The 72,089-nt window shown below is 42.8% G+C and overlaps 1 protein-coding gene across 4 annotated transcripts; it reads right to left on the reverse strand.

Annotated features, from left to right (window-relative positions):
- Window positions 1-15,831: 15,831 nt before the first annotated feature.
- Nucb2 (nucleobindin 2) lies at window positions 15,832-49,059 on the reverse strand. Of its 4 annotated transcripts, XM_055627461.1 has the most exons (15): window positions 48,952-49,059; window positions 43,272-43,454; window positions 39,020-39,137; window positions 30,396-30,539; window positions 29,597-29,704; window positions 28,280-28,406; window positions 27,993-28,096; window positions 26,695-26,880; window positions 26,421-26,511; window positions 25,636-25,694; window positions 25,432-25,524; window positions 21,385-21,474; window positions 19,307-19,477; window positions 16,397-16,478; window positions 15,832-15,979 (listed from the first exon to the last, which is right to left on the reverse strand). In XM_055627461.1, the coding sequence occupies exons 4-15, from the start codon at window positions 30,537-30,539 to the stop codon at window positions 15,972-15,974; spliced, it is 1,263 nt and encodes a 420-aa protein (XP_055483436.1). In that variant the 5' UTR covers window positions 39,020-39,137; window positions 43,272-43,454; window positions 48,952-49,059; the 3' UTR covers window positions 15,832-15,971. The 4 variants fall into 4 exon arrangements, with proteins under 4 accessions (XP_055483436.1, XP_055483435.1, XP_055483437.1 ...); XM_055627460.1 differs by lacking the exon at window positions 39,020-39,137; XM_055627462.1 differs by lacking the exons at window positions 43,272-43,454; window positions 48,952-49,059 and adding an exon at window positions 39,499-39,522.
- Window positions 49,060-72,089: the final 23,030 nt, after the last annotated feature.

A 72,089-nucleotide genomic window follows, 5' to 3' on the forward strand; every position in this document is an offset into this window, starting at 1 on the left:
AGATGTTTCAAATTTCTTCTTGAAGGCACTTAGTGCCATGAATTTTCCTCTTAGCACTGCTTTCATTGTGTCCCATAAGTTTTGGTATGCTGTGCCTTCATTTTCATTGAATTCTAGGAAGTCTTTAATTTTATTTCTTCCTTGACCCAGCTGTTATTGAGTAGTGAGTTTTTTAGTTTCCATGTATGTGTAGGCTTTTTGCTATTTCTGTTGTTGTTGAGGTCCAGCTTTAGTCCATGGTGGTCAGATAGGATACAACGGATTATTTTAATCTTCTTGTATCTCTTGAGGCTTGCTTTGTGACCAACTTTATGATCTATTTTGGAGAAGGTTCTATGAGGTACTGAAAAAGAAGGTATACTCTTTTGAGTGTGGGTGAAAAGTTCTGTAGACATCTATTAGGTCCATTTGATTTAGGACCTCTGTAAATGCCCCTGCCAGAAACCATCAGCTGTAAAGAGCTACACTTCAACATCCCTACCACAATTGTTAAGAGTTCTCTTCAAAGGTTTCCTGTCCAGGCTATTTCTCTGGGGGAAAGGTGGTGTCACAGGTGTCTTCTATGAATCTCACTTTCAACTTTGAGTTTGCAGCCATTGATACCACTGCCAAAGAAGCTACCTTTTCCCTTACAGTCAGCAGCAGCATGGATGATGGACTCCCATATAGTTTCTGGTGACAGCATCCACATGAACATGCACATGAACTCTGGAGTTATCACCTCAGCATGGTCTCCAGTGGCAGTACAGACCACGGATATTAACATGGCCTTCTGCTACCACACAGACCACGGAAACTATCGTGGCTCTCAATGGCAGCACAAGCCACAGACATCAACATGGCCTCAAGAAGCAACCTGGGCTTATAGACACCAACATGCCCCATGGCAACAGCATGGCCCATGGACATCATGCGGACTTCAAGCAACAGCAAAGACCAAGGACATGGTCCACATGGCCTTCAGTGGTAACACAAACCATGGAAATCCACATGGCCTCAGGCAGCAGCATGAACCATGGTCACCATCATGGCCCTCAGTGGCAGCACAGGCCATGGACCAATTAATTTTCTTTCTTGTAGGCATTTAGTGCTGTGGGCTTACATCTTAGAACTGCCTTCATTGTGTCCCATAAGTTTTGATATCCTGCATTTCATTTTCATTGAAATCTAGAACATTTTAATTTTTTTCTTAATTTCTGTCTTTATCCATTTTTCATTCAGTAGTGGGTTGTTCAGTTGCCATGAATTTGTAAGCTTTCTGTTGTTTCTGTTGTTACTGATATTCAACTTTAATTCACGGTGGTTACACAGGATGCAGGGTACTATTTCAGTTCTTATTCTGTTGATACTTACTTTGTGTCCAAGTATGTGGTTAGTTTTGTACACAATTCTATGAGCTGCTAAAAAGTTATATTCTTTTTTATCTGGGTGAAGTGTTCTGTAAATATGTTGTGTCTCTTTAGTCTATGATGTCAGTTAGCTCCAGAATTTCTGTTTAGTTTTTGTCTAGATAACCTGTCTACTGACAAGAGTAAGGTTTTGAAGTCACCTACTATCAGTATGTTAGGGTCAATATGTGGTTTAAGCTGCAGTAGTGCTTCTTTTATGACCTTTGTGTTTGGTGTGTAGATGATAAGAATTGCAGTATCATCTTTATGGACTTTTCCTTTGATGATTATGTAGTATCTTTCCCTAATCTCTTCTGATTAGTTTTGGTTTGAGGTATATTTTGTCAGACATTCAAACTGATATACCAGCTTGCTTCTTGAGTTCATTTGCTTGAAATATCGTTTTCTACTCTTTACCCTGATAACATCTATCCTTGATATTAAGGTATCTTAGAAGCACAGAATGGATCTTTTTCACATCCACGCTGTTAGTCCATGTCTTTTTATTGAGGAATTGAGACTGTTGGTGTTAAGAGTTATAAATGAGCAGTGTTTGTTGATTCCTGTTACTTTGTTGTGGTGGTGTGTGCCTACACCCTTACGTGTCAGGAAACCCTGCTGATAAGGTTGCACACTGCCTGCCATTTTGCTCAGTGTAAAATGGAGGACTCCCTTTGTTAGCAAGGCTTCTTCTCTGAGGAGCTTGGGTCCCCACATCCTTTACCTGAGGAATGTCATGATGTCCTTGATGTCCTTAGGGAAACTACAGGTGCAACTTCCTTTCTCCTGATAAGAACTCATTCAGCAAGCACCTGGGATTCCTGGAATGCCTCTCCATGTAAATGAGGCATCTCATTACATAGGCTTCCAGCCAAAGACATTTACCAACTCTGGAAACCCCTATCCCTTCCCCAAGGTTCTATATAACCCGTTCACCCCAAATAAAATTGATCAGTCTCCCCTAAGCTGGTTCTGGAAGTCATTTCCATTTGTGCTTATAGGCCATCAAATCTCCGGTTTGTCAGCACTGCTCACGAATTTACTAATATCAGCCAAGGATCCTTGGATCTTTGGGTTGGGGTCACACTTTTGATTCACTGGTATGGAATTATATATTACTTCTGTTGCCTTGGATGTAATTAACCTCTTCAGCTTGGTTTTTCTTTTAGCACCTTCTGTAGGGCTAGATTTGTAAAGATACTTATTAAACTTAGTTTTATCATGGAATGTCTTTCTCCATTTGTTATGATTTAAAGTGTTGCTAGGTCTAGTAGTCTGGACTGGCATCTGTGGTCTCTTAGAGACTGCAGAGTATCTGTCCAGGCCCTTCTGGCTTTTAGAGTCTCTACTGAAAAATCAAGTGTTATTCTACTAGGTATTCTAACATATAATTTTATTTCTAACATATAATGCCTTATATGTTATTTCATCTTTTTCCCTTGCTGGGTTCCAAGATGGAGGCAACCAGTGGGTACCATATCTAAATCAGAGATGGTGAAATCAGTGAGTAAACAGGCAACTGGATCCAAAACACTGACCTTGGTGCTTCCTGGAATGGAGGGAACACCTCGGGAGTTGAAGATGATCACATCTAGGCCCCCAAGACCGTCTCACAGGTCTAGGAGTGACGAAATATGAGTACCCTGCTCTTTTTTCATACTCAAGCAAGTGCAGGTCCCCAGCCCCCCTCCCCTCCAACAGCAGTGTCTGGATTCCTGATAGCATCTCAACCTCCAAACCACAGTTCTATGGGTCCCCCTGTGGTGACCAGGTGGATAATAAAATCAGAAATAATCAGGGATCCAAGATGGTGGAGCCAAGATGAAACTGAGTCCCAAGAGTGCAGCATCTGGAAGGCCTGTAAGCCAAAGCTCAGCAGCCTTCTGAGGCACTGGCTCCCCCAAGGCTGTTACCTGAGGCGGACCCCTATCTCCTGCAGCTGCCACCTGAGACACCAGTGTTCCACCCATCAAGGTACCCTCTCCAGCTACCCCTGGCCTCCAGGGTAGCCTCCAGGCCATGCCTCTGCCCTCCCAGGCACCCAGGACCATGGCCCTGCCCTTCAAGGCACTCCTGATCACACCCTGCCTTCCAAAACACATACCCCAGCATGGCTGCATCTGCAACAGCAGCACCCATTCATGTTCCACTCGACTGCTCTCATCATCCTGAAGACTACTCCAGACTCCAGACCCAGAGACGAGAGGATCCAGTCTTTGGTGCAGAGTCTAGGAACAAACAACCAAGGCTAGAGACAACCAGATGACTCAAGGCTAGCATAAGAACACAAAACAAAAACCAGGACCTCAAAAAATAAAAAATATAAATAAATAAGCAAATAAATAAATAAATACCAGGACCTCGTGGCTCCACCAGAAACCCCCCCCCCAAAAAAAAAACAATGGATATTCTACTGCAGCAGCTGAAACACAGGAGAATGACCTGAAGTCTATGCTTATGCAATTAGAGGCATATAAAGAGAACATGAATAAATCTCTCAAAAAAATACAGGAAAATACAATCAAACAAATAGAGACCATCAAGGACAGAGAGGAAACCACAATCAAACAGGTAAAGGAAATGAATAAAACTGTTAAAGACCTAAATACAGAATTAGAAACAGTAAAGAAAACACAAACAAACAAACAAACAAACAAACAAAAAACCCTGGAGATGGAAAACTTAGAGATCAGGAATCACAGAGGCAAGCATCACCAACAGAATACAAGAGAGAGAGAAGAGAATCTCATTTGAAGGTACAACTTAAGAAACTGATACATCTCTCAAAGAAAATATTAAAATGGAAAAATTCCTCACACAAAACATCCAAGAAATCAAGGACAACATGAAAAGACAAAACCGAAGAATAATAGGAATAAACAAAAAAGAAGATTCCAGGCTCCAAGGTCCAGAAATTATTTTCAAGAAAATTACAGAAGAAAACTTCCCCAACCTAAAGAAGAGATGCCCTTAAACATACAGAAGGCTTGCAGAACAGCAAACAGACTAGACTAAACTCCTCACATCACATAATAGTCAAAACACTAAATCTACAGAACAAAGGAAAAATATTAAAAGCGGCAAGAGAAAAAGGCCAAGTGACATATAAAGGTAGAGCTACCAGAATTACACCTGACTTCTCAACAGAGGCTATGAAAGACAGAAGAACCTGAGCAGATGTCATGCAGACACTAAGAGACCACAGATACCAACCCAAACTACTACACCCAGCAAAACTTTCAGTCCCCATAGAAAGAGAAAACAAGATAGTCCATGACAAAATAAAATTTAAACAATACCTTTGCACCAACCCAGTGCTACAGAAGACACTAGAAGGAAAACTGCAACCCAAGAAAATACAGGACATAGATAACTTCACAACATCAAAACCAAAAGAAAACAAGCACACAAACATGCTATCACCACCAACTCCACTATAAAAGGAACTAACAATCATTGGTCACTAATATCTATCAGCATCAATGGACTCAACTCTCCAATAAAAAGACACAGGCTAAAAGAACGGTTGTGGAAACAGGATCCAACAGTCTGATGCATTCAAGAAACACACCTCAGCAAAAAAGACACTACCTTAATCAACGGGCTGGAAAAAGCTTTTCCAGCAAACAGACCCAAGAAGCAAGCTGGAGTAGCTAATAAATTTAATTAGCTAATAGCTAATAAAATAACTTTCAACCAAAATTAATCAAAAGAGATGGGGAAAGACACTTTATTCTCATCAAAGGAAATCCACCGAGAGGATATCACAATCCTGAAAATCTGTGCCACAAATACAAGGGTACCTGCATTTGCAAAAGAAACACTATTAAAGCTCACACATTTGTAAAAGAAACATCACACTTTAATCCCAACACATTAGTAGTGGGAGACTTCAACACCCCACTCTCACCAATGGACAGATCATTGAGACAGAAGCTAAACAGAGAAATAATGAAGCTAACACAAGTCATGAATCAAATAGACCTAACAGATATCTACAAAACTTTTCGCCCAAACACAAAAGAATATAATTGCTCAGCACCACACAGAACCTTCTCCAAAACTGACCACACAGTCAGTCACAAAGCAAACCTTAACCGATACATGAAATTTGAATTAATCCATTGTTCTTTATCAAATGACCATGGAATAAAGCGAGACCTCAACAACAACAGAAACAACAAAAAGCCTACACACTCATGGTAACTGAACAACCCTGCTCAATGATCACTGGGTAAGGGAAATAAACAAATTAAAGACTTCCTAGAATTCAATTAAAATGATGGCACTACTTAGCTAAACTTATGGTACACCAGGAAAGCAGTGCTAAGAAGAAACTCATAGCACTAAGTACCTTCATAAAGAAATTGGAGAGATACAATATTAGCAACTTAACAGATCACCTGAAAGCTTTAGGGGAAAAAAAAAAAAAAAAAGAAGCAAACACACCCTTACTGATTTTAGTATTCTTTCTTTATTGTGTATATTTAATGTTTCAAATATTATGTGCTATGGTAATTTCTTTTCTGGTCCAGTCTATTTGGTGTTCTGTAGGCTTCTGGTACCTTGACGGGCACCTTTGTCTTTAGGTTAGAGAAATTTTCTTATATGATTTTGCTGAAAATAGTTTCTCTGACCTAGGTTTTTTCTGCTTCTTCTATTCCTATTATTTGTAGATTTGGACTTTGCTTATATCCCAGATTTCCTGAATGTTTTATGCCCATTTTTTTCAAATAAAAAAATTTTTGACTGAGGTATCCATTTCTTCTATCTTGTCTTCAATGCCCAAGATTTTTCTCTTTCATCTCTCTATTCTTTTGGTGAGGCTTGCCTATGAGGTCCTGTTCAAGTTCCCAAATTTTTTACTTAGTTTTCCTTCAGTTTGGGTTTTCTCTATTGATTCTATTTCCATTTTCAGGTCTTAAACTGTGTTATTCATTTCATTCCACTGTTTGTGTTTTTATAGATTTATGTAGAAGATTTATTCATTTCTTTCTAAGGACCACTAACATATTCATAGAGACTATTTTGAAGTCCTTGTCTTATGCTTCAGATACATTGAATTTCTTAGGACCTACTGTATAGCAGGGTTGCTGGAACCTAGTAGAGACATATTGTCTTTGTTGTTATTGTTTTTTTATGCTGGTGACTAGGTATCTGGATTTGGGATTATTGTAATTCTAGGTACTGATGTCTGCTCTTTGTTCCTTGGTTTATGTTGCCCTCTCTGGTTCTTAGGTTCTTAGGTTGCCTGGTAGTGAATGCTTTTGGGATCTTGCCAAGTATGGCCACTCGAGACTGCAGGTAGAATGTTCTAGGTATTGGGAGCTAACACTTAGAAATGGGAATGAGCTAGAAGGGGAGAAGGATGAGAGTCCACAAGAGGAGGGAAAGCATAGTGTGCCCCCAACATCTGTTTAGTCCCCTAGGAATGAGGATAAGGAGGTCAGAGAAACCACAGCAGGTGGCCTGCTGCAGAGCTGGGGATGAGACTGAAGAATTGTACTTGGAGGAGAGGAGGGAGGGTGAAGATCTGAGATCATGCTACATCCCTGGCCTATTTGCTTCTCTGGCAGGTGTGGTGAACAGGTTCCCAGGGAATGCATATGTGAGTGGGAGCTTAGAAAAAGGGATGGGTGGAGAAGACGATGGTAAGAGAAGAACTTCATGAAGGGTTGACAGCAGGTGGCCGACTAAAAACCTGGGATGAGACTTGGGGATGGGATTTGAAGAAGAGAAGGGAAAGTGAAGATCTAATTGTCCTCTCTTTCAATAATAACATGTCTAAGCCTTTAAATATGCTTTATACATACAAATAAATGTACATATAAACACAAACATTTTAAAGATATTTTTACTTCTATGGTCTCTTTAAATACATACTAATAATCCAATGGGATTTTTTTTTAAGATCCAACACAGGGCTTATGCTCTATCTTATAACTAAAACAACTGCTATCTTCCTACCTTCAACTGTCCCTGTGTAAAATGATCCTAACAAAACTTGTTAAATGTTAATACTCATTCACAATAAAAGAAGATGAACAGGTTACCCCAATCAATTTTGTTTTAATAAAGAGAGATATATCTATATGATTATAAAAAATACGGTTTCAGAATTTTTTAATATTTTAAGAATAAAAATAAAATTATTCAATAAAAATATATAAATTAAAATAATTTTAATAAATAAATTTATATAAACATAAAGAGGTGGACATATGCTTACAAAATAAATAGCTAAAAAAACTTTTATAAGTTATAAGAACTCAAATAACTTATCTAAAGAATGGTAGAAGAAAAACAAAAAAAGAATGGTAGAAAGTATATAACATGTAGAGAGGATAAGACTTAAAAATAAGATATAATATTAAAGTATATAAGGTCTATGATCGACAGTTACTAAACTGGCTATAATGTATGTCAAATCAAGATTTACTTTAAAGTAAATATCCGGCTATTAAAATATTACATAAGTTATAAATCCTCAGATAAAAGTAGGAAACCAAATCTGAACAGCAAAAGCCAAATCAGCTGTTTGCTATAGATTATAAACCAAGGCTAGAGCTCTAACCAGTCCCTTACTTAGTTTGATTGAGACTTCCTAATTGCCCCTGGGTGGAGATGTATAATCCCAGTAAAGTTCCCTAATGTTAGGAGGGCTCTAAAGTTGAAAGTTTCATTGGGTCTGTGCTACTTGCTCCATAAGCAAGCTAACAGTGCCAAGGACTTACACTCACTCTCTCAGACTGGCCACTGCTGCTCATTCTGGCTCATTCTATGGTCCTCTGAGAAGTGGTGATGAATTCATAGCTAACTGCTTAATTGGGAAGTAGCTTTAAAATAGGTAGGAAAACTGAACATGGAAGATTTCTATAAGCCCAGCTCTAGGGGGTCAAAGGCAGTGGGATCACCAAAAGCAGTAGGCCAGCCTACTACTACATGGGAAATTCCAAGGCAAGGTAAGATCCCATCAAAAACAAAACAAAAAACAAAACAAAAACCACATGATTGTTTTCAAATGCTATTCTCTTCCCATCGTGCGTGCCTCCCTCAGAAATGACAATGCGAACTGTCCTTTTCAGTACACCTTAGACTTCAGTCTTAACAGGTACAAACACATTTTTAAAAGTTCCAAGTTGTATCGGGGCATGGTGGTAGGTGCCTAATGCTCCAGCACTGAGACAGCAGAGGGGAAAGAGGGTTGCAAGGTCAAGGTCGGCCTGGGCTGTAAGACTTTGGCTCACAAGACTTTGGCTCTAAAAGGTATTCCGTTGAGACAATTCAGGTTGGGGGTGGACTCCTCCGGCAGGTCCTTGGGGACGAGAATCCTGTGTAAACACGAAGGGGTTCACCTCTCACTCTGGATTCCTGTCAGTGTCTTATTGTGCAGGACAGCTGCAAGACAGGAATTAAAATTTATGCACACACCAAAATCTCACTCTAAAGAAAAGAGATACTTCTAACCTTCCCCTTTCATTAACTAAATTAATTTAAAAATCATTATCATTCACAAGCACCTCATGTGTGGAACACAGGTGTGCATTTACCCTTACAAATCTACAGTACTACAAACCTATTCAGTTAGAAGAACATAACGCTGGCATACACACATTTTTGCCAAAAACAAACAAACAAACAAAATGTACAGCTCTGTCTCAGAGGATTTTTTGTTTATTACTATTTTTTTTTCCCTTGGTGGTGGTGATAATGAAATCCAGGGCCTTGGGCATGCTAGGTAAGTGGTCTACCAATTACCTAATGTCTTCACCCAATAAATGTTTCTTTTTTGGCCTGTTTAGTGTTAGTTTTGGTTTTGAGAAAAGGTCTCTTATTATCTATATTGATACTGAACTCGTGATCCTCCTGCCTCTATTTCCCCAAGTCCCAAACGCTGGGATTAAAGGCATTCACCACCCTTAAACCGCTACATTTAATTTTGAGATTGTGATTTAATAGAAAAAAATTATAAGTAGTCTGTCCAGGCAACTGCAGACTTGGACCATGGAGGCCTAAAAATGGGTCCAATGTGGCCACCAAAGGTCAAAGGCATCACTGAGCTCTAAGGGACCAAGCATCAGAAGAAAAGGGGTTAAAAATTCTGCAAGAGATGGACACAAACAAAAAGAATGAAGAGAGGTATGTATGGTGAAGCAGAGCTCAGCCTCAGTAGCTTTCTGTGATGCAGAGGTAGCAAACTGACAGTCCTGAAGAGAGCACCCAGACCCATGGCTGGAGAGTAAAGCCACCAGTACACACCTGGGTACACTCACGGGGCATCCCAGCATCCCAGAGTCAACACAACATGCCAGGTTATTACAGCATCCCAAAGATAGGTGGGCCAAACAGCATCTGAGCCTGGCTGTGGAGCAGCGTCCAGGAGAAGCAGGAGGCAAAGTCCCCGTCACTTTGGTATTTTGAAGAATCATTGTTCTCCATACTCCCCACTCTCGAGTCCTAGTTTCTTGAAGCTGTGTCCCTCGTTCTACAACACAATCTAGACTGCCTTTTCACTCAGTCTTGGTTTCTGGAGAGCATCTTCTTTTAGTTTGCATTGGAAAGTTCTGGATTTATTCAGAGACCAAGAGCATCCCTGTGTGAGGGCCAAAGAAGGGTGTTTGTTTGATTGTTTGTTTGTATCCTTGAGTTGCATCTCACAATCTGAAGATGGCCAGCTATCTACACCTACAGGACACTGTGGATTTCAGAGTGAGCAGTTCCCACCAGGCTACCAGGCCTCCATGAGATGCTGTGCCAAGTCCTTCTAGCTTGAGACTTAGACCTTAGAGAAGCCATCCCACAGCTCTGAGCATCCACATTGCCTCTCAGTCATTTGCCAGCATGATCATGAAAGCTGGGTGGCAGAGCAGCCACCTCAGGACAAAAAGCAGGTCTTGCCCCAAGCCCCTGGCTGGCGTGCAGCCCTTGGCTGCCAAAGCAGATATTGCTCCATGGTCAGTTCTTAGGAAGAGAACTGGGCACAGCAAGCCTCCCAGCTGTCAACCTGGGGCTCCCAGGGCAGCACCACATAGAGCTTGCTTGGCCTAAAGACTCTTCATGCTGGGCAGAACCAAAGCAGAGCCCCAGTACTGACAGACTAGGGTGACATCAAACAGGAGAGCCACAGTGCTGGCCCTGGAGAGCTGAGCTATCTAAAGTGTGTAGCTGTGGGGAGAGATAACTTCTGTTGTGTCACACATACTATAAGAACACAAAGTCAGAGGAGAAAAACAAGTGTTTGGCTGATGCTGTCATGTAAACTACAGAGTGATGCAAACATCGGTTATTTGAAAAGAGGAAGAGCCAGCCTGGAGGCGCAGGCAGAGGCAGGCGGATCTCTGTGAGTTTGAGGCCAGCCTGGTCTACAGAAAGAGTCCAGGACAGCCCAGACTACACAGAGAAACCCTGTCTCAAAAAAAAAACAAAACAAACAAACAAAAAGGCCTAAAAGAGAAAGAAGTAGAAGCATGCAACGGTTAGTTTAAAAAGTAAGTGTGAGCAGCCTGGCCAGCTGCATGCTCTTAGAGATTAACTCCTATGTTAACACATCTTCAAATGTTTTTTTTTTTTTTCCTTTGGTTTCAGCTAAACATTTTTTAAGAAAAAGAAACTGAACATTCCTAGAAGAATGCTTCCCTTCCACCTTTGAGGGCTTTTGTTTTGTTTTATTGATGTGTGTGTGCATGGTATGCGTGGTGCATGTAGGTGTGTCAGCGCACCTGGGTATGTTGGCAAGCACAGGATACCAGGTGTCTTCCTTTATTGCTGTCTGCCTTACTCCTGTAAGACAGATCTCTCACCGAACCAGAAGCTAGACTGGCTGATCAGTGAGCTCTTGGGATCTACCTGTCTTTAACCCCCAATGTTAAGGTTACAGGCATGCAAACATGTCACAGACATACCTTACTTTTTACATGGGTACTAGGATTTGAACTCTGGTCCTGCACAGCTATCACTCAAACCGACTGAAGCATCTCCCTAGACTGTTGTCCACTAACTTTTCATCAGTTGAGAATGCTCAGAAGTGTTTGTATCTGTTGTTTTGTTTTGAATTATACTTATTCAAAGTATAAGCATGGCAAAGTACAACTTTAATTATAGCACTCAGGAGACAGGTAGACAGATCTCTAAGGTCAGCCCAGTTTATATAGAAAGTTCCTTTTCAGCTAGGGAGACACAGTAAGACACTGTCTCAAACAAACAAACAAACAAACAAAACCCACACACAAACGTTTCTTCATGCTGTGTGGGCAGGAGCTGAGTGTGTGGAGGTCAGAGGAACTTACAGGAGTCAGTTCTCTCCTTCCAACACCACATGGGTCCCAGAGATCAAACTGAAGTCATCAGGCTTGGTGGCAAATACCTTTACCCACTGAGCTGCCTTGACTGTCCCTATATGCTCCCTTGAGCCAAGCATGGCCAGGATGTGTCCATAGTCTTTCCTTCAAGCATGACCTTAAAACTGAGCACAGAGGAACTCTCCGCAGCCTACCCTTCAGGGCAACAAGTAGGATAACAGATGGAAGACACGAGGCCGAGCAGTAACATACATCTCCTGATGAGAATCCAGGGATTGTGCTACCCCAACAGCACCTTCCTATGTGAACATCCACCCATAGCCTTTGCTCGAGGAGGGCAACTGGTTCCACTCTTTTCCCTTCTGTTGTACCAGTAAGCACTCACCAAGACAAGAACAGTGTGTTTGGTTACAAACTGATTAGGACTCATTAATCAATTAAAGGTTTAAGAGAAACTTGGTCTCAGAGACAGAGGCAGGTGGGTCTCTATATATTCAAGGCCAGCCTGGTCTACATAGCAAGTTTCAGGCATGTCAGGGCTACACAGTAAGGTCCTGTCTCAAAAAACAAATAAAACAAGAATGGCAGCAGGGTGAAGTTAATGTAAAATTCTGAAGCGATAGAGTGGATGTGTAGCTCAATGATACAAATGTCTACAATGGGCAGAAAGGTTCAGCACTCATTTAACATGAGTTCCTGTACCACAGAGGTAAGAAAGCAAACACCATTCCCAACTGCCAGTACAGTCAGGGCTCCAGATAGTAATCTTCTAGTTGGTTCATCAGGAATACTTACCTGAGACTTTGACTGGAGTTGTGTGAGCATGGAAACAGGAAATGAGCCCTTCACTTTTGTGGCCACAGCACCTGGCAGAGCAGGTGAGGTTCTGGAGCCGGCAAGCATCGGGGGCTCCTGACACAGCAGGAAGCTTCCTGCTTCTTGGTTGTTCCCAAAGCACCATCTTGTCAGCAGCCAACTCTGGTGATGTAACACCTAGAAGTTCTGTTTTTCTTTTCTTTTTGAGATGGGGTCCCATGTAGCTGCCCTCGGATGTCCTAAGTACCGGAGGATGATTCTGAACTTCTGATGGTCCTGCCTACACATCTGAAGGGCTAGGATCACAGACATGTGTCACCATATCTAATTTCTGCAGTTTGGGGGATCTAACCCAGGGCTTCCTGCATGCTCAACTCCATCCTAGGCCCTAGGAAGAAAAAAAAATCTCAAAGCCTCCCAAGACTCTAGGAGCTCCCTATACCCTTTGATCCCCTTTTATTTAAAAAATGAGAAGAACCTTCTTACAGAAGAGCTCATCCCCTACATCCAAGAATCCCAACTCAGAAGGAGTTAGTAGTAAAAGTAATGCTGTGGCTAGTACAAGCACATTCAGCACGGGCTGGCACTGGCTGAAGCTCAGGGGCGCAGGACAAGTCCTTTTCTTCATTTCCTTTCTTTTTTGAGGCAAGGCCTTGTCATATAGCTCAAACTCATGCCTCAGCCTTCCCAATGCTAGGATGTTCAGTGGGTGCAAGTCCAAGTGTAGGTTTAAGTCCCACTACCACAAAAAAGAGGGAAGGGGTCAGCAGGGCTGAGGAGAAAGGACTCAATGAGACAACCTACCACTTCAGTCTATGGCACCAGGATTTCAGAGTGCTAGCTTCTCACTCCTTCCTTCCTCTTTTAGCAAAGCCACAAGGCAAATGCAACTCAGGCTGAGTTACCGTTACCAAGGGTAACAATGGTACAGGTTGAGAAATGACCAAACCTGGGGCCCTACAAACTGAAAAAGTCAACGACAGATGTCCTCCCAACTGAACAGGGCTCTGGGAACTGAGTCTTCCTCAACCTTTCCAAGGACTCTCCCTTAAGAATTTCCTGTGTTGGGCTAGAGAGATGGCTCAGTTAAGGGCACTTAGTGGTCTTTGAGAAGACCAAGATTTAATTCTCAGTACCCATGGTGGCTCACAACTGTCTGTAACTCCAGCCCCAGGGATTTCATGCTCTTTTCTAGCCTCCCTGGACATGAGGCACATACATGATGCATATACATATACGCAGGTAAAGCATCCATACCCATAATATAAAAATAACTAAGTCTTAAAAAAAAAAAAAAAGAAAAGAATTTTCTTCCCAGTGATAATAATCACCCTAGGGAAAACATGCAGGGAAGGCTGTCATCATCCCATCCAAACCTATAGTCCAAAGGAGCTCCCAAGAGGGGCCTTGTGTTAAGACCCGAGAGAAAGGGAAAGCACAGTGGCCAGCAGACAAATGATGAGGTTCTTTCTCCAACACTGTCTGCAGAGGATGTAGCCCATGGTAGGTCATTTGTCTAGCATCCAGACAGATCTGTTTCCAATCCCCACCATCAGAAAACCAGGAGAAACAAAACAAGCCTGCATGTAAACCATCTCAAAATCATACCTTTAACCAAATGTCCAGGTATACACCTGCAATCAACCCTTGGAAGGCTGAGGCAGGCGGACTCCCATAAGTCTAAGGTGAGCCTAAGCTCTTCAGTGAGTTCCCAGGCAGCCTGGGAGTCTGTCTTAAAGTAATAACAACAACAAAACAAAACCATACCTCTGACTAGTTGCTCATCAAAATGATTAAAGAGAAGGGAAAACAAAAAACAAAACAAGATATCTGATAAGACTTGAGGAACTAGTTGATAGACACAAAAGAAAGGAAAACATAACCCAACCAGGCAATGCCCACAGCTGTTGCCTAAACCAAGCCTTAAGCCTGAAGCCTGCAGCCAAGTAGACATCCTTCCTAAAGTCCATTCAGGTATGCTCCTGAACATTCATGGACAATAATTAACTACAGGACAGAACCCAGGCCCCTGAGAACACGGAGACAAGGAAGCCACTCTCAGAACTGCCAATCTGGGATTGCCTGATGGGCAAACAAAGGGATATTCACACAAAACAGCAGAGAGGCCACTGTTCTTGCCAAACAGTACCTTTTAAGTGATAAAAAATCAGCTATCCCATTTCTGACTATTTCTTCTTTTTCACTGTAGTTCTGGGGGTTGGTGATGGCCTTGTTCGTGGCAGGCAAGTGCTGTCGCACTGAGCTACCTCCCAGTCATCCTTCCTCTAGACTGCCTATCTTGCTGCAGTTTCTCCTCACCCAGGCACCCTGTATGTGGTGTCCGTGGCACAGAAAATGCACGGAGCCATGGTCTGACCTGATGGAAAGGACAACAGAGCGATAACACGGTCTTGGAGCTAATGGGCAGTGATGATTGGGGAGTTTCTCCTCGGAGTAGGAGGGGTGAGAGTTTTCTATCTCAGGAGAGTGTAGAAAGGAATGTAGATGATGAACAAAGTATTCCCTTTTCCTTGATAAGAGAATCCTGAATTGAGGCTGGTCACTTTTCCTGTGGATTACTCAGCTTGCAGGGCAGCTACAGTAATAGGACATGGACTAAGGCTGTCGGCTACACAGGGCATCCTGAAGTCCATTCAGGAATGTCCCTGAACATTTGCGGACAGGACAAATATAGGAGATATAAATTCAAATACTTCTGAGTTCTTTTGAAATATCCCTCGGTTCTTTTTCCTGCCCTTCCCTACTGCCATGATAGACAGGGAGAGCAGTGATTTAAGGATAAAGCCACACACTGAGGATAGCAGAGTAGAAAAGTGGGACCCCCACACCACTCCGAGATGTCCTTAGCGAAAGGGGGAGACTTTGTTAGTTTAATCCCTGCCACTGGTTTCCTGCCACATGGAGGAATAGAAGGCAAGCACATGAATAAAGTAGCTGTGACAAGGCCACAGAGGCTACTCTACTGAAGCCTTCTAGAGGGTAAGGTCCTAACACTAGGCCAGAGTCACCAGAAACACTGAGGGGAAAACGGCTTTTTCAGAATAACTATGAATATCAAAGACAGAGTCGCTGAGAGAGGAAGATAAACACCCATGAAAGAAAATCATCCTCAGGTTAACAGCAGGTTATCCTCAGGCCACAGGCAGAGCTCTTTCACCTAGCTAAGACAATGTCATGAAATTATGGGATGTGGCCCCTGAACCACTAACGAAAATACAGAACAATGGGAGTCTGGCTGGGTTTGTTTTTGTCCTGGTTCTGCTAGATTTCAATCCTTAAATATCTGTGTCAAAAAATAAAAAACTGTATTCTCGCTTTAACAGTCTCTTCCTTTATTCCAAATGTGCTTTAAAGTATTTATTGAGTGAAGAGAAAAGAAGGGATGTTGAAAGACGAAACAGATGTTGAATTTATCATTTTCTTCCAAGGTCCGGCAGACGTCAGGACTTTACGTGTCTGTTCAAAAGAAGTATGCTTATATTTTAAACATATCTTCCTTTATTCTGAATGTTCTTTTACTCACAGACACATTAACTTACCGCTTTAAAGTATGATTAGCTCACCACAGATTACAAATTATAAGCATGTTCTCTAGTAAGAACAATATAAATAATCATGAAGAGTTACAAATAATTTTGAAATAAACCATTGCAATATACCGACGGCTATCTAATTATGTGGCACTTGAAAAATGCTCACTCATGAAAATTTTGTAGAACATTTCAATTTTCTTTAATGTAAATTTCTCTACTTCTTCAACTATATAGAATACAGCATGAATTTTAATCATCTGAAGACAGATGATTTGAAATGAAAATGGACATCCATTTATAATTGTTTGTTTTCCCTAAACAAAGGAACAAAATTACATACGTGGCTCAAACTTCAGTTCTCCCATGGGCCCTGATGGAGCGATCCCTTGTTGTAATTTCTTCTGTTCCAGCTGCTGGACCGCCTGGTGAGGGGGAGAATATGAAAGTACTGCTTGATCTTTTTGGTCACATACAACCCTTAGCTAAGCCTGACAAACTGAAATGTTTCTCCTAGAACACTCTTGGATCATACTCTGAACACTGAGGAAGGGTGAGTACAGTCCGACTTCCCACAGACCCACAGCAGAAGGTAATACGTGCGAAGGGCTTTGAGGCAGAGTGCACTGTGCGTCACTGGTAATAAGAGGAAAGCCTCGTCTCCATGGGGGTCCGCAGGAGCTCTTTCTCCAGCTTGGAGTACAGCCATTATTTTCACATACACTCAGATACCCCCTGATCTGACCTCGTAGCCAGGCTCTGTGGTGCACACCTGCAACCCCAGTGCTTGGCAGGAGAGGCCAGAAGTAAAGAGTTCAAAGTTATCTTCACTATACAGAGTCTGAGGCCAGCCTGGGCCACATGAAACCCTGTCTCAAAAGCCAATTAAAACAAACAAACAAAAGATTTGGTCTGTTGTATAGGTCTGCCTATGTGGATTCCAAACACTGCCTCTTAAGGTAATGTCCTGAAACACCAACAGTCACATAAAATACCTAGTTGTTTTTACATAATGCCAACAGAACCCTAAGAGTTGCTCATGGGCTTTTAGAAAAGGCAATCTGGCCCCATCTCCAACTGCAATTAAGAGATCTGAAACAGTTGAAAAGGCCTACTAAATAATACTGGTTGTTGTTTTTCTTTGTTTTTCCTGTCTGGCCTGCTGATGGCTTTCCTGCTCGACTCTGTTCATAGGGCTGTGTGTTGTCAACCCTCTGTGTCTCATTCACTGGGAAATGGCTAATGGCCTTAAGGTTACACATGGCAGAGTCTGCAGAGTGTAAACAGGTAGGGTAGGTCTCTCACCAAGCAATAAGGAAATCCACCTAAGATTACCTACCGAGATTTTAGTCTTTTTTTTTTAATGTGTAGTGTTCTGTCCTGCCCACATTTGTGCCTGCAGGCCAGAAAAGGGCACCAGATTTCATTATAGATGGTTGTGAGCCACCCTGTGGTTGCTGGGAATTGAACTCAGGACCTTTGGAAGAACAGCCAGTGAGTGCCCTTAACCTCTGAGCCATCTCTCCAGCCCCAATTTTAGTCTTCTAATGGCTCCTTTAATGATGCTCAAATGCAGCTTAAAAAGCCACAAGCTAAGCTTCACCCATTAGTAATGGCCAACATGGGGTGAAAATAAGCCAGAGGCGGGGTATGATGGGTGACGCTGGATGCAAAATTGACAAGATCTATTGTTATCTAGAAGATAAAACACTGGGCATGTCTGTGAGGACGTCTCTAGATTGAGTTAACTGATGTGGGGAAAACTAACCTAAGTGTGGGCAACACCACTCCAAAGCCTAGGGTTCTAGACTGCACAAAAAAGGAGAAAGCGGGATGAGTGCCTGCATTAATCTGTCTTTGCTTCCTGACTGAACACGATGTGGCCAGCTGCCTCACATTGCCCCCCCCCCCCCACGCCTTCCTGCCATGATGGAGAGCACCCTCAAACTGAGCTAAAACAACCCTTCTTCCTGTAGGGTAAGTCTGCCTGGTATTTTGTCATAGTAACAGAGACAGTAACTAACCCAGACGATTTTGTCACCCTGAGTGCTGCCTAGGGGACCAAGATGAATGGTTATCTTGAAGAAAAGGCATGTGTAGGCCAGAAGTTCTCCTTAGGTAGGCTGGAAAAACTGGATGGATCCAAGCCAGAGTGATGTCAGACAACCTCTAACTTAATTATCATGCCATATGCATGCTGAAGGACACGGCTCCCAGTGCCAGGACAGGTGACAAGTGTCATAGAAGGAACCATAACAGGAACAAAAATAAGTGGTGCCAGATTTCTGGAAAATCTATGCCTATACACAGAAAGGGCAGGGATATCCTTTGTTAGTCTACATCCTCCTCATCTCTTTCGCTCTCATCTGTAATCTTCCAACAGCCAAGAATGGGGAGCTTGATTTGTGAGTGTGCCTCATTTCTCCTGCTCTTGGCCAAAGATAAAAGTCACTTTCACTGTTCAGTCGGTATGACATGTTCTTGTTGATTCCACAATTCCAAAACAGAAAATCTGTAACAAAGCTAGTTTTAAAACTCACCAAAATTTAAACTATGATAGCTTAATACTACATTAAGGTAAACATAACACAAGGTCAGCTTGGTGTTCTGTTGTACTACTAATCTCAGCATTAGGGAGGTTGAGGCAGGAGGATCATAAGCTCCAAGCCAACCCTGGCTACATGAGACATTAAATATTAAATAAACAATCAACACACAACAACACTGGGCTGGTGGTGCTCACTTTAATCCCAGCACTTAGGAGGCAGAGGCAGACAGATCTCTGTGAGTTGGAAACCAGCCTGGTCTACACAGTGAGTTCCAGGAGAGCCAAAGCTAAACAGAGAAACCCTGTTTTGAAAAACCAAACAACAAAACAAGCAAAGAAACACAGGCTTTTGGCAAAGCATCTAACATCTGGTTGGGGTACTTGCTGCACTGGAGACCAAGCCTAGGGCTTCACACATGCTAAGAACATCCCCTGCCTCTGGGCTATACCTCCAGCCCCTAACTTGGGTTGGCTCGTTTTTGTTTATTTGAGAGAGGTTTCACTCTGTGACACAAGTTGGTAGCTGGGCTCAAGCAATCCTACTGTCTCAGAAGCTTTGACTACAGATGCACATCACTGCAAGGATCCCCTGACATTCCCTGCAAGCTGCATCTCATCAGTGTCTATCTGCTACTACTCAGTACTCAGGTTCTGAGTCCCACACAGCCCATGACAGTCCCTCAAGCCACAACCCTCAGTGTCTACCTGCTCATACTCCTGCTTCTGAGCCTCAAGGTGGTCATGCTGGCGCTGCAGCTCTTCCTTCTGCTTCTGCAGTTCATCTGCCTTCTTCTTAAGCTCATCCTCTTGCATGGCGATAATATTCTCATACTCTTTTAGCTCTTCCTCGGTGAATAACTGTTGCTGATCCAATGTCTAAAGGGAAAGTAAAGTAAATAATAATGCCAGAAACACGAGGGTGCTTGTGTTCAGCTTTAAAATCCTAGAATCATCATTGATTTCTTTTTAACTATTTTAAGTATTTATTTTATTTTATGTGTAGGTGTGTATGTGTGAGAGAGATCGAGAGAGAGAGACTGGGCGTATCTGTGTGCACCGTGTGCATGCCTGGCACCTTTAGAGGCCAGAAGAGGGTGTTGGATCCTTTAGCACTGGAAGCATACGCAGTTGTAGTCACCCCGTGGGTCCTGGAAACCCAGCCAAGGTTCTCTGCAAGAGCAGCAAATGTTCTTAACCACTGAGCCACCTCTCCAGCTCCTGTTCATATTTTCTAAAACAGTTTCTTTTTTGGTTTTGGAGACAGAGGTTCACATAGTCCAGGAAGACCTTAATCTTGCTATGTATCCGAAAATGACACCTTGAACCCAGATTCTCCTGGCCTCCACCGTCTAAATGCTGAGATATAGGCACACACAACCACACTTGGGCTATGTTATTTCTTTATATTTATTTGTGTTACTGGAGATTGGACATTTGGTAGGACCTTCCTTGCACATGACCATGGAGTGTTCTACCACTGAGCAACACTCCCATCTTCCCTTTTTTCCCCACCACCACCCTCTTTTCACTTTCTATTCTGACAAGATTTTACTAACTTGGCCATGAACTCACTCTGTAGCTGAGACTAGCCCTGAACTCGGAGCAATGTTCGGGCCTCAGTCTCTGGAGGGTACCTGGGCTAACAGCTTAACATCACCTGTTGAGCTTCTTCTATACAGAAAGGTAGACAGACAGCATGGACAGATGAGGGGTGTGCAATGCATACCCCAGAGAAGATGGGAGCGTCCTACCCTCTCTCCTCCACTTTCACTCCCTTAAGACAGGGTCTTTCACTAAACTTGGAGCTAGTCTGGCAGACTGCATGTCCCAGCAGTCCTCCTAGTCTGCCCCTCACACACAGTCTCAGTGTGTGACTGTACATGGCTTGTCATGTGGATTCTACAGATTTGAACTCCAGTCTTCACACTTGCACAGCAAGCATTCTTATCCCAAGCCATCTCCCTAGGCCCCGGCTTCTTTTACAATAACAATAAAATACTGGAAGACAGGTCTAGTGGCTTATGCCTGTAATCCCAGCACTCACAGATGGAAGCAGGAAGGCTACTTCGAGTGGGAGATTGAGACACAGTCTTAGAAAACAGAAACATGGTGGTGCATGTCTGTAATCACAGCACATGTGAGATGAGACGGGTAGGGCCATCCTTGGCTACATGAGACATCGCCTCAAACAATAATTACAGAAACAGATCTATAGAGACAGCTCAGTGGGTCTTTTAAATTTATTCTCAAAATGTACCTATATTTTAAATTTTCAGTGGTATTATTTTATACTTAGCAAATGTATACTTTTTAAGAGATTTCTAATTTGAGGACTGGAAAGATGACTCAGCAGCTAAGAGTGATTAGGAGCACTGGCCACTCTTGCAAAGGACCCAGGTTTGGTTCCTAGCACTTGCAGAGCTCACAATGGTCTGAAACTCCAATTGCAGGTAACTGGACACTCCTTTTCTGCCTCCTCAGGCACCAGGCATGCCAGGGACATACATACATACATACAACCACTTACACATACATATGAAATAGAAGTAAATAATGTTTTTAAGAAAACATTTCAAATTTTACGCAGTCTGATCATAAAGAAGATAAATTGCTAAAGTTTTCCAAGGAGGCAAGAAACTATTACTTTATAATGACATTGTATATAAAACCTTAATACGGTAAAATTTACACATACAAACATAATGAAGAATGACAGTTAATGGCAGGACACAGTGGCAAAGAGCTTCTAGAAACAAGTATATCTCTAAAGTCTGTCCTGTTACCTCCCAGCTGTCTGGCTCCAAGAATTCTTTCTTCTCTGTAGCTCTCAAGAATTCTTCCAGAGTCACCAACCGGTCTTTGTTGTTATCAATCTGATTTTTAAAAAATATAAAAGCAACATAAATAAATCTTCCGTATTTCTTAGGTACAAATCTTCCACAGGATGCCATCTTGTAAACATTCAGCAATTGGGACCAGGGTAACACACACAGAAATGGAAAATAAAGAAAAGTACTCCATTTTCACGGAATCAAGAAACATACATCTTCCTCTTCTATTATAATTAAAACTTGAGGCTGCAAGTCCTCTACCTGTCCATCTACCTGATATTATATTATGTTGTTATGGCCAATGCCTTCACCAAAACAAACAATCCAGGTAGACCCAAGTGCTTAGACAAGAAAAACCCCCACTCTAGGGCAGCATGGTCAAGAACAAAGCAGGTAAGGTTAAGACACTCAGCCTACCACTCTTCACAGGCATGGGGTATGCTTTCTAAGTTGAGGTCTCAGCGACTACAGATCTGGCTGTGCAGACCAGTTTGGCCTGAACTTCTGGTGGTTCTGCAGTCTCTACCTATCAAGAGCTGAAATTAGAGGCGTGTGTGGTGGTTTGAAGAATGGGTCCCATGGGCTCATATATTTGAAAGCTTTGACATTAGGGAGTGGCACTATCTGAGAAGGATTAAGAGGTGTGGCTGTGCTGGAGTAGGTGAGGCCTTGCTGGAGGAAGTGTGTCACTGGGAAGCTCAAGCCCAGTATCTCACTCTCTGTCTACAGATCAGGATGTAGCTCTCGCTTACTTCTCCCACACCATGTCTGCAACCATGCTCCCTGTCACGATAATAATGCACTGCTAAAACTGTAAGCAAGCCCCCAAATACATGCTGTTTTTATTGCCTTGGCTGTGGTGTCCACAGTAACAGAACAAACTCTGACAGCATGGACCACCACACCTGGTTCACCTTTCTTTTTATTTTAAAGAAATATATTTAATCCACACTACAAATATATCTAAACAGATGTCAATGGCCTCTCTAAGTCCTCTTCACTGTACAGTGTGCAGTTCTTGGCAAACTGAGTTACAATGCTGAACTTTTATGACCAAATAAATTATTTGACATTGGGTCTATAAGACAGGGTCTCAGATGGCAGTCCAAGCTAACCTCCACTCTACAGGGCCCCAGTTCAGCACCGAAAGATCAAATATTCCTGTGGAAACTACTGAAACCCAACAGCTACCTGAGGCTGGAGAGAAGGCTCAGCGGTTAAGAGCATTTGCTGTGCTGGAAGAAGACAAGGTCTCATCTACAGAGCCCACCAGGTGGTTCACATCTGCCTGTACTTCTAGATCCAGTTTCTGGAGCAAATGTCACCCAAGGAGTGAATGAAAGCAGGACGGTGAACACAGCCAGGGACAGGCCCAGACACTGTCACATTCAGACTTGGGGAGGGACAGGCAGAAGATTCTGAAGGCTTAAGAAGAGGTTGTGAACTCTATCAGGGTGCCAAAAGCACTATGAGACCACACTGCACTGGCCAAGATGGCAGTGCCCTGACAGGATGGACTGCACTGGATGGCAGAAGCTACCACACGATCAGCACAGAGAAAATGAAATTGAAGGCGCAATGGAGAAAATGAAAAGAGATTACAGCTGCCCTCTAGTGGGAGAGATCCAGTACAGTACAGATGAAACCCCGGCCCGGGGGACAAAGGGAGTCTACAGCAGGAAGAATATCCTTGAAGAGAGAAACTAGCACTAATACGTGGGAGGACAGCGCCTTCAACAGGAGCAGCAGCCATGGTTACCCACGGATCAGACCCAAGGCAAAATGAATGTGAGGAGAGGCACAGTTGCTGGAAGACTAGGTTGCCCCTGTCTTTGTAGGAAACTGAAAGGAAGGGCAGAGGAAGAGAGGAGTCTTGAGGTTTTAAGGAGAGCAGAGAACAGGGAAGTTAATGGACCAGGGATTCACATGGCCACGCAGAGGGCCTCCTAGTGATCTGGGTTCACAGCCTAGATCTAGTGAGGCCAGCTAGCATGCATCTGTGTTAGTCTCTAGCACAGTCTGTCTGTGCTCCGGTATGGGGGGGTAGGGGACCGTGCAAAGCAGGGTCACACAACAGAACAAACACTGAGCTAAGGTAACTGTCCATCCATGCACATCTGTCAATTACTTAATAACACTGGTTTTGGAGACCCAGGTCATGGGAGAAAGAAAAACTCACTGAACAAGCAAAGTTGAAAAAAAAAAAAAATAGTCAGTTGCTCTAAAAGATAGAAATTAAAATTTTAGGTCTCTGTGATGGTTTCTGTCCTTATAGCAATTACTGCTCCAGCCTGTACCAGGGTCTACATCCCTGCATCCAGCTCGGCCTCTGTAGCTGAAACAGCCTGGGAGAGGTACCCAGTCTCTCCTCACTGACTATGGAAATGCTTCAGTCAGGGAAATGGGAGCAGACACTGGGTTTGGCACGGTTGGACATCAGTTTTACACATTAGTCTGTGAATGGGTCTTGAGTTTCTTATGTCTTTTATATCATCCAGTGAGAGAACACTCCTATAACCTAGGACTAAAAGACACCAAAGAGCTAAACCAACTAGACCCAAGCTTGGCTGAGCCAGCCCAAACTTCTTGTACCCTTGAAGCTTATAGAAAGCAAACAAAATGTAAACACTTGTTGTTATAATTATTAAAGTAAAAGAATTTGGGGGTCTTCTTACTGTAGGCTGAGTATCCATTGTCCAAAATGTATGGGACCAGATGTGGCTTTAAATATTGTAATTAATTAGTTTTGGATTTAACCCCAGCATCATGTGGGAGACAGCTGCAGGAGAATCTCTGTGAGTTCAAGGCCAGCCTAGTCTACAAACTGAGTTCCAGGACAGCCAGGGCTACACAAAGAACCCATGGCGAACCCTAATTCCCACCCCCCAAAATTTTTTTGAGATATTTGCACATACATAATGAGGTATCTTTGGGAAGGACCTTGTGGTGGTTTGAATAAAAATGCCCCCCCAAGCTTATAGGGAGTGGCACTATTAGGTATGCCCTTATTGAGGTAGTGTGGCTTTGCAGAAAAGTCACTAGGGTGTGGGCTTTGAGGCCTCAGATGCTCTAGCCTGGCCAGTGTGTCATTGTCACTTCCTGTTGCCTGCAGATCTAGATGTAGAATTCTCAAGTTTTCTTAACATGTCTGCCTGCGCTCTACCATGCTTCCTGCCAAGACAATAATGGACTAAACCTCTGAAACTATAAGCCAGCCCCATTTAAATGTTTACCTTTATAAGAGTTGCTGTGGTCATGGTGTCTCTTCACAGCAGTAAAAACTCTAAGACAGACTTACCCCCAAACAAAACTGATTTATGGTTCACATATACAATTTATATATACATCTGAAGGCAACTTTAAACAATTTTGTAAATAATTTGGTGCAAGAAACATAAAAATTCATGATATAGGCTTTTCTACTTCTTTCATCTTTGTCAGTGATCAAAAATTTAGAGCATTTTGGATATCTGATTAGAGCTCTTCAACTCATAAAAGCTTATACAGGTCTAAAAAATGTTAACTATACAACATCATTTTTTTTACTACCCCATATGTTTATTGCTTATATATAATAGTATCATAATCTTGCAAAAATATTTAAAGTGGTACAAACTATTGTTAAAGGAATCTAGTGCAGTATTCTAGTCACAAATACAAAATCCAATTAAATACCTATTGTGCAAGTTGGAGAGATGGCGCAGTGGTTAAAGGCACTTGCTGTTCTTCCTGAGGACTCAGGTTCATATCCCAGCACCCACATGGCCTCTCACAACCGTCCTTCATTCCAGTTCCAGGAAATAAAGCATTTTCTTCTGGCCTCCTTCGGCACCAGGCACGTCACGTGCACGTATGTACATACAAGCAAACACTCATGTGCATACAATTAAAAAAACATACAAATCTAACTGCATATTTACACTTCCATCTTATGATAAGAATTATTGCAAGAACTTGAATAATGAAAGAAACAACATCCACCCTAACCTTAAAGCATACCTCATTCATGACATGTTCTCGCATCCTAAGCCTTTCCTCTTCCATTTCTATCATATCATCCTCTGCATTTCGGGAATCATATATTTTTTCCAACTTTAAAAAAAAAAAAGAAAAGAAAAGGAAAGTGTGAAAACCAACATGAAAGAAGAGAAGGCGAATGAGAGGCACAAGGCAGACAGGACTGAGGAGGGAACAATCGTTTACCTCTTTCGTGAATAGTGCTTCTAATTCTTGTTCATCCAGGAATCCATCACTGTTGACATCTAAAGTTCAATAGTTACAAAGGCAAAAGCAGGCTTGAATCCTCAGAAAAATAAACACTTAAAATACAATTACAATGGTTTGTAAAAAGTAATACTGATGTAAAGTGACAACTGGCTGCAGGACGGGGCTACACCTTTCTCACGAAGCCTCACATCAGCCCAGGGGACAATCCTATATTTACAGCTCATAATCATGTTTTAGAAAAGTACACATTATCTACTTCTTTCCAGAGAGATAGAACATTATCTGTAAGAATAAACGTAGTTAAAAAAAAAAATTTAAGAGTGGTCTTGCTATGCAGCCCTAACTGGCCTGGTATTCACCACGTAGTCCAGGATAGCCTAACACATGCAGCAATCCTCCTGTCTCAGCTTCCCAAGTGCTGGGATTACAGGTGTCACCACCATATCATCTTAGTAAGTTTTAATTCTGTCATTAAAGCTTGTTAGATATAAGCTAACTGGCCACAGAATTATCTCCAGTCTACAGAGAAAGCTTTGAGGTAAGTCACACAAAGATTGAATAGCAAATGTGGGCAGAAAGATACAGCTATGATCTAAGACACCTACTGAGACTATTAATAATTTCACTTCAAGGAAAAACTCTAAATACAACTATTGTTAGAACTCAGCAGCAAACCGTCACAGTGATCAATTATGAGTAAATCAAATACAGACTTTTCAAACAACAGATATAAATATCAATATTTGTATCAAATCTGTTACCATGTAATTTGAAAAATGTCTTGGGGTCAAAGTCATTAGGGTCCAATCCATCAGTCTCTTCCCAAACCTCTTTTAGTTGATCTTTGCTTCCCTGTGAACCAATTTTAAGAAATTGCTCAAAACAAAATATAATCTATGTATAGAGACTCAAAAAATATGTCTGAGGAACTTTTCAGAATTAAGATTTGAGATTTACATGCTAAACTTAGGACAAATTCTGCTACAACGAATTTATTTCCTCTAGATAATGGTTTCCACGATTCACAGTCCTTACAGGGTGATTGACTTTGGGGTGGTTTTCATGCTTCCTCTTCATTTCTTCAAATTTAGCTTCTTCTTCTTTTCTCTTTTCCTCATCCAGGGTTTTTAAATATTCCCTGCGCTCGTGTTCCTTCATCATCTCATACTTCTTAAACTCTTCATGCCGAGTCCGGTCATACTGCTCCAGATCTGCGGTAGCCTGGAACACAACACAGTGTGCAAGAAAAGTGTTAGCAGTCCTTCTGTTTTCTCTCTCACACAAGCATGTGTGTGGCGTGCATGCAGGCGTGTGTGTGCATTCACATGTGTGCGGGGGCATCTGTGTGCAGGTGTGTGTGAAGGCCTGAGGTTGATATTGGGCTCTCCACCTTATTCATTGAGGCGGGATCTCTCAAGTGAGCCCAGAGCCAGCTCCTCAGAACAACAAAACAGCACTTAAAAATGTAGTGTGTCCTCTAACAGAAATGGTATAGGAGAGGAAAACAACCAAACATTGGACTATTCAAAGCAAGCAAAATATAAGCTGATTTCAAAAAGAAGGAACTTGGGCAAACATAAACATGATTCAAAATGGAAGTGGTCAACAGCTATTTCAGCGAATTCCATAACTGCCAACTAAAACATCAAGTTTGTTAATTTCTCTCATAACTAATATAATGGGTCCACAAACTCTGATCTAAAATGGCCTGGGCCAAGCAAATGCGGTAGCTCATACCAGTATTTCCAGCATGCACAAATCCCTAACATGCACGAAATTCTGAGATACACTCCTAGTACCACACACAAATATAATATATAGGAATACAATAAAATAATAATATATAATGGTAAAAATATTATTATATATAAATATATCATATATAAAATAAACATAATAGTAACAAATTTTAAGGGATTTTCCAAATTTTAGGGCACAGGGAAGAAAGCCAAATGGAGATGGAGAGACTTGAACCACACTGCCTCATGCAAAGAAATACCAGGCAAAGGAAACTGCCTCTCCTGCAGGACCTTCATAGGCAGCACTTCCTTGCAAAGTCTAAATAAAAGCTATAGATACCATCATGACTAGCTAGTTCAATCCTGGTTCAGTTTTTCAGCATTTTGGATTTGGGGACATGGATTAGTGATACATACTCATATTAGCACTCATATCTGTAGTGAGAAAGCTTAAAGCAACCTCCCTCAGAGGATACATGTTCTTCAGAGCATATGAGAGTTGTATTCCCACTTCAAAGAGTCTATCGGTCAAATTACAGATTCTCAACAGAACATAAAGACCCCACTCTGGGGGTGGGAGGGGCATAGCCTCACCGCCTTGATTAGCATATCCAAATCTTTGGATTCAAATGTGTCCGGATTCTGGTGATTCAGGTGTTCGAACTGCTTCAGAAGAAGGTGGTGATTCATGCCAGTATCTGCAACAGCGTGAGAAATCAGCAAATGTCAGCCTCAGAGGACACCGAACATTAACCTCTGGCCTCTACACACATGTACACATGAACACATACAAACCACACATTGAAGAACATACTGGCACTTAATGTAAAAACCTCAACAGGCAGATGCCGACAGTGTCCCCCCATCTGCCCGGTGCCTACCTTGAAGGGAATCCAGCTTAGCTTTGATGAGCATTCTTAGCCTTCCCACTTCTTGCCTCTTCAGTTCATCAAGTTTTGTCCTCACATGGTGACTTACTAAGTCCAGCTCTTTGCTCAGCCTCCCACTCTGTCAGCAAAATTAACAGATTAGTTCTCTCTAGTGCATTTTACTTTATACGTGATGTAACAGAGTGAAAATAGCATCACAGGAACTGAAGCAACAGCTCAGCAGTTAAGACCATAGGCTGCTCTTCCATAAGACCCAGCACCCACGTGGTGGCTCACAACCATCTGTAACTCCAGGTCCAGAGGATCCAACACCCTATCTGATGTCTACAGACATCACACCTGTGCATTCACATGATGCACAAACACACACGCAAAACACCCACACATTAAAAATTAAAACATACTTTTAAATGGTGTTATCTCAAATTAGCAATAGTTTGGCTGACACAGCTAAATTTTACATTATAAAAGCATTCCTTTCATTTCAGCTCATCTCAGTTGGGCATGATGACTCATTCCTATAATCCCACCACTTGAGAGGTGGGGGCAGGGAGATCAGAAGTTCAAGGCTACCTTTAGCTTCATAAGGAGTTCGAGGACAGCCTAGTCTCCAGTCTCCCTCAGTTCAATCCTGAGAATAGGGGCCTATTTCCAGGACCTGCACACACATTGAAACCCCATGATACATAAATCCCTTATACATGATGGCATGTCATCACATGTAACCTGTGCCAGCTGTACATTTCTCAATACACCCAGGATATTATACAGAATGGTATTCTTAGGATGGAGGCATAGAGTTGTCCCTGCCATATTAACATAAGCTAACATAAGGAGCTTACTTCCTCCTCTGCTAATCTGGAACTGACCATAGCACCAGGCCCCAGCCTGATCTCCTCAGAACATGATGCAAGCCACCCAACTTGCTGCACACAGCTCTCTGCCATGATGCCTGTGACTGCAACACCATTAGCTGACCCCGTGGCCTCTATTTCTAACTCTGAGTCCAACTCCAGAGTATTTCCTGTACATGGAGTGAGTCACAACCCTTGCGTGTCTGGCGCGTGCACCATCCAGCCCCTCCCCCTTCCCTCTACGGTTAAACTCTGGCATATTCTCTGCCGGGAAGAATGGCTTTCTGCCTTTTCCCACTGCTTCACATGGGCCATGTGTCTGTCCTCTGCAGCACAGATCCATCCATCCAATCTATTTCTCAGTGTGATTTTTCCCATCTTCTCTACAAAACTCTCACCTCATATCTCCAGTACTTAGTTCAGCATCTGCCACCTATTGCTGAACGCCACTCACCCTTATTTCCTCTATGTCTGCTTTCTGGAGCTTTTCTCTGAAGTGCTGATCTGTTTCCAGGACGTCAATCACTTGCCTGAGGTATTCGTCATAATAAAGTCCAGTATCCTTCCCGACAGAAACAAACAGTCACAATTAAGAAAGTTTGCCTTGGTCTGAACAGAAAGATGTGAATCCTGAAAAGCAATTCCTAGCAAAATGGCACCAAGACAGAATGTTCTCTGACAACTTCAACAGTCAAGAAAGAGTTCTGAATCGGGATCAATATCATGGTTTACTACAAAATAAGTGTAAAAGTCCTGTGGGGTTTAGAAAGCGGCAGAATCCTTGCCGAGAATGCACAAGTCTCTGGGTTCCAGCCCTACCACTGAAAAGCAACAACACAATGGTGTGAATGGCTTTCTGGAAAAACAAAATAAAATGAATGGTCTCTCCCCATAAGCATCACTCCCTCCCCTGAAAATAATAGTATTTCTCTTCTTGGCTGATGATTGCTACATTAAAAAATGTACTGTGATTAATTCTTCTACATACCAATTACATTAAATAGCACTGGCCAGTGTTTTACTGCCTGATTCCTGCCTAGTACCCTTTTTACTACTGCTTCAGAAATATTTGCCAAATGTGGGGTTATATGTGCCGTCAACATTAACAATCGCAATCCCTCCACTGGGCAGAATTAATACTTCCCAGTCACTCCACTGGCTAGAATTTCTCAGAATGAGCCATTTAGCAGTGACCTTTGCCCTCTGTCACCATCATAATTCATTTCATTCTTCTATTTTGCCCATGCACTTACTGGTAAGTCCATCTTTACACGTTCCGTGGGCTCAGGGTTGTGTACTTTGGTCTTGTCTACGTCGATAGGCACAGCTTCCACAGCTGTAAGCACGCACGGCACCAAGAGAAAACAGTACTGTAGCTGGATGGCCCTCCACCTCATCTGCAATGGAGATGCCGTTACAGCACAGGCCTGCAAAGGTGCTGCAAGGCTGCAGGCAAGCATTCCCAGAGCCACTTCAATTGTATGTCCATTCCCGAGAGGTTAAGTGCAAAACAAACAAAAACAAAAACAAACAAACAAACAAACAAAAATGCCACTAGGAAATGGGGTGGTAACAGATTATAACTTAAAATTTTGACATAATAAATCACCAAAGAAAATCAGAGGACAGCTGGCAAGATGGCTCAGTGGGTAAAGGCAAACACACCCATAAAATAAATAAAAGAAAAGACTACTTTAAAAAAAAATGAAAATCAAAGAAGAGCTTGGTGAACTGGCATGGGCCTGTCATCCTAGTACTCTGGTGGCTGAGCCAAGAGGGTTGTAAGTCCTAGGTCAGCATGGGCTACTTGGTGAGACCCTGCTTCAAAACAGAGCCTGGCATGGTAGTGCACAGCCATAGTGGAAAACTTGGAAGACTAGGTCAGGAAAACTACTGCTGTGGTCTGAGACTGGCCTGCACTGCACAGTAAGTTTCAGGCCAGCCAGGGTACTATAGCAACAGCCTGTCTCAAAAAAACAAAAAGAAAGGAGGAAAGGGGAAGAGGCAGGAAGAAAATTTTGAAAGAAATGTTTTTCAGCCAAACTTAAAAAGACAGGAAACAAAATTTTTAACTTCTGAACTGTTTATATAAGAAAACATTTGGAAAAAAAAGAAAAGAAAAGAAAAGAAAAGAAAACATTTGAAAGTTAGATGGGGTGGCTCAACCATGGTATCCCAAGCACTTGGGAGGCTGAGACAGGAGGATTGTCATGAGTTCAAGGCCAGCCTGAGCTACAGAGTTAAGTTCCAGGCCACTCTGGGTGCAGATACTCTATGTCAAAAACAAACAAAAGAAAGTAAACAATGAGAATATAAAGGGTATGAGAAAAAAAGGGGCACGTGAGAGAGTAAGAGTGAGAGGGACAGGGAGGGAGAAAAGACAGAGATATGAGAAGGTGAAAGACAGAAGGGGCGGGGAGATAAAACACTGCTTGCTTAAGGTCATGTGGGAAATCTACATTTAAACACATGTGCTTACACACCTGAGACATAAAATCAGAAAGGGAACTACTTGGGAGGGGAGAGGGGGGAGAAGGACGGCCAGTGAGAGGAAGACTGGTGGGACAGGACAGCGAGGAGTAAACAGGAACAAAACAACAATGCACATGCGTATGAAAATGTAAGTAAACCCTTTGTTTTGTACATTATACAATTTTAATTGAAAAAAAGAAAGCAGAAGGGGCAAAAAAAATTAATTACAAAATGCTTGCTACAAGGAGTTAGAGAGCTCAGTACAAGGCTCAGTGGTTAAGAGCACATGCTGCTGCTCTTCCAGAGGTCAGTCCCAGCAGCCACATCTGCTCACAGCTCACAGCTGTATGCAACGCCAGTTCCAGGACCTTCTGGCTCTCACAGGCACCAGGCATGCATGCGGTACACAGATACACACCTACAAAACTCCCATACACATAAAACTTAACATAGGTAAATCTTAAACAAATCAAACAAGAGGGTTGCAGAGACAGTCAAGAGTTGAGAGCACTTGCTACTATTCCGACATTTGTCAGCTCACAGCCAGCTGCAGCGCCAGCTCCAGGGGATTTGCTGCCCTCTTTTGGCCACTGTGGGCACTGCGTGCAAATGTACAGACAAGCACCAATAAATGAAAAATAATAGTATTAAAAACGACACAGCCGGGATACAAATTGAGTAACTTGTAATAAATGATAATAAAAAAGAAAAAAATGAACAAACAACAATGAAAACATAGTGAAAAACAACCAGGCTAGTGAGATGGCTCAGTGGGCAAAGGCATTTCCTAACAAGGCTGACAAACTGAGTTTGGTCCCTGGGACCCATATGATGGCAGGAGAGACCTAAACACTGAAAGCTGCCCTCTGGCCTCCACCGGTATCCCATGACATATATGCACACTCAGAGAATTAATGAATGAATGAATTAATGTAAAAAACAAAAGGAGCAGCTGGGTGGTAGTGGCACACACCTTTAATCCCAGCACTTGGGAGGCAGAAGCAGGTGGATCTCTCTAAGTTCAAGGCCAGCCTGGTCTACACAGAGAGTTCATAGACATCCAGGGCTACATAGAGAAACCCTGTCTCAGAAAAAAGAAACAGTAAACAAACAAACAACAGCAAAAAGCCAATAGTTGCTTTCAAATAAATAGGCCAATAAAATTGCAGACAGGCCAGGTGTAATGGCATAGCCCTGTAATCAAAGAACTCAAGAAACAGAGACAGGAGGATTGCAGCCTAGTCTACATTGCAAGTTCAGGCCAGTCAGGGCGCTGTAGAAAAGATTGTGTTTCAAAACACAATAACAAAAAAAAAGTATGTCTATCAGGTAGGAGTTGGAGAGGTTTCTGTTGCGGAGCGATTATTATGTTTACCACTCATAAGTAGGATGTCGTGGGGTTAAAACAAAAGAGCAAACGGATTCAAATGTTTTGAATACAATAGTTGAAGCTGTATTACCTTTCTGTAACAATCCTTGGCCCTAGGTCTCCTGCAAGGATCAGAAGGGATTAAGATCTGACACTATGTGCTTTTACACATACAGGCTTATATTAGGGATCAGATCAAGAACAATGCCAAGAACATGCCCAGAACAGAGGAGGGCATACAGGAAACGGTACTCAGAAAGCCATAGGACAGGTCGAGACCTGGAATGATTGACACCAAAGTGGCAGGCTACCTGCGAGTGGCTTTTTTTGCAGAAGCGCAAATTCCCAAGCCCTATGTCGGCCTTGTAAACCAGAGACATGGGAGAGCCCCACAAACTCTCACTGAGTCCTGCAGCTAATTCTGAAGCAACAGAAACCACTGCCCTTCAACACGGCGTCTGTCTGCTCTACTGTGCAGAACGCTTATCTCCAAGGGAGTTTGGGGGCTGAGGGTGGAGCTGAGCAGTAGAGCACTTGCCAAATATGCATGGGGCCCTGGATTCCAACCCTGGAAGTAGAGTAGGGGGCAGTGTGTCCATTTTTGTAGTGGTAGAGCACACACGTGTACGTGCTTGTGTGCATGGTGGCCAGAGACTTCAGAAGCTGTCCACCTTGTTTTCTGAGACGAGGTTTCTCCTTAGGGACTGGAACTTGCTGGGGGACCAAGCTGGCTGGCTAGGGAGCTACTACTTGTCTTTGCTGCCCTGTGCTGTGATTACAAGCATTACCATGAAGCCTGGCTGGTATTTTACATGGGGTTTGGGACTCAAACTCAAATCCTCATTTGTACACAGCAAACACAACCAAGCTATCTCCCCATGGTCCCTTAGGTCTATGCTCTAATACCAGCTCCAACTAGCCACAGCTATAATAGACCTCACTATTCTTCCTTTATTGAGACAAGGGGTCATGTAGGCCAAGCTGGTCTCAAACTCTCTGTGTAGCCAAGGATGAACTTGAACTCTCAGGCTTCCTGCTTTTTACAGGCCTTGACCATCATATCTAGCTCAACCACAGTTTTCTTTTTTTTTAAGATTTTTATGTATTTATTACGTATACAGTGTTCTGCCTGCATGTACGCCTGCACGCCAGAAGAGGGCACCAGATCTCATTAGAGATGGTTGTGAGCCACCATATGGTTGCTGGGAATTGAAGTCAGGACCTTTGGAAAAACAGATAGTGCTCTTAACCTCTGAGCCATCTCTCCAGCCTGGCATGAGTATTCTTTAATTTGTAATCCCACCATGAAATTAGTGCATAAAGTAGAGGTAATTTCTGGCACCTAATCAGAAATAGCAATAAAACTGCTTGTGCTCAAACCAACTGTATAAAATTACTAGGTTAAACAATTTATAAATACATTTAAATTAAATCTCTAGTTGAAGACTGGGCGGTGGTATACAGTCCCTTTAATCCCAGCAGAGGCAATCAGATCTCTGAGTTCGAGGCCAGCCTGATCTACATAGTGAATTCTAGGACAGCTGGAGAAACCCTGTCTTGAAAAACCAAAATAAATAAATAATGAAAAATTAAAAAAAAAAAAATTCCTATAGTTGAATAGGGCTTACTGCTAAAGAGGCCAGCCCCAGTTCTCAGAAATAAAAGCCAACAGCAAGAACAGCACAGATCAAACTACCAAAGGATGTTCATATCTAGAAACAACTGAAAAAAGAGATAAAGCCAAGAAGGTAGCACACTCCAGGAACACAAGGCTCTGCCCTACCCCCCCCCCCCCGATCCACTTCGGGAAGCAGGAACAATGCTCAGGCAGAAACACTGATGAGTCTGCGTTCATTCATTCTGGGTTTAGTTTTGGTTTTTACATAAATCAGACAAGTAATTCATCATTATATGTCATTCAAAACCAAAGGCTATTTTAGTTTTTAGTAATTTTAAAAATTCAAAGACTGACATTTTAAGGGGAAATCCGTGGTTTTAAATCAAATACAATAGTAAACATAATCAAGAGCAAAAAATTAAAAAAAAGAACACATATGATTCAATTCATGTAAAATGCCCCAATATGCATATCCCTAGGGCAGTACATTTTTACCACTCACAGCTGATGGCCTTGGGAGGAAAAAGCAGAAATAAAGGTTCCTGGGGAGAGGATCTGTTGGGTGGGGAAGAAAATTATTAAATCAGAAAAAGGGGACAGTGGCACAACATTAAATCAAGATGGACTGTAGCTCAGTCTGGCAACACATGCTGTAATTCCAACTTCTGGAGGCTAAAGCAAAAAGACCGTGAGCTTGAGGCCAGCCGGGACTACAAGTGAACTCCAGATAGGCTGGGAGTACTGGACTACATACTGAGGGGGGGGGGGGTATCTAAATTGCATGATATAAAACCATCTTTCAATTTCACGAAAAGGGATACAGCAAGAAGTCAAGCTAAATATTTTTAATGTGACTAAAAAGCTATAATTTATAACCCATGCGTGGCATCTATACTAGCCATGCTTTATACTTTTCCATAATCTAAATTTTATATTCTTAACACTTTCATCTTTTGTTCTATAACTATCAGAAAAAACATGATCTGCTCTCTTTATAATTTTCTGATAATTCTACCAAACTTTATTTAACTATGAGTTTACATAAATTTAAGATTTCCTAGCCTCTGCTGGACTTTTACTATTTGAGTGACTTTGTGTCTCAACCCTGCTAAGGCAATTTTGTCTGGAACCAGCATTGCTAAATCAGTCGTGTTCCTATTAGTGTGTAATTACATAAGTGTGTACATGTACATACAAATACACACTATTTTGTATGGCTGACGACCTCTACACTCTTTCCTTTTGTTTTTATTCATATTTATTTGTTGTATGCGTGCAGGCATTATGCGCACGTGTGCTGAACTGGATGTGTGAAGGTCACAGGACAACTTTTGGTTCTCTCCTTCCACTGCGTAAGCACAACCTCAGCCTTCTTTCCTTTTTACACTTCTTCTAGATGTAGTTATTTTATTACGTGTGAGTGTTTTGCTCACATGTGTATCTATGAACTGCATCCATGCAGTAGCTGAGGAGCTCAGAAGAGGGGTTGGATCCCCTGGCACTGTAGTTAGAATTGTGAGCTGCCGTGTAGGTTCTGGGAATCAAACCTGGGTCCTCTGCAAGACTGACAAGTGTTCTTAACCACGAAGCCATCTCTCTAGCCCCATCTACCTTCTAATTCAAGTATTTCCTGTTTAAATTTACTCAGATTGCTGATTCTGTATTTAATCAACTTGATACATAATTCTTTAGCTAAATTTCTTAAAAGTCAGGGATTGTCTTTCAATTAATTGAAAAAAAAATGATTGGCGAGGAGGTAACAGCAACGCAGGCTTTCCTACCCAAATGTCATAAACTTTATTGCCATTTTTCTGACTGTCACAGCCTCAGGCTTTCAACATTATCACTGTGTCTTCCTGGTCATTTTATCTTCAAAAGGATTAAACTAAGTCAAAACCCAGTGGGGTAAGCCTGTGACCACAGCACTCAGAAGTTGGCTGAGGTAGAAGAACTGCAGAAAACATGAGGTCACCCTAGGCTACAAAGGGCTCAGACTCAGCTCAATGATGTGTGCTTGCCTAGCATGCACAGAGCACTAAACTCAATCTCCAGAGCTACAAGGGAAAAAGAGTTATAGTCTGGCACTGAAGTGCTCTTCTGTAAGCAGAGAAAATAAAACAGCTGGCACAAGCCAGCAACACTGCTGTTAGAGGAACAGCCTGACCTTTTCAGTTAGGGGCACTAACTGCTTTACAGACTTTGGACAGGAAGCTACTACACAAAGCCACGTTCCTCTCTGTTCTGAGAGAGGACAGACTTCCCTGTGAGCACCACCGAGGACAGCAGAGGCTGACCACAGGTCCAACGTGTTTTCCCAGGTCCTGGGCTGATACGACTCTGGCAAATGTCAAACTGTCAGTAGTGTCTTCCTAACACTGAGCAAACGCTGCAGGACTTACAGTAACATGTAACATAAGAAAATAAGGACTGAGGATATAACTCAGAGGCTTCTCTAGCATGGGTCAGGTGAAGGGCTTGATCTCAGCACCACAAGGTGAGGCTAGCAGGCATTTTAGTCAATGGGAAAGGCAAACTTCAGACTCTCACATGCCTCAAAACGATACAGTAACACTAACGGTGGAAAAGAGACTGACAGAAGAGAAAAGCTTTTCCGATTCTGATGAGGGTCTTGTTATGTAGCCCAGGTTGTCATTACACTCACAGCAATTGCCCTGCCTCAGCCTCCTGAACATTGAGATTACAGGAATACATGAGTGTTCCTAGTGAGAACAGGTTTTTGCTTTTGAAATGTCTGTCTGTTTGTTTGTTTGTTTGTTTGTTTGTTTTGAGGTAAGCTGGCCTACGTAGCCAAGGATGGCCTTAAACTTCTGATCCTCCCACCTCCCCGCCCTGGAGCGCTGAGATTATAGGTGTACATGGTCATGCAGTGTTGAAGACTGAACCCGGGGCTTTGTGCATGCCAGGCAAGCACTCTGCAGACTGAGCCACTTCCCCAGCCCCAGTCCTTTGGTTTCTGCAGACTTGTTTATTGGAGCGCTCATTTCATCAGCCCACAGCAAGAGACTTCAGTGATGACTGTGAAGATATCCACAATTCAAGACTCTTTGAGAACACTGAATCCAGTGGGTCCACAAGTTGGGACTGAACCTGTCTATGAATGGGTTCTGACAGCACTCCACTGAAGGACTCTCAGAAAAATAGCTGGCCAAAGCTCTGACACATGACATTTGCAACTACAAGACGGCTTCCCAAAGACGCTACAGCATGCTCTTGTCAGGGTGGGTGATGACACAGCTAAAGGCAGAGTGGTTAAATCTGGCTTGAATGTTGAAGAGCCTGGCCTAACCTGCCGGGCAAATTCACTTAGCTCCAGAAGCATTTTGATATGATGTGTCTGAGACATTAAGGAACAGGAAGCCTGGGAAAGAACCCAGACTGGGGGTGCTCCTCCACAGCTGACAGCTGGCAGGGTTTTTGGTTAACAAACCATTAAAGAGTTTGGAAAAAAAAAAAAAAAACAAGAACCTGAAAGCCCGCTGCCAGCTTACGGTAACCAAGCACCAACTTGTGAAGTTCAAGTTACAGGATTAGAAGAAACTCCCAGGCAATGGGGCCTGGGAAGAAAACACAGAAGTGCTGGACAGATGACGCAGCAGTTCATAGCACTGGCTGCTCTTCCAGAGGGCCAAGATTCAATTCCAAGCGCCCAAACAGTGGCTTACAACTGTCTCTAACTCCAGTTCCAGGGGATCTGACACTCTCTTCTGGCCTCCTTGGGCACTGCATTCATGTGATACACAGACAGGCAGACTAAACACTCATACACAAAATAAAAATAAATAAATCTTTTCACAAATGCCGTGCAAAAGCTGTATGTCTAAGTTAATCTTTAAAAGCTCTTTCAGTAAACAAAATGGAACTGTGCATGACACAGCATGTCACGGTTGCCTCAGTTTCCACTGGCAGCATTTTTCCCCTATGTTGTACAGTCGTGTGTCCTACCAGTGAAACACAGGAATCCTAGGTTTCTGTGTTTCTACCATCTTCTTTAGGAATTTCTATTTCCCTTGCTTTTTAATATTCACAACCTCTCCTTTCTTATTCAATGTGGAGACCAGAGATAACCTGCAGAAGTCAGGGTTCTCCTTCCACCACCTGGATCGATGATCCATTTACAGACTTCCATCAACTGGAAAATGTATGGATGTTGTCGCACAGGAGAGCTGAGGAAGAACAGCCAATAGAAAGAAGAGGTGTAACCTAGTCTCCTTTCCTGACCAGGTCAGTAGGAATGGATGTCTTTCCTTTACCGACCTCTTCTTCTATCTCCTCTCAAGGACCACACAGACCTTGAGAGGAGATAGTTCGCCAACTACTGAGCAGCAGATGAAGCCAAACATTACGGGCTGAGAGTTGACTCTCTAAGGGCAGCATAATAGGAAATCCATTTAACTCACTGTGCAGCTTAAACTGGCCTCAAATGCAAATCACTATGTAGCCCAGGCTAGACTCAAATGCAAAGCAGTAGTGCCTCTGCCTTCCCAATGCTGTGGTCACAGGCTGAAGACACCAAGTCTAGAATGAAGAGAATATTTGTTATTGTTGTTTTTGTTTGAAGCATGTAAAGCAGATTGCCCTGAACTTAGTAGACAGCCAAGGACGAATTTAAAATCCTGATCTTCCTGTCTCCATCTCCTAGGTGTCAGAATTACAGGCTTGCATCTCCACACCCAGTTTACAAGGTGCTGTCAACTGAACCCATGGCTTGGTGCATGCCAGGCAAACATTTGACAAATGAATACATCCCCAGCTCCATGCCAAGAAAATGTGAAAAGATAGGATCCAGAAGGAAACAGATCCTTTCCCTATGTATCCAGTAAATCCAAAACAAGCCTCCCAAGTTCCAAGTCCGGAAAAACTCAAAGGTGTGACTCACGTGTAGCGCCAGATTTTTTCGCTGTGAAATCACTCAAGTCATCAAGTGGTTATCCAGTTAGGAGTATAAACTGTGTAATTGTGTATGTGATGGAAGGAGAAAAAGAGGGAGAGAAAGAGAGAGTGTGAGTATGTGTGTGTGTGTGTGTGAGTGTGTGTCTGTGTGTGTGTGTGTGTCCTGTGGTGCTGAATGTTCACATGCAGTGCAGAGGGACTGGTGCTACATAAGGAATTGTGCCCAGCTTTCTACCTGAGTTCTGGGGATTTGAACTCAGATCCTCATGCTTGCACACCAACCCTTCTCACCCACTGAGTCATCTTCCTAGTCCTGTCCCTTTTTTCTTTCTTTTAATTTTTTTCCTCTCTTAATCCTCCCTTTGCTCTTCTGTTTATTTTAAGGCTGAGTATGTTTTCTTTGAACAAATATTTATGTTAGGAACCCACATCAGATGTTATGCTGGAAAACAAAGGTAAGTGGAATAGATGCTTCCTGGATGTGGAAGCCTTTAACCTAGTGAGAGAGGTGGGTTATTTAATAAGCAATTTTGAGGGAAAAGTTACTTTAAAAAACAATACACAGAACAGCCATTTTTCTCTTAAAAAAAAAGTTTGATAAATTTGATTTATTTATTCATTTGTTTTGCCTGCATGTATATCTACATATCACATGTATTTAGTGCACGCAGAGGCTCGAGGAGGATGTCAGATCCCCTGGGGCTGGAGTTATAGATAGCTGTGAGACCACATGTGAGTGGTGGGACTCAAACTCACGTCCACTGGAAGAGTAGCCAGTGCTCTTAACTGTTGAGCCACCTCTCCAGCCCTGAAGAAAAACTTTTTTTTAACTAAGCTGAGCCCACGAGGCTAAGTCATGAGGATGGCAGCAAATCTGAGGCTAGCCTGGACTACAGAGTGAGACCGTCTCAAACCACAAAAGCAAAACAAAAGCTAAGAAATATTAAAGTGGTATTCAGGACTAGACATGTTTAGTCTAATGACTCAAATGTCAAATGATTTTTCAAACCCCGTGAGAGGTTCAAAAGATAGTGCAGTTGGAAGAGAGACTGCTTAGGCCGCTAAAGGCCCAGGACTGCACAAAACATGTTGGCTCCTGGCAGTAATCCCAGCGCTGGAAAGGCAGAAGGCAGGGATCAGAAGTTCAAGGTCATCTTCAGTTCCACAGTGAGTTCAAGGCCAATAGGAATTTGCACACCACCATGCCTGGCCGTGTCCAAGTAGTAAGAGGAAAAGTACAAGAGCTTGTGAAAATGCAAACACACTTCATAGAAATAAAATCTCGGGGCTGGAGACGTGACTCAGAGGTTAAGAGCACTTTCCAAAGGTCCTGAGTTCAACTCCCAGCAACCACGTGGTGGCTCAGAACCATCTATAATGAGATCTGTTGCCCTCCTCTGGCATGTAGGCACACATACAGGCAGAGTGCTGTATAAATGATATAAATAAATAAATCTAAAAAAAAAAGTTCTAACTTGAGAAGGTAATCAATTAAAAAAAAAAACAAAATATTAATCTTTCTTTATCTCCTTCCTATAAACACTGAACAACTGACTGAATCTTTGAATTCTTATTCACTTAAAATTCAATTCCCTGAATTGCTGTTTCATTTTCTCAAGGTTGTTCATTTACAGCAAAATAATGTCAATTGAATCTTGTATCCGAGGCCAGCCTTTACTCCTGACCTCCAGCCTCTACCATCCTCTGAAGTTCCAGAATTATAGCTGTGTCCCACCATACCCGACTATCTGAACCATTTTAAGTGTCAACATACGATATGTCTGTAAACATGTACAGGGAAAATCTGGAAAGAAATATTGGCATGCCTTGAAGCCGGGGTATACATAGCTCTGTATAGAGGATTTGAGGAGCATGTGTGAGGACCTGGTTTCAACTAATACTGTCCCCCAAAATGGTATACTTAAATAACTTATGCAAAGGCCAGCAGGAAGAGAACATTACAGTACAGGTAAGAGCTAAGTGACTTTAAACAATCAACTCCTAGAAAGGCAGGAAAACGGGTGTCTTGTGTGACCATCCCGAATGCAAAATATACTAAGAGGGGTCACATTTATCAACACAGTCACTTCTGATGACTGGTTAGGCAACAATCTTGGGGAAAGATCTCTATTCATTCTAGTGTCTTGCTTACCTAACTACTTGCAGTTTGATAACTACACAATCACCAGTTGCACAACAAACACACATTGAACATTCATGGGTGGTTGTTTTTAAATAACCAGGGCAAACCTCCAAACAAGAGAGACGTGCCTCTATAGTGAATCATGGAATAAAAGAAAAGCAGAGCCAAGCATGAGCGCAGACTAGTTCAACAGCCTGGCTATATTTTGAGTTCTAGACCAGCCAGGACTATATAGCAAGATCCTTTCTCAATAGGAGAAGAAGAGGGAGAGAGGGTGCGAGGGTGGAGTTAGGAGAGGGTGGGGAGGGGGCTACAGCTGGGATACAAAATGAGTAAACTGTAATTAATAAAATTAAAAATAAAAATAAAAAACAAACAAACAAACAAAAACCACAAACAAATGAACTAAAAGAAACAAACACCCAAAAATTAAAAAATAAAAGAAATGCAACTTTGCAATTACTGACTATTTCTTTCTATAGTCAGTAGTCCAACCGGAAGGTCTGCTCTAATCACTGAGGCTTCACTGCCAAGGACTTCAAGCTCAGAAATGAGAAAAGGAAAGCTCCCTCCGTGGCAGAGACTTCTGCTTCTCCACTGATAACCAAACCATTCCTTCCTTCCCAATAGCATAAGTCCCATTTTACTGAGTGTAACCATACATCCAGTTATGTGTCTGGGAAGCCTGGGCTTTGGTTCAGGGAGTCTCCAGAGAGACAGAATGCATTCTTCTTTGTCTTTGCCTTGCTGCCTGGAACCCTGCTGTGACCGTAGAGGTCTGGCAGCCATCTTTGATTTTGAGAACGAAGGGAATTTTAGGAGAGAAAAGACAAAGAACTAAAAGATTGGGTCTCATACAACTTTATAACGTCACTCTGCCTGTTCTAAACTATGACTTCAAGAGTTCTTTTAGGGGATGGAGAGGCGATTCAGCCTTAAGAGCACTGGCTGCTCTTCCAGAGAACCCAAGTTCAGTTTCCAGCATCCATGTGGCTGTTCACAACCGCCTGTCACTCTACTTCCAAACTATCTGACACCCTCTTGTGGCCTCGGAGGGCACCAGGCGCACACACATGGAGCAAAGGCATGAATGCAATCAAACACATAAAATAAAATAAAACTTATATTTAAAGAAGAGAATTATTTTAGGAACTGGGGAGATGGCTCAGTGCTTAAGAGCACATACTGCTCTTGACCCAAATTCTATTCTCAACAACCATGTTCACAATCACTTCCAATTCCAGCTCCATGAGGACCAGATCCTAACTGACACACACTAAATAAAACCTTTTTAAAAGAAGAATCAATCACTTTAATATGGGTTTAATGCTTAATGCTTATAATATCATCACATAGGAGGCTGTAGCAGGATAATTGCTGTCACCTCAAGACCAGCCTGGGACACTCATTGAGCTCTAGAACAGGTTGGGCCACATAGTGGGACTCTGTCTTTACTTCTCTGCCAATAAAGAGAATTATTTGAAATGAGAAAACAAATGTTGTGCGTTTAAGCCATTACTGTGTGTGTCTTATGGTCACTCCCTGTGTTTTATTGCTGTTTTGGCAGACACAGTTGGTTTTGTTTGTCACAAACAAGTTCTTCACTGAACACTTACCTTCAGACAGGTTAAAGCTTTATCTTATCTTATCTTTTTTTTTTTTTCTTTTTTTTTTTTCCCCACAGATGAGGCCCCTGAGATCCCAAGTGGTAAGATGATCTACACAATATTAAGTTTGTGGAGAACAGGTCCTGGCTCCTGGTCCAATTTTTTTTTCCTTTGAAAACTGGTCCTTGGGTTCTAAATAAAAAAGAGAAAAATTAAATATAACAATGAATTATAAATGTATCCTTTTTTAGTGTGAATAGTACACAAGAATGTGTGCCATGATATACATAGTATAAAATTAGTATAAAAAAGTATTAAATTAGCAGGACTTGGTGGCCCATGCCTTTAATCCTAGCACTGGGGGCAGAGGTTGGATGATCTCTTTGAGTGCAAGGCCAGCCTGGTCTACACACTGAGTTCCAGGATAGCCAGGGCTATCCTTGTCTCAACAAACAAACAAAAAAGGTATCAAATTTTAATGACTTGATAGGATACAATAAATAAACAGTCAAGGGCCAGAACAAACAGATTGTGTTTACAATGCCTTAATTGTACTACCCTAGAAAGAATTCAAGGTAAGAGCATTTGTTTTTCTCAGCGAAGACATAAACTTTAAGACATACAGAATGGCTCCCACAGGCTCATACATGCTTATGAGTGGCACAATTTGAAAGGATTAGGAGGTGTGGCCTTGTTGGAGGAAGTGTGTCACTAGGGGTGAGTTTTGAGGTTTCAAAAGCCTAAGCCAGGCCCTGTGGCAATCTCTTGCTGCTGCCTGTGGATCCAAATGTAGACCTCTTAGCTCCTTCTCCAGCACCATGTCTGAATGTGTGCTGCCATGTTCCCCACAATGATGAGACCCAACTAAACCTCTGAAACTGTAAGCCAGCCAAATTAAATGTTTTCCTTTATAAGAGCTGCTATGGTCATGATTCTTTTCACAGCAATAAACAGTGACTAAGACAGAGGGTAACTTCTTCTTTAAAAAAAAAATAATAATTTTATGTGTATATGTGAGTGCCTGAATGTAAGTATGCGTGTGTACCACCTGCATGCCTCATGTTCCTGGAGGCTAGAATTGCAGTTGTAGCCACCATGAGGGTATAGGGAACCAAACCCAAGTCCCCTGCAAAAGCAATGGGTACTCTTAACTGAGAAGGAGCTTTCAGCCCTGAGGGTAACTTGTTTGGTTAAGTCCTTATCTGGGAATCCAAGCATGGTGCTACACACCTGTTGATCCAGCATGAGGGAGAAAACAGAAGGATAAAGGCCATCTTTGGCTACATAGCAAGTCTGAGGTCAGCTTGGACAAAAGCAGACTGTGTCAAAAAAAAAAAAAAAAAAAAAGGCTGGGCCTGATCATGCACACCTGCAATCCCAGAACTCTGGGAGGCAGAGGTTGGCGTATCTCTTGAGTTCGAGGCCAGCCTGGTCTATAAAGTGAATCTAGAACAGCGAAGGCTACACAGAGAAACCCTGTCTCAAAAAAATTAAAAATAAAATAAAATAAAATAAAGAACAGGAAAGAAAGAAAATTAAAAAATCAACAAATTCTAACTTAAATATTTCTTACTACTTACTTACCACTGCCTTAAAACAATTAACTTGGAAATGGTATGATGGCTTAATGAGTAAGACGGCTTAGTCAGTAAAGGCATTTGCACCAAGTTTGGCAAATCTGAGACCTAGAATCCACACCTTAGGAGAAGTGGCTTCTGAAAATTGTCCTCTGACCTTCCACATGGATGCCATGGTACACACATACAAAAACAAATATTGAAAAAAAAATTCTAATTAACTTGATCCCAGTTTGTCACAGATGTGCTACTATTTATTATTGTCATTATCATTATTATTATTTGTATGCATGTACCTACTTATTTGTATGTGCACCATATCCACGTAGGTGCCTGTGGGTGCCAGAAGAGGGTGTCTGAGCCTCTGGAATGGAAGTTCTAGGCAGCTGTGACTAGCTTGGTATGGGTTGTGGGACCTAAACGCAGGTCCTCTACAAAAACAGCATATGCTCTTAACCATCTCTCCCTGCCACAGATATAAAAATCAGTGCATTTTCAAATCCTTTTCTGAAAGCCTGCTACTAAGACAAGACATGCATGTTTAAACGCAATGCTGCACATAAGTATTTCTATATAGTCTGAAAAAAAAAAAAAAAAGTAAATCAAGCTTCTTCAAATGTTAGTAACAGGTGTCTCTTTAGATGCTGTATTTAATATAAGATGGTCTATGCAGAGGAGCAAGAATGTGCAAGTTGCATTTTGTACATGACTTCAATACAACATGGTAAAAACAAAGAAACATCACATTGAACCCTAGTCCCTTTCATTTATTTGCCAGTTACTTGCACTTTTCTTGATACCCTCCACCCCCACCCACCCTGGTGCTGGGATTTGAATGCATGCTAAGCAAGAACTCTGCCTCTGAGCTGTATCCTTAGTATGCAATTTGATTTTCTGAGTCTTGATTTTTCTAAGAATAAAACTAAATTAAGCTGGACATGGTGGCTACTACCTATAATCCCAGAATTCAGGAGGGTAAGGAAGTAGAATTACCTTAAGTTTGAGGCCAACCTGGGCTACATAGTGAGTTCTAGCATAGCCTGGGCTACATGAAACTCTGTCTCAAAAAAAAAATTAAATAAATATAAATTATTTTCAACACTTTTTTTATTCATAAATAAATAATTTTTTTTATGTGTGTGGGTGAGTGTGTGTGTGTGTGTGTGTGTGTGTGTGTGTGTGTGTGTGTATGTGTGTCTCACATAAGTGAGAGTCTCTGGAGAGAACACAAGAGGGCGTCAGAGCTCCTGGAACTAGTTACAAGTGGCTGTGAGCTGCCAGACATGGACACTAGAAACCCAATACATATCCTCCAGGAAATTAGTAAGCGCTCTCAAATGCTAAACCACCTAACCAGCCCACATACAATTATTTTTAAGAGTTCTTTTTTATTTTTACTTATATTTATGAATCTACTTCATGGATGTGTACACATGAGCTCCACAACACTCAAGCAGAGGATGGAGAACAGCTTGAGGAAATTGGTTCTCTTTTTCCACCTTGACCTGGGCTGTGGGATTGAACTTGAGGCATCAGACTTGGCAGCTAGCACCTTTACTCTCAGAGGCATCTTGCCAGTGCTTGATCCTTCCAGCTCCCAAATACTCAAAGAAATATTCTGCAGACACCAGCACTAAACAGGTTCTTAGGAAGTAGGACACCATTTTAACATGCTATTCCACCATTTGTCTGCAGAGACACATAAAACACATCCTAAAAACAAAGACACTAAAACTAATGCCCATAATAAATAACTACTGATTTGAAAAGCATCCTAATTGCCTTCTTGTGGCTTCATTTCAATTTGTATTTACTGAACGCAAACTGAACACAAACTTGGCAAAAAGCATGGTGAAAGCTGGGCTTTGGGGTACGCGTCTGCAATCCCAGTCCTCAGAGGCCTGAAGGATCGATGTAAGATCCAGGCCAACCTGGATTGAGTTTGCGTCTACCCTGTTTTAAACAAACAAATGAACAACAAACAAAAAGCATACTGAAAGGGTATTAAAAAAAATGTGTGAGGGGTTGGAGAGATGACGGTTGGGAAACAGGGTTAAGGAGATGGCTGTCGGTAAAGGGCCACGTAAGCAGAAGGACCTGAGTTTGGATCCTAAGCACCCACAAAAAAAAAAAAAAAAAAAAAAAAGCCAGGCAGGACACGGTGCCTATAATCCCAGCACTCAGGAAGTGGAGATGGTAGGCTCCTTGGCCAGCTAGTACAGAGGAATAAATAAATAAGCTCCAGATCTCAAAACACAGGTGGCGCGCGCACACGCAAGCACACACACACACACACACACACACACAATGTATGGAACAAACAATACCTTGGGAAACAGAGAAAAATAAATGCAACAGGAGCTCCATCACCAGTTGGTAGGTAAAAACCAGAAGGGCCTAAGAACTGCATCCATCGGTAAACCCCAGGGAGGCAGAGAGGAATTTTTAAAGTGAATTTATGAATGTTTGTGTGGAGGACAAAGGACAGCTTGCAGTGGCTGGTGCCCTCCTTCTACCATATGGGTCACAGGGACCAAACTCAGAGGGGCATCAGACTTGGCTGCAAGAGCCTTGCTCAACTGAGCCATCTAGATGGCTCTTGGAAACCAATTGTTGACCCACACCAGACAAACCAGATGATGGAGAGTTTCTGTGCCCACCTAATAACTAGAGTGATACTATCTGAGGTTTCATTCATAATTCCAAATTTCCACTATTTTAATGTTCAACCCTACTAATTTCATTAACGGAGGAACATGTTGGAACATTCATTATTTGTTGAATTTTCTTGAATGTTATAAAACTATAACATAGATTAAATGAGGAAAATTCCTGATGCAATTTTTAAAGACAAAATAAAATACTCAACTGTTACTCAAATCTAGTTACTTATCAAAACTAGCCAGGGAGAAACCTTAAGCAATTTAAACAGCCAGAGGCTATCTGGTCCAAATGCCTAATGTAATCCTTTCACTTCTTGACAATTCTTTGTTTGTTTTGGCTTTTTTGAGACAGGGTTTCTCTGTGTAGCCTTGGCTGTCCTGGACTCAGAATGATATGCATGCCTCTGCCTCCCTGAGTGCTGGAATTAAAGGAGTGTGCCACCACACCTGACTTGACAATTCTTTAGGACAAGCATTTCAACATTTTAAACTTTCCTATAGGGCAAATTCCACAATTAACCATAATTCACTATAACGAATATTTTTATTTAAGCTATGTGTCCTCCTGCCTCAGGCTCCCCTAATAGCTGGTATTGTGAGTCCCCAACATCCTGTCTTTTGTCAAAATCAGGGTGTTTTATTTTTGAAGCGGGGGGGGGGGGAGGGAGTTAGTATTTATATTATTTATCCACAGACTTAACAAAGCTTTAAATAAAACAAAACTTAGATAATAGCACTCAGCATTCAATTTGTGTAAAAGGTACATTAACAAGTGTAAAAGGTATAAATAATCAGAACAAGGGTTTCTGTTCATTTTCGTTCTCTCCTCCTCCACCCCTTTCTGGTGTTGCAAAATAATTGTCATGTAAGACCGCTGTCTGCATCAACCACAATAACCACATCAGCCCACCGAGGTAACATTCAGCAGGTGCAACAAGAAAGTAGTAACATCTTTCCCTTTCCCCTAAATCGAAAGGGCTCGTCTTTCGCCTAATTTGTCACTTTGGAGCAAACGATACTACAGCTGGCACGAACTTTCTCCTTAGTGGCAGATGCTGGCTTCACGTACTCCGAGGAAGAGCTGTGCCCTGGGCCTAGCTTTGCTCCACAGCGCTGGGGGCGCGGAGCATCAGCCCGGAATTGATGAGTCCAGAGTCCTCACCAGTGGGCATGCCCCTCGCCCACGGACCCCGCCCCAGTCTGGGTCCCGCACCTACCCCCTGCTCGTGCCACCGACCCCGAAGAAAAGCTCAGGTGCCCTGCAGCAAGAGGAGTGATGGAGTGGACCCGGCGCCCCCCGGCTTCAGCTATGAGACCCTCTTCAGCCTTGCCCGCACACAACTCGGCCCTCCACCACAGGGCAGGGCAAGCTCGGACCTGAGCCCTCTCTCCCGGGACCTGACCAGCCCCCCCGAGCTTGGGATCTGCACCCAGCTCCGCGCCACTGACCTTCTTTGCAGGGTCTCCGCCGGCGAGGCTAAGCTCACTGATGCCCGCCGCGCGCACACCAGTTTCTCCCTGCCCACGGCCCTCCGCCGTGCTCTATTCCACAGCCTACTGCTTGCCCGCCTCCTGGTTGCCATGGTGACTGCCTCCGCCCCGACAGGCGCTAATTGGTCCGGCTCTGGATCGCGGAGGACGCCTATTGGTGAGTTGGTTCAGGGAAACGCGTACGCGAAGGCGCTTTGGGATAGACCTTAGCCAAGAGGGACGTGGCGCTCTCCGACCCGGGAGAGGAGGCCGCGCCCCTTCCTTCTCTCGCAGTCATGGACTAGTTTGTGGAGCAGGATTTAGGCCGGTGAGGAGCTGCCCGGGAATTCCCCACAAAATCTTAGGGATATACATGCTCTTAGTCTCTGGCCTGCGCCTGTAGCGCCCACAGTGGTGGAGAAAAATGTGGCAAGCCTCTTGCGGGTACAGTTTTTAACCGTACTCCACCCTCGTTATCCTGGCCCTGCGTCCCTATGACTTATTGCATCAACCTCACTTTTATCTCATGCACATCTTCAAATACGGCTTTCTCTACTCTCTGCCCCATGGAACGGAGACATCTTCAAGTCATTTTAACCATGGGGCTCATAGATGTTAGCACTTGGAGGGTTAGAAAAGCTTTTAGAGCCTTAGGGTTGTTTCTGAAGCTTGGGTGCCAGTTACACCGTACTGATCTTTAGGTTTTTTTCACCTAAAAAAAAAAAAAAAAGGGTCCTAGGATGTGTATTACTGGATTACTGGTCTCCTCGCTGCAAAGAAAAAAAAGAAAAAAAACTAAGAAAAGCAATTAAGGAATGGAGTTTCAGCTCACAGTTTAAGGCAGCTGGTCACACGGCATCACAGTCAGGAAGCAGAATATTGAAGAATACTGATGCTTAGAGTCTCTCTCGGTCTCTCTCTTCCTCTCCCTCTCCCTTTTCCTCTGCAATGGAAGCCGCTGTAGCAAGTTGCAACATGGGTTAATGGCTGTGTGCACCGTTAGGGACCAGACTTCCTCTCTTGCAATATTCAACTTGTACCTAACCCATCAGTTGGGGCATTTGCCAAAGCACTATGCTTCCATTTCCTTATGTGTAAAATGGGAACAGTAATACCGGTACCGCCGACACCTACAACATAGCCAATCATTAGAAATGGTGACCGCACATTGTAGTAACTCAGCCATTCTTGGGTTGGTGACTAAACCAATACTATACTCAGCCTCCGGATTTTAACTCTTATCCACACCTCTTGTCCACTTACTTAGACTAATATCCCAAGTTTAAGCTCCTTTTGTGTTTTAGGAGGATCCTTGTCCATTTTTTTGTTGTTGTTGTTGTTTTATTTTGTGGCTCTGCCTCCACTGAAGGGTTAATAGCAGAGATAAATTTAAGGAAATGAATGGGTTGAACATAGTAACACTTGACACTTAGGGAAGATAAAAGATTATGGTGTGGGGACACTAAATTTCAAATTGAAAAATACAAGAAATACTACCCACATCATAGGTGTCATTAGTAACCATGTAAGATTTGAGTCGGTATTCTACCCCAACACTGTGGGAATGGTGGTCCATGCCTTCAATAATAGCATGTGGTAGATGGCAGCAAGAGGATCAGGAATTTGAGGCTTCCCTAAGCTATATAAAAGCCTGTCTTATAAAATGAAAACAAGCAAAATAGTAGTCCATGAACACATTGAAGGCAGGAACTGCCTTGAATGCTTTTATTACCTATTTTCTAGCACAAGGGCAAATACTATCTGAATTAGGCACAAAGATTGGGTGTGGCTTTTCTAAGGGCAGACCTCAGAAACCCCAGTGGTGACCGGTCTGAATGATTCATAGAAATCCAGTGGAGATCAGTAAAACCTGTCAAGTGAGAAGATGAGATTCATCCAATGATGTGATAAAAGGAAGAAGATAATGAACAGGAGTATGGTGACTGAGATGACCGCACATTTCTGGGCTGAAGGGCAAGGAAAAGACAAGAAAAACAGGATGAGCAATGAGTGAAGAGCAAGTTCCTGGATTAGGAGACAGCTGAACAAAATACTTTCAAAGGCCATGAGGATAAAAGCCTGGAGTGGTGGCTCCTGTCTTTCATCCAGGCACTTGAGAGACTGAGGCAGAAGAATCAACGTTAAGTTTGAGACCAACCTGGGAAACAGTGTGAGACCCTGTCTCAAACTCTTACACAATGCTAAATAAAATCAAAGAACAGTTCTTACTGTTAAAGTTGATTTTAAAAAAATAGCAGCAAGAGTGAGGGATGTAGTTCAGTGGTAGAGAATGTCTCTAATATACTCAAGACCCTGGTTCAATCTTCAACACAGGAAGGATGGAAGGAAAGAAGGAAGGAGTAGATAGAGTAGATAGAGAATCCTGAATACATCCCATTATCTGAGCAATTTAAGAAGAAATCTTATTTCTTAAATCAAGACACCTTAGAAGTTAACCTGAATTCTATCTCCAGGATCTACATGGTGAGAGAACTGACTTCCCATAAGTTGTCCTATGACCTCCACATGTTCACTGTGGCAAGGGCTGCTCCCCACCCCATTCCAAGACACACACAATGTAGTTTTAAGACGAGAAAGAAATATTTTTTAATAAGTAAAACCTAAACCTTAGATTTTAGCTAGGATGGAGAATTTCCTGATAGGGAGAAGGATGGGAGAACAGCCGGAACACTGCACAGTCAGAATCCATCCCCAGCCCTGCCTCAAATGCTTGACGTCTGTGCCTGGCCTTGAGTTTGCTGTCTGACTCTAGGCCTGGTGTGTACTGTGGCAGAGTCACCAGTTTATCAGCTAACCAATAAGTCAGCCTCGAAATGGAGAGGTAGCATGAGCAGGAAGCCAATGGATTTGGGCTAAAGGGTGAGGAAGGACTCAGTTTTCTTTAAATGGCTGGCTGCTGGAAGTTTGACCATGCCCTAGTGAGTATATGGTCAATACAAATTGGACATTTTTGTTGTTGTCGTTTGGTTGGTTTGGATTTGGTTTTCTCTCTTCTTTTTTTTGAGGGTGGAGATCACAAGAATGGGGGCAAACTTGGGAGGACTAGGAAGTGTGTGTGATTATTTCCCAAATAATCAATGATGAATAAAAAATATTATATGGAAACAGACAAACAAACAAACAAAAAAAAAACCCTCCAGGTTGCTTGCTTCCTGACTTGGCCAGTCCACCCATTGTCTTTGGAAAGTGCCCCTACTTAAAATTATTAACTAGACCTTGCTCCATCAGCACGCTTCTTTCAGTAGTGGTTCGTACAGCAGAGATGGTGAAGAGAAAATTAAAGGGTGCCTGGCATGCCATGCTACAGGGATGTGTTAAAAGGAATTTCTGCACCTGTAACCTGACTGGGGTCATATTAGGTGCTGGAAAAGGTACTGGATAGATTTTTATCCTCTCTCTACTCACACACCCGTCTGCCTGTTACCTAGGAAACCCTGGCTGATTATTGCCTTCCTGGGATATCGCTCAACTTGATCTAGGCAATTTGATTCTTTGATTTCCAAGGAAACCTCAGCTCAGCTAAGAGACTCAAAATGAATTTGTTGGAGGGCAGGTGAGAAGAAAATGAGTCCTGCCCCACAGTGTAGTTCTTGGTAACTCATGAGAAAGAGTGGGGATCAGAAGGTGTGGTTGGTTGATTTGTGTTCATTTTGTGTGTGTGTGTGTGTGTGTGTGTGTGTGTGTGTGTGTGGTTGTAATGTATATATTCTGGTATTTTTTGTTTCAGCTTTCTCTTTAGCCCTCAATGCCCTGGAATTCCATATGTAGACCAAACTGGTCTTGAACTAGTGGCAAACCTCCTGCCTCTGTCTCCTGACTGCTGAGATTACAGACGTGTGCCACCATATCCCATCTATTCTGGCTTTTTTTTTTTCCCCTTCTGTGTAACAGTCTTGGCTGTCCTGGAACTCACTTTGTAGACCAGGTTGGCCTTAAACTCAGAGATCCATCTGGCTTTGCCTCTCCAGTGCTGGAATTAAAGGTGTGCACCACCACACCTAGCCTATTCTGGATTTTTAATGCCACAATATGGCCCTCTGTATTCTTCCAGGAACCAACATGACATCAACTGATAAGTATTTTTTTTTAAGGCAAGCTCTTTGTGCTCAGAAGATGGATAAAGATGGTAGAGACTCCAGACACATAAAGTTCTCAGAAACAAAAAAAAAAAAAAACCTCAACAGCAAATTCTATGGAAGCCAAGACTTAGACTTAGACATCGTACTAAGGTCAAGTTCACAGATCAGCATCCTGTGGCTGTAAGACTAAATCACCCTACTGCCTGCTTGTGTAGGTTTTTTTGTGATCATGCAGCCATACTCAACAGCTACAGGCATTGTATGCACAGTATCTTTACGGGGTGTCTTGACTGCCGTGGTATTGCAATAGCAGATCTGAGTAGATATTAAAAACCTTTTCAGCTCTCAAATTATGAGGCAGGTGCAGCAACATACACATACCTGTAATCCCAGCTATTCAGGAGGCTGAGAGAGGAGCATTACAAGTTTGAGACCCGCCTGGTCTTAAGCAAGATGATCTCCAAATAAAATATAACAGTACTGGGGCTATATCTCAGTGGGAGAGTGATTTCCTAAAATGCTCAGCACTCAGGGTCATAAAACAAGAAAATTATTACTACCTGGCCCTTTACAGAAAACAAATGAGTATATCAAGGTCTAGATGATTCATGCGGAATCCTATTTTCAGTATCCGTAGTGCAAAAAATGCCTCATCTTCATCAAGTCCTCTAATATATTGCTTCTCAGTCTTTCGAGTATAATATAAACCACTTCATGTATTTAAATGTATTATATTATTGTTGTTGTTGTTGTGATTGTGCGCGTGTGTGCAATTTTAATGATTTTAGGGATTGAACTCAGTGGAGCAATCACCTTCATTCACAGAGCCATCTCACTGGCCCTAAAGATCTTGATAAAACACAACTTTTGATTAATTAAGTCTATGAGGAAGCAGGAGATCCTGTTTCTGGCTAAGTTAGTTTCTGGAAAAAAAACAACTTGATCCTTTTATATTGTTGTTTATTTATTTATTCCTATGTATGTATTTATTTTATTCATTCATTATTCTTTTATTGACAAGATACATGTATCCTACGTTGACTTAAAAAAAAAAACTGCTCAGTTCTGATCCTCCTGCCTCCACCATCAGTGGTGTTCTGTCATCTTTTTTCCCTTCCTAACTTAGTTAAATGTCTGTGATTGATCTATGAGATTGCTCCCACAGAGGCATCTGTTTCCTTACCTTCATTTCCCTCTGGTGCTCTCATCTGATAAAAACTCAGCCTTAGGTGAAGCCGAAGTGCTCCCCGCCATCTGAGCCAATACTGCCCTATGCTGTGGGGGGAAAGTCATCAGATCTGTGTCTGTAAAGTCATAGCCACCCACCCCAATGGTGGTTATAATGGTTGGCACAACCCAGTGTGGACATTGTAAGCACTGCCCAGCAACCTTCCAGCATCTCTCTCCATCTTCTTCCCATACCCTCCAGGACCTTCCCACACCTCTTTGGGATGTCCTCCTTTTCCACTGTTTCTAGCAGATAACCTGAGTCACCTTTGCCGAGAATTTCCTCAATGTCAGCTGGGTGACTCTACAGTTTTTTTGAGGTGAAGGGTTGTCATGCTAGCGTGGAACTGGAGGCTCACTCTTTGGATAAGGGCTCTAAGACTGAGGTACATCTCCCAACCCGTCACTCATTATTTTCATTTGTTTGTTTGTTTTCTTTATTGGGGTGATTGGATCAGGATCATGTGTAACCCAGGTTAGCTTCTATATACTCGAGGATGAGCTTGCATTCCTAATTTCCCTACTTTCAACTCTCAAGTGCTACTTTCAGGGGGGTACACTACACTCCTAGTGACATTATGAATTTTTACCTCAAAAGTAGGAAGCAGCAGGGCAGGGCAGGAGAGGCAGCAAAAGGCCTTTACTGGAAAAGTTCTTTCCTCTTCTTTCACTGGAGTTTCACAGTGGCCCTGTAAATCATTCTCTTCACCTCGGGCTATCCTGGGATAGCCAGTGTCCCACAGAGGGGAAGGCAGTGGTCATGACTGGCTTGTGCCAATCATTATTAATTTCTTTCTACACTGAAACCCCCACAGCAAATTTGGGTTCATGAACAAGGAAGAACAGAGCGGAGTAGTTGGTTAGCCAATAGCATTATGTTCTCCTTATCTCAGTATCACATCTGCAGAGCCTCCCGACTCCTTCCTTAATCCTTTCCTCTTTCTGCACATGTGTGACCTCTGCTCACACTGACCTTGTTCCCCTCTGCCTAATGGCTCCATTCCTTTCTTTGGCTATTTCCTCTCCTTTCCTGTATTTGTCCTCTGCCTGCAGAGTCACCACCCAAGCCTGTGAATATGATACCAGAGTATTTCCCATATTTTAAAAGATACCTTCCTATTTTAGGTAAAGAAATGTTTTTTTAAGGTAGTAACATTAAGTGTAGAATTCTTTAGTACAAAATTCTTTCAACTTTTCTATATGCTTAAAACTTGCATAATGTAATGTTGACAAGAAAATCCTTTCTGTGCCCCCTAAGCCACCGTCCAAATTATTTTTCTCATTTTTCAAAAATTTTAGATTTATTTTGAGACAGAGTCTCACTTTAGTATCCCAGGCTGGTCTATAAGTCACTATATAGCCCAAGCTAGCTTCAAAGCTGTAATAATCTACTGAAATTGCTCAGTGGGCTCTTGCCTCTCAAGCCAGACAACCCGAGTTTCATCCCACAAGCCATAGCAGGAGGACAAAACTAACTCCTAAAAGTCAACCTCTGACCTTGTGCTGGGCAGTCGTATGTCAGTTTGAGACAAGCAGAGTCATCTGAAAGGAAGGAAACTTAACTGAGAAAAATTCTTCCATAAGACTGGGCTGTAGGCAAGCCTGTAGGGCATTTTCTTAATTCTTGATGGAGAAGGGCCCAGCCCATTGTGGCCACCCCTGGACTGGTGGCCCTGGGCTCTGTAAGAAAGCAGGCTGAGAAAGGCATGAGAAGCAAGCCAGTGCGCAACACCCCGACAGGGCCTCTGCGAAAGACTCCAGGTCCCCGGCCTAAGACTTCCTTCAGTGAGGAACAGTAATGTGGAAGTGTGAGCCAAATCAACCCTTTCCTCCCCCAATTTGCTTTTAGTCACGGTATTTCACTGCAGCAATCGTAACCCTACCTAAAACAGACTTCTACCTGTGCCCTGTGGCATGCGTACACACACACACATACCTAAAACTACTACTACTTCTAAATAAAATACAGTTTTAAAATTCACAAAAAGTACCCGCCGAGTGTGGTGGTATGTGCCTTTAATCCCAGCACTTAGAAGGCAGAGGCAAGGCAGTATCTGTGAGTTCAAGTCCAGCCTGGTCCACATAGTGAGTCCTAGGCCTACATAGTTACAAAATAATTTACAAAAGAGTTGAGGCAATCCTCCTGCCTCAGCCTCCTAAGTACTAGGTTTACAGGCATGAGCCACCACACTCAGGCATTGCTTAATTTTTTTCATTAATTATTTTTAATTATGCATGTGGGTTTCTGTTTGTGGGAGTGTATGTGAGTGCAGGTGTCCACGGAGGCCAGAGACGTTGGATCATGCTGCATCTGGAACCAAAGAGGTGTGAATCTCTGATGTGGGTGCTAAGAGCCAAACTCTCATCCTTTGAAAAGGCAGTACATGCTTGCTTTCTTTTTTATAGTTGTTTATTTTAAATGTGTGAGTATTTTGTCTGCATGTAAGTCTGTGTACCACATGAATCCCTGGTAACTGAGGAATTCCTAAGCAGCCATCTGAGTCCCTGGAGTTGGAGTTTTGATGATTGTGAACTACCTTGTGGATGCTGGGGATCTGACCCTAAGCCTCTGCGAGAGCAACAAGTGCTCTTAACCACTGAGCCAGCCCTGCTAGTATTCAAATTTATTGAAACACTTCTGTTGGGAGGCCAATCCAAGCCTTCCCTAGGCCCTGAGAAGGACCTCAGAAATGAACTGAGAAGGAACATAGTTCCCAGTGTAAAACCTTGAACACACTTGGCAGAGCCATCAATAGCCTGGAACCAAGACCTTGCCGGGGACTTTGATTTTGGGTCCTGAGAACATAACTCTTCCCTCACTAAGGGGCTATGGTTATCAGTCCCAAGGCTTCTGTGTACCTGGTCTGTGGTGTACTGGAGATACCCTGTGTTGCTTTTATGCAGCTTTGCTTGGTTACTTCTTGCTGATTTCATTCCATGATAAGATAGCTCCCTGCTGGTTCTATTCCCTTCTCCTCTGCAAACGGTAAATAAAATGCTGCACTTCCTAATAAAATTGCTTGCACAAGCCACCAGCTCCAAATTTGGAGCCGCCAGCCCCTGATCCAAAATTTCCCTGGCTTCTTTATTATTTCCCTGGTTCTCCCTCTCAGGAACTTGTCACTGAAGAAAGACGTGCTGGTCCAAGTCCATTTCCTTTCTCTATGTACTCACCCTTCTTTTACTCTGATTTTATGTCAGTCTGTCTTCCATCTCCACTTCTCCCCTGAAACTGTTTCTTCATAAAGTCGCCTTTGAATGGGCATTTTCTATATTCCTCTTCTGTTTCCTTTTGTTCTCTTTTCCTCTGTTTCCTGGCCACCATGATGTGAACTGTTCTGCTCTGCCATGCCCTCACCACCATGGAGAACTGACAGCTCTGAAGCTGTGAGCCAAAATCAGCCTCTCCTTTCTTAAGACATTCTCTCACGCTTTACTCACACCGACACAAAGTTTTACTCACACCCGCCACAGAAAGTTTTCTCCGGGGATGTGGAGGTTTGCTACTGGAGCCCAGATGGAAAACAAGTGGTTAGCGTGCAGCCTTCTGCTGTTACCTGCTTCAGAGTCCACCTCAGTCTAAGAGTGAGTTATGGTTCTCATCGGTGTAGCACCTGTCACACTGCCAGGCAATGATCCAGCAAGCCCAAGCAGGTAGCTCATGCATCGGTGACCCGGAGCTCTCTTAACTACAGCTGTTACTCCAGAGCTCCTCCCCTGGCAGACACACATGTGACCATCTGCTGACTCCCCACTGCTTCTGCCCTTTTCCCTTTTCCAGAAACTACTACCTCATACACCTGTGTCTCAGCATCTGCTTCTCTGCAACCTACTCTGCATTCTCTCTGTCCTTATCTCAGTAAATAGTATGCACAGGGTTGTTCAACTGAAACCTTGTGAGTCAGCTTTGACCCTCCTTCTTCCCACATAGCTCAGCGGGTTCTGTCGCTTCTACCTCCAAACTCAATCAACCTCTCTGCCTCTGTCTCACTCACCACCACCATCATCATCGCTTCTCATGAGTGTCCTGTCCCTGCATTGGTCCTCTATAATCTGTTCTCCACAGTCCTTTAAAAGACAGCACTCACTCTTTCAAAACAGTTGTTTTTTGTCTAATCCCTTTTTGTCTAATCCCTATGTCTGTCAAAACCCTGCATGTCACTCTTTGTTCTGCCCAAACTCCTTCTACCCTCTCTGAGTCACTACACTTTAGCCATGTAGGTTTGTCTATACTTAAAAAACCTTCCTGCCTAAAACCTTTGCCCAAGCTCAGCACATTTCAGAAGAGCAACTTGTTCTTCTCATTCACTGGAATTCAAGTGTCACTACCTCAGAAAGCCCCTAGTAGCCACCCAACCCAGCTTTTCTGTCTCCTTGATCACATATTCACTCATGCATATGGGAAAAATAAGTCTCTTCCTCCCTCCCTCTCTCCCTCCCTTCTTTCCTCCCTCCCTCCCTCTCACCCTCCCTCTCTCCCTCCCTCCCTCCCTTCTCTCCCTGCCTTCCTCCCTCTCTCTCTGTCTTAAATACTGCTTAAATACGGGGTCTCTTTATCTCTCCCTGGCTGTCCTAAAGCTGGCCTCAAATTCACAGAAATACACCTGCTTCTGTCTCCCAGATTTAAAGGTGTGTGCCTCTATCGCCTGGCTCCTTAATTTTTTCTCTCACTAATATATAAGGTTCAAGAGGCTATAGATGATATTTGGTTTGTCACACAGATCCCAATCAACATGTATTTGTTGAATATTTAAATGGCTAGAAGAAATTATCTCAAATATTAGTACTTTTTTTCTTTTCATAATGTTTTGACAAAGAAATTTCAGTTTTGCTCTTTTATTTTCCCCTTTAGAAAGAAAATGTGCCTTTAATCCCAGCACTTGGGAAGCAGGGGTAGGTGAGTCTCTGAGTTCGAGGTCAGCCTGGTTGGTGTACAGAGTGAGTTCCAGGACAGCCAGGGAAACCCTGTCTTGAAAACCCCTTAAAAAGAAAATAAAAAATTCAACTTCTCCCTTTTGCTATTATGCAGATCAACATGTAGGAGATAAATATTCATAGCAATAAATCACATCTAGATTTATTTACAGTGGACATAATTTCAAGAGTCCCTTACTTTTAAAATCATACTATCCCTGCCAGAAAAGGTTCCTAACAGACTTGGAACAGTGATCTCACTCCCAATTAGCAATCTTACCAAACCTGCTTCGCTAACAAAGGAAAAAGCAACATGTGCTGGGCGTGCTGGGCAGCCAGCCTTTTCACCTGTCCTCAGGCCAGGCCAATGGACTCTCCTGGCAATGAGAGCGAGAGCTCTGAGTCCCAACAGTGGTGGCTAGACTCCTGTCAAGACAAGCAGAGTGTTTCCTCCGCTGTTTGACAGAGCATTTATTGAAAGCAGTGCAGCCGAAACTGCAATTAAAGGTGGCATTATGGCTCTAGAAAAATCTCTAGGAAATGACTGCAACCAGCAGTGGTAGCTGTGGGATCAGGCTCTACAGGAAAGGGTGGGGAGATTCAGTTAGTGTGACAGTCAGAGGCAAAGGTCTCCTCCCAGAATATGGGGACAACAAAATAGTTGTAGATGACAAGGGCTATTTCTCATCCTTGGAAAGCTCATCCCACTCAAGCTCTGAACTGCTTCATCTTGTGAATCATCTCCATGTCTTCCTTTTATGATGCACCAATGATGTCTAAGCTAATAACATCTATTTTCTTGAAAATTTAGTTTCTCTGTGTTGTTAAAACATTTCTAAATAAGACGGTGCAAATTTAAAAGCACATGTACATGCAATAGACAGGCCTGTAACCGCAGCTTCTTGGGAGGCTGAGGCAGGAGAATTGAAAGTACAAGTCCTGCCTCAGGCACACAATGAGTTCAAGGCTGGCCTGGGCAACTTAGTGATTCTGTCTCTCAAAAAGAATTTAAATCTATGGATATAGCTCAGTGGCAGAGTGTTTAGCATGTGCCCTCACCAGTGAAATGCACACACACACACACACACACACAAACACACACAACTCAAAATAGAATCCTGAAACATATACATTTCTTGTTTTAAGACAAAATACCTGATGAGCAACTCAAGAAAGGAAGGCTTTATTTTGACTCACAGTTTACGGGATCTAGCCCACCTTGGTGGGTCGGGCATGGCATCGGGAACACGAGGTGGGTAATCACGCTGTATCTGTAATCAAGAGAAAGCAGCATGAGGAGCCAGGCTATAACACCTCAAGGCCCAACCCCAATGACCCACTTTCTCCAACCAAAGGCCCCACCCCCTAAAGGTTTACAACCATCTGAAACAGCACCACCAGCTGGGAAATCAAGTGTTCAAACGCATGAACCTGAGTGGGGAGCATTTCACATTCAAACCATTTTATGTATGTATATTATTGATTACAAGGACTGCAGCAGTTTAGAATAAATTCCAACCACGAAGTAAGAGACATTATTCAATAAGTCTCATGCGATACGGGTGATAATTTTTTGTTTTATGCCAAGAAAAGACCGTAGTGAGAATATACAAAAGATGAGCTACATAAACCTTGATCCTAATCCCAGGATCTTCATTCCATTAAGCTGAAAACTACGATTATCCTCTCCCTTTAAGAATGGATGGCCTGGGGCGAGGCTCAATCAATGAAGTATTTACCTTGCTAACCTGAGGACCTGAGTTAGTTCCCAGAACCACTGTTTTTAAAAAAAAAAAAAAAAAAGCTGAGTGTGGGTAGTGTATGCTAATCACAGTGCTACAGAGGCAGAGACAGGCAGATCCCTGGGTTCATGAGCCAGCCCACCTAGCCTGCCTGGCAAGTTCCAACCCAGAGAATGCTTCTCTCTCCAAAATTAAAAAGTAACAGAAAGCAGATGGCACCTAAGGAATGGCACCCAAGGTTGTCCACTGGCCTCTGCACACACTGTCACACACATGTGAATGGGGGGAGAGGACACAATATGGATTACTTCTCCTAGCCACAACACACTCTCTTTAAGCTAAAAAACAATTCATTTGAACTGGATATGTTAGTGCAGACCTCTAATCCCAGCACTCGGAAGGCAGAGATAGGAGGATCAAGTTTGAGGCCAGCTGGGCTACTTTCCTAAGACAAATTCACTGTGTAACCCAGGCTGGCTTCCAACTTACCACCATTATCTTTCTGCCTCTGCCTTCCAAACGCTGGGATCACATGCACCTGTTACCATGCTGGAACCAAAAAAACACTGTTCCATCATGCTTCCCCTAAAGGTTGAAAGTGTCTTATTTATACCTCCACTGTACTTACAGTAGTTTTATGAATTTATTAATCTCCTTTTCTAAAAATCAAAAATTACAAGTTAAAGGCAGTACTTTGGTGTTTTCTAGGCCTAGCAATGTAAAGATAGCTAGTAAATATTTGTTGAATAATGGTCACAGGTTGTGTAGAAACCTACTAGGACATAGGTTATGGGGTGGGACCAAGATGGAACATACCAACATGTAATTTAAAAATTGCATAAGTGGATGAAGCAGAATATGTCATGAGGGAAAAAAAAGTCTGTGAGTTGTTTGATGACACCATTCTGGAAGTGTTGACTTTACTTAGGCCTTGTGGGTGATTCAACCTTTGAGGAAGTCCTCCTCTGTCCAAGCCTCAGCACCTACGGCAGCATCTGGAGCCTGGTAAGGACACTAAGTGATTGACAGGTAGGCTGATGAGTCTGAGGATAGGCTAGCACATTCTAGGGTTTGCACTGTGCTGAGCCACACTTTAGCTATGGTCTGGGTTAATCTGGAGGAGTTTAATTCTGTGGCAAGCTGTGCTGGTGAGTGTTAAGTAGTGTATCAAGCTGGTCACTCAGTGAGGTCAGATGGTGTTGTCTGTGCACATACATGCCCCTGTATGTTGAAATTATTCTGCTCGGTTTTGTGTGGGATCATTAGCTAGTACCTAAACCAGTAGTGACCTGCTCTGGACCAATGTGTTTAGAATGACCTTCATAGGTCTGACCTTTAGTATGGGTTCCAGTTTAGACTATGGATAAATTTGACATTTTGCTTGCTCTGGAATTAGCCCTTAGCAAACATCATGAATAAGGTCAAACCACAGAATGGCCAGAATTCAAGGTTAAAAACCTCATACATTCTCTGTAACCAGGGATGGCCTTGAACATCCCTATCCTACTGCCCTCACTTATCAAGTGCTGGGATTATAGGCATATGTCATCATGCCCAGCTCTTGAGCAAGGCCTTCACACACACACACACACACACACACACACTGCACTAAAGACTAAAAACACTTTTAAATAGGGGCTGGAGAGATGGCTCAGTGGTTAAGGGCACTGTCTACTCTTCCAGAGGTCCTGAGTTAAATTCCGAGCAACCATATGGTAGCTCACAAACATCTATACTGGGATCTGATGCCCTCTTCTGGCACGCAGGTATATATGCAGATAGAGCACCATCTACATAAAATAAATTGAAAAAAATAATTAAAATATATATTTAAGCTTAAAATATATATTTAAACTTTTAAACAAATATTAAACTCTAGTTGTTGTTTTTTTCTGTTTTACCATTTAACAATTTAGTAATTCTGAAATGGCTTTTATGCATCTTAGGGAAAACAAATACATGTCAATTATTTCTAGAGTCCTCACTGTCAGGAAAAAAACAAAGGCACAGAAAGAAGGAGCACAGAATAAAATCTAGCATACTGAATCAGAATTGGAGGGATCAATGAATGTGTGTTTTTATAGAGATGGATGGGTTGATGAGAGGTGAGTTTTCTGGGACCCCTGAAAAGTGGCTTCTGGATTTTGCCAGTTTCTTAACTTGTTTTAGGTTCATTTTTGTTTTTTTAAGACAGGGTGAGTGTAGCCCAGGCTGGCCTCAAACTTGCAATGTAACTGGGTATTTGCTTTAATCTCTGATCCTCCTGTGTGTTGAGATTACTCCACCACGCCCAGTTTATGCAGTGCTGGGGACTGAATCCAGGACTTTGTGCATACTAAGCAAGCACTCTACCAACTGAGCTACACACCCATCCCCTGTAAAATAAATAATAAATAAATAAGTAAATAAACCAAAAATGGAGTTTTTAGTTTAAAAGTTTTTATCTATGTGTATGCCTCATTCTCTTTTTCTGTGTGCATGTGTTTGTGTGTGTGTGTAAATTTCTGTCTGTGTGTTTATGTGTGTCCATGGAAGCTAGAAGAGGGTGTTGGGTCCTTGCAGCTGTCCCATGTAGGTGCTTGGGATATTTTTAACTGATGGTCCATTTCTCCAGCTGCCCCCCACAAAATTTAAAGCTTGATGTGAAAAAGATAAAATAAGATTTTTTTTTTCAGACTGGAAATCTGTTGTCTCTTGCTCTCTAAGTTTTTTTTTTTTTTTAACTTTGTTTTATTTATTATTATTGTGGGGAGGGCATATATGCACCATGTGAATTTTCTCCTTCCACCATGGATTTGGGGAATTGAACCCAGGTTAGCAGTCTGAACAGCAAGCACCTTTACCTGCTCACCTATCCCTCCACCCCCTAGCTTACTGGTCTGAGGTAGATAGTCTCATGTAGCTCCACCTAGCTTTAACTACAAGTGTAGTGGAAGATGGCCCTGAATTTCTGACCCAGCTGAATCCAGTTGCCAAGGGCTGACAGGCCTCTACTACTACTATGCTTGGCCTTTTGGCAGCATTTGGTACTGTTAGACTGGTTTTTTTCTGATGCTCTAACCTCCTGGGCTTCCCTAATAAAGTATTCTTCCTTCCTTCCTTCCTTCCTTCCTTCCTTCCTTCCTTCTTTCTTTCTTTCTTTCTTTCTTTCTTTTTTCTTTCTTTTGTTTTTTGTTTGTTTTATTTGGTTTGGTTTGGTTTGGTTTTTCAAGAGAGTGGTTCTCCATGTAGCTCTGCCTATCCTGGAACTTGCTCTGTAGACCAGTTCTCCGAGATCTACCTGCCTCTGCCTCCCAAGTGCTAGAATTAAAGGCATATACCACCAGGCCCGGCTTCTAATAAAGTATGCTTAACTTCTTCTTTCAACTCTTACCTTTCCACCTGTCTCTTTTCCCACCTCCTGTCTGTCACCTAAACATAGAGATTCTTCAGTGTTCTTGGGTTGAGCAAACAATATATATTCATTGGCAACGTCTGGAGGTTTCCTCCCTCTCAGTATTTGCACTATTTCTAGAGTTCACCACTCCCATTTGGCAAGGAGAGAGGTAATCAAAGAGAAATGTATCTCCACACAACCCCCAAGCCCATAGCATTGAAGCCGGCCCTGGAGGACGCTCAGGGCACAACATGGGATGCATTGCTTAGTGGTGAAAGAAAAGCCATTAAGGAACCTCTTGGTATATAGAAATCCGATACCTTAGCTGAGAAAGGCAGTGAATGCCTGTAATCCTAGCACTAGGGTATTGGAAGTAGGAGGATCAGGAGTTCATTCTTTGTTACATAGAGAGCTTGAGGCCAGTTGGAGCTACACACAATCTCTTCTCAAGCAAGAGGGAGAAGGAGGAAAAGAAAAGAAACCAAATAACTGAGATCTCTGGAGAGAGAGCAGCTATTCAGCCAGAGGACCCTGTATGTTACTGGCCCCAAATTTCAAAACTTCCATAAAGTCAGGTAAAGCAGAAGGTACTATATGTATGAGTTTTGTCAAACTTAGTTCCATAAGTTTTAAAGTTCAACAGTGTCTGTGTGATTTGCCCTTTTTCCTGTGTTAGAGAATCCATAGGCCCTGGTTGATTCAAAATTGTATGATCAAGAGAGGCAGTGCATTGAGGCATGGTGGTAGCCTCCTGAGGTAGAGTTTGAGGCTTGCCTAGATTATGTGACAAGCACCAGGTCAGCCAGGTATGCACAGCAAGATTGTCCCACAAGCACCAAGCAGCGTCCTGGGGGTAGAGCACTTACCTGGTGTGTGTGAAGCCAAGCTCAATCCCAGCCCCATAAAAACAAGACAGGCAGCAGCTACAACACAGACCTGGGCCCCTGGCACATTTCCTGTCTTTGGAAGGAAGGACAAAAGTCCCATCTGTGCAGCGAGGAAAGGCCAGGCGGCCTTAAAAGTTCCCGCTGGAGACTGAGCAAACCCTCCTGAGAGCCATTCCTAAGGGTTTGTCTCCCTAACTCTGCCAGGCTACTCCTCTGCCTCAGTCTTGTTCCAAGAACTATATCCATGGGAGAAGGCCCGGGGTGCTGAAGCCTGTCTTGCTGATCACACAGATGAGCCAGGAATAGCCTCTGCCCTCAGGCCACTCACCTACCACAAAGGTACTATGTGGTCTGACGGCACCCATTTTCACTGTGTTTGAGCTCTTGGCTCCCTTTCATGTGGTTCTGCAGCCTCATTAAAAAGAAGCCTTTGACCACAATAAGTTAGCTGTGCCTTAGATCAAGCCACCCAGAAAAACGACTATTTCCTTAAAGGAAGTTAATCTTTGCCCAAGATCTTATGTGGGTTTCTCCTGGTTTGTTTTCAGACTTAGAGTAGGGAAGTTCTGAAAAGACTGTGAACCTGTGTGATGCTGTGGAAAGTGTCTCCATCTAGAAGCTAAACATCGTAGCAGTTAATCCACAGGCGCTCTGACACCAGGCGTGGGTGGTTGGTTGCTTCACATCTCTGGGTCTTGCCTCATTTTTCTGACAATCACAATCAAAAACAGCTTTTTGAGGCATCAACGGAACAGCAATGCTGGCCACCAGGAAGCCCCGTCCCTCTTTTTGCAGAAGAGGAAGAGACTGAGCTGAGTAGAGATAAGCAGTGTACCAAGGCCAGGCATCGAGCTGAGACTAAAGTGGATCAGAATGGATGTGCGATGGAGAGCTAAGCCAGGCTCCAAGCTCTGGCGAGCCTGTGGGCTGGGTTAGTAAACAAGAGTGTACTTTGCCTAACGCGTGCTGTTCTGCCTTTATTTAGATAGTTCCCTTTGAAGAAAAGAGAGCCCTTCTGTTGGTTGTGATTTGCCTTGAGGATTACAAGCTTTTATCTGAAGTTGCTGGTTATCACAACTAAATCCACACAGCTTTTTAAGTGTTGTTTATTTATGGGAAACAAAATGAGTAAAACTTTCCAAAAGATTAAAATTAAATAATTTTATAATTCATCAAGATGCTTGGCATGAAGGGGGGGTATACTAAATTGCCTTCTTTTAAAAAAGAAGGAGGAGGGGGAGGAAGAGAGGTAGAGAGATGGCTCAGCAGTTAAGAGCATATACTGCTCTTGCAGAGGTCATGAGTTGGCTCGAGCACCCACGTTGGGCAGCTCCCAACCACCTGGAACTCCAAAGAAATCCAATGTGTCTCTATTCATGTGTATTCATGTGTACCCCACACAGCTACACACACATAATTCAAAATCAGAAAAACGTGTAAGAGAAAAAGTTATAACATGATTTCTCTTATTTGAAAATATATATGTATATATGTATGCAAGTGCAGATCTTCAAGATTTGAAGGTTTCTTAAATAATCGTTTACATAGTGAGTTTCAGGCCAGCTAACACATCAAGGCCCTCCCTCAAAATACGGCTGATAGGAGGTTCCTAATGCAAACTTAGCTTTCCATCCAATAGGAGTGATGACCAAGCCAGCTGCCAGTTCAGGGTCTCCTAGACCCTGTCTTGATTTGGGGGTCTGGGAGAATGGAGGGTGCATTTAAGAGACTGTCTCATATATCCTAGGATGGCCTCAAACTCAGTATGTAGCTGAGGATACCCTTGGATTCCTGATCCACCTGGCACTACCTGCAAATTGGATTACAGGCATATACCATTTATTTCCCCAGCTGTTCCCAGACCTTGTCTTTCTAAAGCAAATAAGCAGATGTCAGCTAACTCCAAAGCAATCATCACTATCCCCAGGCTCTATTCCCATTCACCTAGCTCCTGACCAGGCTTTCTAACCTCTCTCCACTCAGCTGCCCTGTTTTGCCCTATGCTTTTGTCTTTCAGGGCTGTGCTCAGGCACCTGCCCACCTACCCCCTAACCCCAGCCTCTGCTTCCCTCTACTTTGGGCAGGATTTCTGGCATAAGCAGCAAGTAGCCAGTGTCTCTGCTCAGTTAGCCTTGGACTGGAGAAAGGCAAATTGAGACAACCATCATTACCCTCTCCCGGCCCTGGTCTTGGTAGACAAAGACAAAGGAAGCAAGTCCCTGGATATAAAGTACTCATAGAGCTAGCTAGCTAGCTACCTAGGGTCTCAGCTGGAAACTTGAGAGAGGACAGTAAACACTGATATCCCTACTGAGGGCAGATGTGGGCGGGGTGTGGTAGCACACAATCCGAGCAGTAGGGAGCTGAGGCAGGAGGATCATTATGAGTTCCAGGCCAGCTTGGGCTATGTAAGGGACTCTATTTAAAATAAAAAAATAAATAAATAAATCGATAGTAAGAGAGGAAGGGAGGGAAAGACGGAAGAAAAAGACAGCAGATGTGTCTCGGGTAGAGGTGGCTTTTCCCATTGTGATCGCGGGAGCAAAAGCATTGGTGACGACACATGGAAACAGTCAGAAAGCCAAGTCACCCAACTCAGACTTGATCATTCAAAGGGTTCATTGACCTTTTAGAAATCTGTGTAAAGCTGATTGTTTGAGAGAGGGTTTTACTCTGTAGCCCAGGCTGGAATTGAATCTAATATATAGACCAGCCTGGCCTTGAACTTACAGTAATCCTTCTGCCTCAGCCTCCCATGTTAGGTTGCAGGGATAAGGCTTATGCCTGGCATAAGCCTACATTTTTATCACATTCATTTATTTATTGCATTTGTACATGAGCACTCTTGCCACAGCATGCACGTGCAGGTCAGAGGACAACTTTTGGGAGTGGATTCCCTCCTTCCACCATAGGAATCTTTGGGATCAAACTCAGATCAGCAGGCTTGTGGGAAGCATCTTTACCCACTGAGCTGTCTTAAAAGCCCAAATCTACATCTTAACACCCCACCCCTGGGAATCCTGGGCATGCATTCTGTGTGTGTCTGCTAGGACTATCATAACAACATACCACAGACTCAATTGTCAGGTCCAACATCTGTCGGTTAGACAAAAGCTGGCAAGGAACCTGTGAAGCCGCTTCTCCTCTACCACTGGCAGAAAGGACAAATGGCTATCTGCAAGACTGTTAGCACACCAAGGCGCATTCCGATCCCTGGGTTCCATCAGAATGGCAGATACCTGTTACACATTTCAGAGTCCGCTCTGGCATCCTCGCTCTTCTCACCTGGCCCCTCACCCTAAACTTTTCCAGCTCATGGGCTTCGCTTCCTGAAGCTTCTTGTTGTCTTTATAACCCTGCTATTTTGGCTATGCTTTCTCCTGCTCCTCTCTCTTGGTTGTCTCTTTCTCTTCTTCTGGGGCTCTCCACTCCCCCTCCTGTCGTGGCCAAGTCCAGTCTGCTGGCCATGTTTAGGCTACTATTTTTTCTCTCTGCTCTGAACTCTTTCATATTGGATGGGGAAAAAAAAAAAAAGAAATAAAAAGGAAAGGAAAGAAATGACTGTTCCTAGGTATGGTGGAGGGGAAAGTTTATTATAGATATGTAGGAGAACACAGCCAGAGTCAGAGACATCTGGGAGAGTCCAGATTGAGCTTGACCATGGCGGGGGCAGGGGGGGGGCGGATGGAGAAGAAAGGGGAACCAGGGGCAGCAACCAGGATGCCTAAACTACGAAAAGGGACAGGTAATCAAATGTCTGAATTATATAGGAAAGAGCCTCTGGGGAAGGGCAGCCCAGAACCTAGGCTGGAGAGTTCAAGGTAGATGGCGGGTATGACAGCCATGCCTTGTAACAGGTAGGAACTGAAAGATGCTGGGAGAACCGGGAGGCCAGGTCCACTTTGATATGTTAAATAGACACCTCATCTGTTTGGGGTTTGAAACTTAACACATGTCTACAACAAAAATCTTCTGATTAACCATACCTTGAAGTGGTCATGTCATCAATGGATACACCAATGACCTGAACAATGGGAAATTTCTGGTGGAGGCTTAAAGGCTGAAAAACCAAAGCTCACAGTCAGTGGGTTCAAGCCTCTTCTGAGGCTTCCGCCCTGCCAGGCAGATGGCTCCACCTCTTCACTGTGCTGTCCCATGGCCTTTCTCTGTACTGGCTCATTCCTGGCATTTCATGTGGGTCCTAAACCTCTCTCCTTATAAGGACATCAGCCACACTGAGTGACAGGCCCTTACCAGCCTCACTGTATCCTTATTTCCAAACATAGGTACCTGGGGAAAGGGCTTCAACATGTGAACTTGGAGGATGCTCCAGCATCCTGTCCACAGCCACTAAAGCTAGTCTGGTTTGATCTGTCCTTTTCTTTGAAAGGTTCCAGAGTAACAAGAGCCCAGAAGACAGGCTCAGTCTGCCCAAAAGGCACAATCTAGGGCTTCCGAGATGGCTTAGTTGGTAGACGAAGTTACTTAGCTTGCAAAGTTTGAGGACCTGAGTTCAATCCCTATCATCTACATAAAATCAATTAGCCAGTTGTGGTAGACACCTTTAATACCAGCACTTTGGGGACATAGTAAGTTCTGGGCCAGCCAGTGTTACATAGTAAGACCTTGTCTCAAGAAATAAAGTCAAATAAATAAAAAATAAAAGCCAGGTGTGGTGGCATGGATTTTTTTTTAAGTTAAAATATAATTACATCATTTCCTCTCTTCCCTTTTCTCCTTTCAACCATTTCTATGTACCCCATACACAACTTGCTCTCTCTCAAATTTATGGCTTTTATGTTTTGTTTTGTTTTTTGTTTTTTTGTGTTTTATTTTTGTTTTTGAGACAGGGTTTCTCTGGGTAGCCTTGGCTGTCCTGGACTTGCTTTGTAGACCAGACTGGCCTCAAATTCACCATGATCTGCCTGCCTCTACCTCCGTTGAGTGCTGGGATTACAGCCATGCACATCCCACCCGGCTCCTCCATGCCTTTAATTACTGATGTATATATGTGTCTCTTACACATTGTATGTATGCATTATATATAATAAATATATTTATTTATAATATAACCAGCTCAGTTCATATAATGTTATCTGTATGTATTATTTCAGAACTGACCACTGGTATTATATAACCAACTGTGGGGCTCTTTCCTGGGAAAGACTATTTTCCCCACCCTCAGCATTTTCTGTAGTCTAGGGTTAAGGCTCCATGAGACCCAAATACCTACCATGTCATGACGTCTTTGGTTTCCTTATTCATATCTTCTTTAAGCAGCCATATTGATGAGACTTCATGGGTGTAGCTTCTCTGACATCTCTAGATGACACAGTCTCAGCAAACTTCTGATTACTCTGCTTCTAACAATCTTTCCACCATCCTCTTCCATTATGATCCCTGAGCCTTAGGTACAGGAGTTGTGTTATAGATGTAATCAGGTAGGACTGGGCACCCATGCTCTCTTGTTGTCTGGATTCTGATCAGTTGTAATTTCCTATAATGGTCTCTATCTATCGCAAAGAGAAGTTTTCTTTTCTTTCTTTGGTTTTTCGATACTAGGTTCCACTGTGTAGCCCTGGCCGTCCTGGAACTCACTATGCAGACCAGGCTGGCCTCCATTGAACCTGGAGATCCACCTGTCTCTGCCTCCCGAGTGCTGGGATTAAAGGTGTGCACCATCCCTGCTGACCAAAGTTTTCTTGATGAGGGGTCAGAACTATACTTAACTGTGGGTAGAAGGACAAATGTTTAGAGTGTAGTTAGGGCATATACTGGCTTAGCAAAGTGTTGGTTGTAGGTTCTCGTCTGAGGTCCATGACTTCACTAGCCCTGGGTTGTTGCCTTGGTTTCCAGTACCCGGCATGGTTTCCCTCTTGTTGAGTGGGTCTTAAGTTCAATTAGAGAGTTGTTGATTACTGCCAAGGTATGAGTGCCACTCTTGCACCCTTAGGGATATCGTACCAAGTGTGGATATTTTGCCCAAATTACTCTATGGGCAGTGACAGGCAGACCCCTATTTGTTGGCCAGTCAGCCTTCCCTAAGCAGGAGGCACTAGGCCAATGAGACAGTCTTGCCAAAAACAAAAAAACAAACAAACAAACAAACAAAAAAAAAACAAAGGTGGAGAGTATCTGAGGATCAATGCCAGAGTTTGTCTAGCAAACACACACATGCACAGACGAGGGCTAATCCAAACACAAACAGGAAACTGTCAGTGTCACAGGGGTTACATACTCAAAGGCAGATGCCTCTGTTTCTCTGTCACCTTCCTTATCTAAGAGACGTGTTCTTCCTCAGGTTTCCAAGTGTACTTGGAATGTTTTCCCCACTCCTAAATGACCTCGTTTCCCTTATGGAAGCTCTTGAAGTATCTCCAGCTCTTCAACCTCTGCTTCTGAAGAGCAATCATTTCTTGTGTTTTCTCAAGGCTGAGAACTTTCTGCTAACTCCCAAACAATAGTACAGAACATAGGCTAGCCCCTGTGACCTTCTGCAATCCTCACAACACACCATTGGCACACTCTCCTCACTCTACAAATGAGGAAAGGGAGCTGCAGTGGTGTTAGGTAATTTGTTTAACATAGAATATTTGGAAATAGGGGGTTAGAATTTGAGCTGGCTCAAAAGCCTGTGGTTTTAAGTCCAGGAATATACAAATGATCTCCTTGGCTTTTCCTTCAGGCAAGCTCCAAAGGTGCCTCTCCCACTGTTGACTACAAACACAGGATTGACTTGTGCTCCTTCTCCTGTGTGTAGTTTATGGGTCACGTGGCCACCTCATCAGTTTTATTACTGTAAATTTTTCACTATCACCAATTAACTAACATCGAAAGCTCTACCGGTGCTGGGTGATTTACTCTTAACTCC

The sequence above is a fragment of the Psammomys obesus genome, unplaced genomic scaffold, assembly GCF_907164565.1.
Source record: "Psammomys obesus unplaced genomic scaffold, mPsaObe1.curated_primary_1811, whole genome shotgun sequence".
Taxonomy (NCBI): Eukaryota; Metazoa; Chordata; class Mammalia; order Rodentia; family Muridae; genus Psammomys; species Psammomys obesus.

What these genes read in the sequence shown, in the direction of transcription:
- Nucb2 (XM_055627460.1), bottom strand. Translation starts at nt 30,539, where the DNA reads ATGAGGTGGAGGGCCATCCAGCTACAGTACTGTTTTCTCTTGGTGCCG. An exon ending in TAAGCTGGATTCCCTTCAAG is followed by an intron (nt 28,097 to 28,279) that starts GTAGGCACCGGG and finishes ACGCTGTTGCAG; the next exon opens with ATACTGGCATGAATCACCAC. An exon ending in GAGAACATGTCATGAATGAG is followed by an intron (nt 21,475 to 25,431) that starts GTATGCTTTAAG and finishes TTTAAAAATCAG; the next exon opens with ATTGATAACAACAAAGACCG.